At 39.8% G+C, this 72,089-nt stretch overlaps 4 protein-coding genes and 1 long non-coding RNA gene across 7 annotated transcripts in view; 3 read left to right on the forward strand and 2 right to left on the reverse strand.

The window, feature by feature from the left end:
* Positions 1–5,114: 5,114 nt before the first annotated feature.
* LOC103709129 (LOB domain-containing protein 37-like) lies at positions 5,115–6,530 on the reverse strand. Its single transcript, XM_008794335.5, has 2 exons — positions 5,869–6,530; positions 5,115–5,754 (listed from the first exon to the last, which is right to left on the reverse strand). The coding sequence occupies exons 1-2, from the start codon at positions 6,050–6,052 to the stop codon at positions 5,363–5,365; spliced, it is 576 nt and encodes a 191-aa protein (XP_008792557.2). The 5' UTR covers positions 6,053–6,530; the 3' UTR covers positions 5,115–5,362.
* A 6,595-nt stretch (positions 6,531–13,125) lies between these two features.
* LOC148715010 (uncharacterized) lies at positions 13,126–19,332 on the reverse strand. The gene is made up of 2 exons (XR_015976676.1): positions 18,843–19,332; positions 13,126–14,429 (listed from the first exon to the last, which is right to left on the reverse strand). It is a non-coding gene; the product is annotated as an uncharacterized LOC148715010 (long non-coding RNA).
* LOC103709128 (uncharacterized) lies at positions 13,254–18,306 on the forward strand. Of its 2 annotated transcripts, none has more exons than XM_008794334.4 (7): positions 13,254–13,472; positions 13,657–13,894; positions 14,048–14,238; positions 15,989–16,224; positions 16,917–17,160; positions 17,256–17,363; positions 17,921–18,306. In XM_008794334.4, the coding sequence occupies exons 1-7, from the start codon at positions 13,254–13,256 to the stop codon at positions 18,053–18,055; spliced, it is 1,371 nt and encodes a 456-aa protein (XP_008792556.1). In that variant the 3' UTR covers positions 18,056–18,306. The 2 variants fall into 2 exon arrangements, with proteins under 2 accessions (XP_008792556.1, XP_088575149.1); XM_088719023.1 differs by having other exon boundaries at positions 17,893–18,130.
* Positions 19,333–24,732: 5,400 nt separating the features above from the next.
* On the forward strand, positions 24,733–52,421 carry LOC103709130 (casein kinase II subunit alpha-like). The gene is made up of 10 exons (XM_008794336.5): positions 24,733–25,297; positions 25,408–25,537; positions 30,981–31,175; positions 41,377–41,534; positions 50,496–50,586; positions 50,659–50,724; positions 51,568–51,650; positions 51,734–51,797; positions 51,897–51,965; positions 52,057–52,421. Exons 1-10 carry the CDS (start codon positions 24,975–24,977, stop codon positions 52,114–52,116), a joined length of 1,239 nt encoding a protein of 412 aa, XP_008792558.1. The 5' UTR covers positions 24,733–24,974; the 3' UTR covers positions 52,117–52,421.
* Positions 52,422–71,365: 18,944 nt separating this feature from the next.
* Positions 71,366–72,089, forward strand: part of LOC103709131 (putative N-acetyltransferase HLS1) — a 1,893-nt gene continuing 1,169 nt past the window's right edge. Inside the window, exons 1-2 of one of the 2 annotated variants that reach the window (XM_088719053.2) lie at positions 71,366–71,755; positions 71,802–71,980. In XM_088719053.2, the coding sequence (XP_088575179.1) occupies positions 71,510–71,755; positions 71,802–71,980 (425 nt within the window). In that variant the 5' untranslated portion in view covers positions 71,366–71,509. The remainder of the gene's footprint in view (positions 71,756–71,801; positions 71,981–72,089) is intronic. The other variant, XM_008794337.5, reaches the window with a different exon arrangement.

The following is a 72,089-nucleotide window of genomic DNA, read 5'->3' on the forward strand; positions in this document are numbered from 1 at the left end:
TGGCCTTTTCAGAAGCACAGCTCAACCTACAATCCCAAAACGGTGGGAGGAGAATGGGAGGGTGCAGTAGGTGCTTAGCCTTACATGTTAAAGATATATATATATATATATATATATATATATATATATATATATATTTCTCTCCTTCGACAAAGACGCTACGGACAGGTTATTACCAATTATTTCAACTTCATTGGTGTCCCTTCTCCCCCGTCACCCTGCCTTTTTTTATATGTATTCATCAATCTTCGAGACTTTAGGATGCGAGATATTTTGTCTCATCGCCAATGGCCTCCACCTCCCAACGCCGCCATCAACGGTCTGTACGTCGAGAACAATACTGTTGGAGAAAAAGTGGATCATCCTACAAATATAATCAAAGCACCCGAATTCGATGATAAGTATGACCCCGACAAGCATGATCTCGACATGCACGATCTCAGCATGCATGAGCTTCGAAGGCTGCTGAGCTCAGAACGCCGAGCTCAGAAGGCTAAGCACAGAAGGTTGCCGAGCTCAGAACGCCGAGCACAGAAGGCTGCCGACCTCAGAAGGCCGACCTTGTCGTTCACATGCCGCGGCCATGCCTTGCAGCAGCCTCACCGCACCATGTTTTGCTTGCCGGCCACGCCACGACATATCAACCAGGGACCATACCCTGCTACGACTGTCAACAATTAAATGCGTACGATCTCCACGGACCTTCAGCCAGCCCAAAATCTCAGGCCATCCACGGCAACTCGTTGACTCACTCAATCTCGTCCAGTCATCCACGGTAACTCATTAATTCATACAATCACGCCCAATCATGACGATAACCCATTAATTCGCCCAGTCACATCACAGATAACCCTGGCACCTCTTCTATAAAAGGGAAACTCCCTCTCCTCAGGGGACTAGGGACTTCTGACTTTGACTTTTACATACAAACTCTCTTTCTTTCTCCACGAAAGCCCCCTCTGACTTAAGCATCGGAGGGCCGGCGCCGGAAACCCTGGCCACCGGCTTCTTGCAGGTCCTCCGGAGGACGCAGCCCGCCAACGCACCACCTTCCGGAGCTCCTCCTTCTCATCCAGTGTCGCCCCCAGGTTCAGTTTCCAGCAACAAATACCATCCGCAATAGGTGGAGCTTATCATTTGACACCTTGAGATGGTATATAAAGTCAAATTAACATAGATAAGATATCAAATAGGCTATAGTGTGTATTGAAGACTAAATAATATTGTTAACTATGTATTATTTTTATTTATGGTGTACACATGTATAAGGTATGTATCAACAAAATAATAGGTACATATCTATGAATCTATGACTCTTGAGTACATACATACATACATATATACATACATACATATACATATACATATACATACATACATACATACATACATACATACATACATACATACATACATACATACATACATACATACATACATATATATATATATATATAAACTTATCAATAAAACACACATAAATATTACTTGGATATGTAGTATAATTTATTTTAAAAAATAATAATTTTATTATGTATTATCTCAATAAGATGCGTTTCAATAAAATATAAAATATATATCAATAGTACAAAGGATAATGTATGAGTAGATTGTTAGATCACTGTAGTGTTGGTCACCAAATAAGAGAGTAGCACCAAGTCTCTTTTTAGGGAAACCCAAAGTGTCAAGCTCTCTCTTTTTTTTTGAAATTTCTTCGTCGTTTTCATTAGTGAGTTCCCTATAGATAATTAAGCAATGCCTTCCAGGAGTTCCTTCCGAGATCGAATTTTGATCTCCCCAAAAGTTTTTTGTCCTCGGGTGGGCACGATGATGGATCCCATCTTACGTACCTGACTCTGACTGGCCTTAGCTGCCTCCCCCAGTCATCAACTGAGCAAAAATGCGGCAGAACTCCTACTTTACCTTATTTTCTCTGGCACCTATCGCAGATAGTAAATCTAAAAGTCAGAAAGGGACAACACTTCTCCGACCAACGAAAGCTCATCAATTATATAATTTAACAAAATAAAAAAAATAAAAATTGCACTCACCAAAAAAAAATCTTCCATGAAGAGACACCGTCCACATCCTCTTTCTTTCTTGTAAAGTCTTTCCATCTATTCTCTTCCTTATCAAGTTATCTCTCCCATTCATAAGATCTTTCTTCTTCTTTCGAGTTTTCTTCTCCTCCTCCAAAATCCTTTTTTTACAAGATCTTTGCACCTAAGAGTTTATGGAATTTAAGGAATGATATGTATATATAATTTCTTAGGTTAGACAAAGCCAGGATCTTATGTATTGGTATTGATAAAAACACTGATAAATACAATGTTCTGAAAACTATATATTGATTTACCTAAAAATATATATTGGCTTGTTAAATGACTAATTTACTTAGAGTGCATTACCTGACTACATAGTATGTATTGATAAAAAGCATATTTTGAAAAATATATATTGGTTTATCTAAAGCTGTGTATTGGATCATTACTGAGTGTGTATCAAAGAAACTTGCAGTAGGTATCAGAAAGTCGACAAATGTATATCATCTGACTATGTGGTGTGTACTTGTGAATATGATATTCTAAAAACTGCATATTAATTTGTTTTGAAGTATATATTAGATATCTAGATGACTAATTTTCTAAGTATGTATCACCTGATCGTGTACTATATACTAGTAAATACCATATTTTAGAAACTATATATTGATTTATCTAGATATATACATTAACTTGTTCGATAGTTAATTTGCTTAGTGTGTATTATTTGGTGATATAGTACATACGGCTAAAAAAATATTTTGAAAATAATGAATAAAGATGATATAATTTTTTTATATTTTTTTAATCATGAGTTTTTAATTTTTATTTTTTTTAAAGATGGGCACTATATAAAATATGATGAAATAAAAATTTATTCTATATTTTTTTTCTCATTGCATATCATTGTTGTTCTCTTGTTAGATAAATTATTATTAATCTTCTGCCTGCTTGGGCATGCAAAGTTAGCAGGGAGTTCCAAGAGATCCTTCCCAAGGTGGTAGCTCAATGAAAATGGGCGTTGTTTTCTAGCTGCATGGTTCCAAGTTCGAATCACCTTGCACGTCCATTAAAATGTGCTGGTGCATTTCAATATTAAAGTTTAATATTTATTTTATTTATAAGGTTCGCATATTTAATGACTCATGAATGGTTCATGTATTTGGGGAAATGAAAGAATTACTATTTGGGGAGATGAAAGATTCATGGGAAATAAATGGGAATAATTCATGAACCGTTTTTGAAATTGGAATTCAATGTCTATTTTGATGGGGGGAGTTACTCTTAGAATTTTTAAGTATATTTATGCTATCATTATTCTCATAAATTTAAAATTATAAACTCTCTATATAAATCCTTCTCTCCCTTCATTTCAAAAAGGGACAATATCATCTTATTTTACTCATAAAAAATATTTTGAGAAAGTTCTTGGCAAAGAAGGGTGTTTCTTGGGTGGAGCTTTGGGCTAGACTACTTGTGCAGAGTTGTCCTTGCCATAAGACGATCGTCGGGCTGTTGTATCATGGAGGAGAGAAGTCAGTATTTTCTGCTGCACCGGGTTATAGGCTTTGCCTACCGCAGAGGGCTTGAATCTCCTTAAAGAAAGCGAGATTTTTGTGCCTCAGTCCGATTGGTTTCGTCCTTTTATTGTATTTTCTCCAACAAAATGTAGTGACACTGCTTGGACATAGGGTATAGGAACGCTTATTGGTCCGCTGGTAGCTTTTGTGGTGCCAGGTGTGACGTACTCATCCTTGGGTGGGGAAGGTATGAGTAAAACTTATCTGTCCGCATGAAATATTTTTCTGGTGGGGTGGAGGTCCAGTAGGGGCTGCTACGCGAGGATGGTCTTGTCCCTTCTTCTCCCCTGCCTTTTTTTTTTTTTTAAGCAATATATATATATATATATATATATATATATATATATATATATATATATATATATATATATATATATATATATATATATATATATATACTTACTTCGATTCGGGTGGGGATGACGATGGATCCCATCTTATGCACTCGACTCTTGACGCTGACTTGTCTGCCGCCCCCAGTCATCACCCAACCCCAGCCCCTCATTCAGATGGTGGCCGCGGCGAATGCAAAGGTCCCGCATCCCACCTCTGTCTGACCAATCACTGTCCAATGACGTTTCGATCTCCCATTGGCCGGTCCTCTCTCCCTAGATTACGTAGCAGTGGACTCCACCATAAATCTCACAGCAGCACTCGTGTACGTGGAATAAGGACCAATTGGAACTCGACATGTCATCAAACAGCATGTAGGAGAAGAAGAGGATCTCACACTGGATTGATCGCCGCTGCAGGATTGCTCAGAGAAGTCTTTCTGTCAATCTCACGTGTGAAGGGGACCCAGGCATATCCCATCCTTGTCAATCCCTTCCCCCTCACAGTCTTAATTTGGTTTGTCTCTTCTCTCTCCCATCAGCCGTTTTTCTCCCACTTTCTTCCCTTGGGCAGGATATGAAACGATCCGAAATTACAGGAATATGAATGGTACAAATAGATAAATAAATAAATATATAATATATATATGCGAATTAAACTTGAAAATATTTCATAGAAATTTATCACGAGGACGCAGCGGATGGATCCATTTCTTGAACAATGACTACAGGCAATTCACACGCACTTCTTTTGCATGCCGACTACGTGGTTATTATTATTTTTTAGATAAAAAATAGTAATTTATATAATTCTAACATGAGTAGTACAATATAAAAAAAATGTTTCATACGGATATCCAAATAAGCATAACTGGTTGCAAGAAAATTGTACATGGCCTGAGCATGTTGTTTCTTAATGACAAACAGGTACTAAGGAAGGTTTTAAATTTTGATTTTCCATATGATTGCTTGAATTTTAGTAGCTCGTCAAAATGGTGTGAATAAATATATTTTTACGTATCTAACATCTAATTTAACAATTAATTAATTAATTAACTAAAATTAATAAATTGAGATTAACATTATTAGTTTTAGGTTTAATAGTATCATGAGACATGGTAGCAAGTCTGTTAGGTGCAGTAGTTCAAAAAAGTCCAATATAACAACAACAACAACAAACAACTCCAGGCTGATAAACGATATAATAATTACAAATACGTAGACTACCGACATCTATTTCATTTTTCTCACTCTTGAACTCAATGCCAGCAATTGCACCAAAATGTAAATACAAACTAAAAGAAAAGGAAAAGAAGAGAGAAGAAAAATCCTTCTGGTCTTCCCATTTCCGCATTTGAAAAACCATCAACGGGGACAAGAACACCCCTCCCCGCACCGGCGGCCGCGCTCAGACGAAAAGGTTCAAAAGCCCCAGATTTACCTCGCCGGTGCCTGCGCTCGTCGTCACCGACTCCTCCGAGTTCCTCGACGGTGTCGCCGCCCGCCGCCGCGGCTCCCCGGCCTCCGTCGGTGACCTTGGCATCAGACACAAATCCAGATCACACGGAGGAGAACCCTCCGAGGCCGTCCAGCCGATCTTGGGAGGCGGCCCGTAGAGCTCCCCGACCTCGGCGGCGGCGCCGGCGAGGTCCGGCAGCGGGCGGAGGGCTCCGCCGCGGAGCACGGTCTCCACCGCCGCCTGGCATAGGTGCCACTTCCTGGCCCACAGCAGGCCCACCGCGCCGCTCACCGGGTTTATCGCCCTCCCGCACGCCTCGAACAGCAGCGATCGGAACAGAGCTAGAACAAAATCCAAGAAAGAAATTATTAGAATCAAATAAGCGAGCGATTCATTCGAGAGCATAGGATTCGGGAGAGAGAGAGAGAGAGAGAGAGGGAGGGAGGGAGGGATACCGGGGCGGCGGGGAGAGGGGACGGAGGAGAGGAAGGACATGAGGCCGGCGCGGCCGAAGAACTTGGCGACGAAGACGGTGGCGTGGGCCTGAGCCTCCGCGCTGTCGATCCACTCCAGGCACGGCCGGAGGATGCACGTGTCGCTGCAACCTTTTCGAAGCACCCGGCACCCGTTGCAGCTCATCCTATACAAATTCCTCCTCAGTCCTCACCCAATGATAACCTCTCCGATCTCATCAAAAGAAAAACAACTAATAATTCTTTCTGCTTCGTTTCGCCCGTCAACCTCTAACTCAAGGTGCAATGATGGACGGGGAGAAGGAGAGGAAGTGAAGGGGGGCGGAAAAGAGGCGGATGGGGGACGTTTTTTTATGCAGAAAGGAGCTGGTGGAAGGACAAATGAACTCGACCTCGGGGTTTAAGAGTGGTTAAATAGAAGTAAGAGGGTGGTTAGAGAGAGTGTGTGTTCCAAGGACGTGGGGGGGTGGTGGGGGCGGCTCCGTGTTTCCGCGGAAGGGAGTGATTGGCCGAGCCGTTGGATGCCCTGAGAAGGAAAGGAGAGACGACCGCTTCACAGCTCTGGCTGATGGACTATTGCGCGTGTAATGGCGTGAGAGATTACGTAGGAGTTGGTACTGGATAAATATGCGCCTCTGGCGCCAGCGAAAGGTCGCGGCTCGTTTGCCTGCCTTTATGTAACCAAATTGGGGTTGGATGGATAAGAATAAAGCTAAGGTGGCTAGTGAGTGTAATAATAATTTAATGCAGTGTGGGTGGGATGATAATGAAACAACGATGGTGACAACGGCGTAAATGAGAGGAAGCGGCTCCCAGCTAGCTAGCATGCTCTCTTTCATTCTTCTTTTTTTTTCCTTTGGCCGATTTTACTAGTATCCTTCCCAACTATGGACCCGGCTCGATTATTCCTCCGGACTCCGACACGAATACCACGTATGATTACATCATATCTACCACCATCGAGACTACCAACAGAGGAATACGCTCTTCCAAACTCTGTGTCCGAGCAGGGAGCATCCGATCTCCACATTTTAATCGATGCCTGTGTGTTTTGAACTTGGAACCACTTGGTTGGAAGTAAGACCACGCTCCCATTGGGTTACCACCTCAGTGGCTAGCTAGTATGTTTTCTCTAAGCAAAATAGAAAATAGATGGGGTACGATCCGATCCGATTTATTTTAAAGAATCTATTGAGCTAGATCAGGATCTAAAGTTAAATTCATACCATTTTTTTGACCGAAGCTAAATTTACTGAATTTAGATCCAATCCGACCTAACTCATTTAAAATTTTTAGTAAAATCATCTAAGAGGAAAAAAATCTGGAGTACCTAAAACAATGTAGAGCCAAAATAGTATAGAACCAAAAGAAGGCAAAAAGAGAATTGTGTAAGGCTGCACTAAGAAGAGCTAGAAATCACAAAGGGTTCATGTCTTCAGAGACCAAAACATTCAATGGTTATCACTCCAGTGCGGTCGCCTGAGAATTATTAGATTGTAGACCAACTCTTTTGTGCAAATTGTCTAAACAACAAGGTTTATGTAGAGACAAAATGGACCAAGGCCTGCACTATATGGAGAAAAGGTGTGTTTGTGTTTTTCTAATGGAAGAAGCATTCAAACTAACAACGATAAATATAAATGAGTCTATTTACTGTAGGTAGAAGGCAAGTAAGAAAGCAAGATTTTCCTAAAAAAGAGCCCGTAAAGCTGCCAGACCACACCAAGCATACTACCTGAAGGCTAGAGATTGACTAGAAAAATAAAGAAACTTTTATGTATGTGGATCTTCATTTTCTTAGAAATGCCACAAGAATTTAGTGTTAGTATTGTTGTTTCTTGAAATTTTGTGGCATCAATACCTCAGCCATGTAAAACAATCCAGGGAATGCAGTCATGAACCGATCAGAAGCAAAAATTCAATGTATGAGGCAAAAAATTCAATTTTCCAAATGCATGGTGATACTTAGTACCAAAAGAATATCAAAAGAACACATAAAACTGCAAAGCTTACTAATTATTACCCTTCTATTTTCAAATACTAAAAATTCAACTCCCGAATTCGATGACAGATCCGAACCCAAATTTTTTGGATCGAGTCCGGATTATACATAGACCCAACCCGACTAGAATGATCTGTTGGATCAAAAATTATAGTAATGGACCCGACCCGATCTTTTATTGAGTTGGATCTGGATGTAAAATTAGGATCCGAACAAGAAACTGGATTGGGTTGAGGTCACTCGTGACTCGACCCGATCCGACCCATTTGCACTCCTATTCCCGAGAGTCAGCTGCCGGCAAAAGTCTAAGGCCATCAATAACATATGTTCAGCCATGTTTGAATCACTAGTAGAACTCAGATGGAGCAAGTCACTGTCCAGAACTTCTATAGGTTAGATGATCAGGTCGAGATAAGCAGCATGTGTTTCTTGCAATCTTGCCGCCCTGCATGCATGTCCGAGATAGGCAGCATGTTTTCTTGCAATTAATCTTGCCGCCCTGCATGCAAGTCCAACGCGGATTGTTTCAAATTATTCGAGAAATTTTGGATCTTGCAGCTTTTTTTTGATAAAGAAAAGTAAATCGAAGTGGACAGAAGGACGAAACTTAATGAGTTTATAACGAAGTTTGGCCTGCAGCTGGTAAAGGAAAATACTGAATAATTGGATTTGTATTGAATTGGAGTTATTGTAACCTGAACTCCATTTAATTGACTTTTAGCGGTGTGACTTTAATAAATGAAGCCAGATGCCTTTCAGCTACTGCATACACTTTTGATACTAAGATCAAGTTGGACATGGCTGAGGTGACAGAACGTAGGATACTTTTATCAAGAAAACATTACATTTGTTGCATTTGGAACAATGAAAGTAGTTACCCAAAATATTTTTAGTGAATAACCAACATGGGACTAAACATATGCCCACATAGTCCTCCCATTTAAGCCCTGATGTTCTTGTCAAGCTAAGAGTCTGAATCCATTCAAATCTAATCACAAGCACCACGACCAGTTTATGATCAGTCTCAATGAGTTCATATTACAGTATTCTTCAGACCACATGAACCATGAGCCGAATCCGTTTTGATACTATTTGCAACAACTTAGGACCTTATCCAAAAAAATTAGCCGGAAGGTATTTTTTGTTGTATAAGTACCCAAAATCTTTTCGGCCGATGTGGGACTAAACACATGCCTGTATGGATTCTCACAATATTAGTTAGACGACTACTTGAAATTATACATCTCTCGTGTGCTTCTCTCCAAGATAGCGTAGTATCACATGAGCATTTTTATTATTATTATTTTTTGAAGTCTATCTCATCCTACTTCCTATCACGAGCCTACATGATAAGGGCTCGCTCTTCCCAGCAACAAAGTAGTCGGATCTGGGGTTGCGAATGGGCCAGGGTGGAGTGATCCGACCCTAGAACAAGGTCCGAGCTTTTCAGGGTCAGGCCGAGACTTGAAACGTCTATCTCGTTTACGCTCGGCCTGGCTTGAAACTTGGCCCAGACTCAGGTCGGGCTATATTCTGGTACATCTGGCCCACGTTCGGGCAGGGCTGGGATCAAACCCGAGGTTCGAGGTATTTCAGGCTAAATTCCATGTGTGTTCTGGTACCGTAGCAATCCCATTCCCCTCCAATCATTGAAGAGAATCATCACTTCTTCTTGGAAACAGGCTTGGTATTATCATCTTTCTCGCTCGCTCTTGCTGCTCTCAATTTCCTCCTTGTCCATGATGCTCTCTCTCCATGATCTGCCTTCCCAATCCCTTTCCCTTTCTCATCTGCTGGATTCGTGAAATCCGGCAGTGAATCATCCCAAACAGGGTGTTGCCACTAGAATCCCAGGCCAGCTGAGATCGGTTGAGCCCCGAGGTGAGATTTAGATCGGTTGTGACCTGAGGTAAATACTTTGAGCTGTCCAGTGATGGCGACATGGTTGATTGTACTTTCGATGTGCAAATCCAACCTAAAACAAAGTTTTCTTGCCAAGAATTTTTTTGCAAGAGACACTCCGATATTCAAATCAGTCGAATTCTAAAAAAATGGTTGAAGAGAGAGAATTTATGGAATGAGAGCAAGAGTAAGATGAATGACTTAACTCAAGATCCTCCGGTTCCTCCTATATTAAAAAATGGGGTCAATATCCGTTATTGAAATTAAAGGATCGTGCAATAACTGCATGATAATGGCCCGTCATGCAATAACTGTACTATAATGACCACCCATGTTGTGCTCATGCCGATAATTGCACCAATTGTGCAATTATAGCTTAATGGTAATGACTTGTCATACAATAATTGCATAGTAATGGCCACCCATGTTGTGTATGTGCCGATAATTGTATCAATCGTGCAATTATAGCTGAATTGGCACAATTGCGTGACTAATGCGCATTAATCATCTTCCGACGGTCATTAAGGGAATATGTGGCACTTCTTTTCTGTTTGCTTCGGTCAAAACCCAAGTAAAATACCTCATAATATATCAAGATTAAGTACTTCGGTCTATCCAAGGTCAGATTGACAAATATTTTCCACATCACATGGATTGCTTATTCTTCTTTGCTATGTTCTTCAATTTGAAGCAAACAAAATTCTATGGGGTTGGCACTATAGAATATTTTATAGAACGAGACTCTTGTTTTGCCACATTTCTTTTAACACCTATCTTAAAAAGAAAACTCAAAAGTCAAATAAAAATAAGACTCCTACTACTAGCAGAGTCCATCAATCTCGTAACTTTAAAAAAAAATGCCAGATGATTAATTGCTTGGTGTGTATCATCTAACCATATAGTGTGTACTGATAAAAAGTGTGTTCTGAAAACTATATATCAATTTATCTGAAAGTATGTATTGAATCACTGCTAGGTGTGTATCAGATAAGTTTGCAGTATGTACCAGAAAATCAACGAGTATGTGTGGCTATATAGTATGTATTAGTAAATATGATATTTTAAAAATTGTGTACTAGTAAACACCATAATCTAGAAATTATGTATCTATTTAGCTAGTTGTATGTATTGACTTGCTAAATAACTAATTTATTTGGTGTGTATTACTTGGTCAATAATATATATTGTAATTTTTTTTATTCGTGAAATTGACGACCTTGCTAGTAAAAAAAATCTATAATTTTTAGATTTTTTTTAGATGCATTCTAAAAAAATGGTAAGATGAGAAATCTGATTTCTTGGCACCTTTTGGTCGCAACTTTTGTAGCTTACTCAAATCGAAAGCCTCTGCTTCACCACCAAGGTAGTAGTACAGTTGGAATGGAGTTTTGCTTCCAGCGATGTAGTCCAGATTCAAAACGTGCGGGCGTTGATTAAATGTTGGAGACCGAATACTTCTCATTTGGACATGCTCGGTGGGAGCGCTATTAGAAGGATCATTGATTCCTCTCTCCCGCCCGTTCGATGACCCATGCCCGTTGCCCGACTTACCACCACCATCATCTCTACCAGAACCAGCTTTTACCGCCTTTCTGCTTCGCGTTTCCCTGCGACCCAGCACTCCGGCCATGGCAGCACAAACTCTAAGATTGGTAGGGCCCATAGAAGTGAAGGAAAAAAAAAAGCCATGGGGACAAAAGTTTCCCCATACCCGCTGCTGCAGACGTTAAAGGAAGGAGAGATCTTTCGAGTGGAGATGATGGATTGGACGGGAGGACCTCACTGTTGTAAGAAACATTACTCTTTTGCTGAAAGCATAAAAAGCGTGCAGTTGCATATTTGCATCATGATTTCATCCAACACTGTACAGCATGATCACCTATCTTGCGAGTTACAAACATGGCTTTAATTTTTTTTGACCAAAAAAAAAAAACTGTTGAAGAATGATGTTTAATATAAAAGAAAACTTAGCAGACCCATTATCTTAGCGGGCCCTTGAGATTTTTAGACACAAAAGGAGTTCGGGGAAGCCTAGGGACCTTCTTGCTGTTGAAATCTGCAACTTAGGTCCGCTTACATGTGATAAATGGGGTTATACAACAGCTTTTGATGAATTGATTAAAGACACTACAAGAGTCTTCCAATTGTCTGGCAAAGAATTAAAGCCTGCAACTCCTCATCTAGGACAAGCTTCATAGTAGTCAATTGATTCACCAAGCTTTGGAAGTCATTCAAGTATTCTGTCATACTTCTTCCATCTTTGTACTTCAAGTTGACAAGCCTCCTAATCAAAAAAGCTTTATTCTGTACAGTCTTTCTCTCATACATGGCCTCTAATTTCTTGCACAAAGAGAAGACATTGGTTTCTTGAGCAACATGATGAAACACAGTTTGATCAACCCATTGTCTAATTTGTGCAACTATATTTCTATTCATTATCTTCCATTCCTTGTCGATACTCTTTTAGCTTAGCCTCATCTCCATGGATAGGTTCATACAAATCCTTACAATAAAGGATATCCTCCATCCTAGGTTTCCAAATGGCATAGTTAGAAGATGTCAATTTGATCATGCTTCCCATAGAATCCTCCATTCTAGTCACACAAGAATTTTATCAAACACCTTGCAGGCACAAAATCTTGCTCTGATACCACTTGTTAGGAAAGACCCATTTTCTAAACAAATAACTTCCCTATCTTCGTGTGAGTAGAATAAGAATACCACAATAACTAATCAATGCAAGAACTATCCAAATCAAACCACAAAAAACACAAGCAAGAGCTAAAAAATTTTAGGTGAAAAACCCTCCAATATAAGAGAAAAACCACCGGACCTAAGTCCACCTCAAACCTCCACTATTAACAATAATGGGCTTACAAAGTATCTTCTCTAAGCTAAGCTAGAGAATCACATACATCAAGGATCTCTTCCTTGAATCACAAACAAAAAGTTTATATGAAAAAGAGTTTAAACTCCAAAAGAAAAATAAGAACTATCTTACCGAATGTAGGTTTGCACAAGATTATTCTTTCTCTTGAGATATCTTAAATAACATCTTCACCTCCTTCTTGAGATGGATTTCACAAGCACTTTACCAAAGTGGCTGCCCTCTATTTACTTCTCATCCACCCTCTAAGAAAATAAATCCTAACCCTTTTTTTTTCTTTTTTTTACTTAAATTGCTGGCCCATCTCACATAAGATGGGACTCGGCCCACAGAAATAAGGGCTGTCAGATATTTCTATTCTTTCTCAATTTTGGATAATATGGTACTTTTAAAATCGTTTTAAGAGCGTCACTTTCTATGCTGACTCAAGAGTTGTCGCTAGGCGATAGAAAAATAAGATATTTTAGCCGTTTTGTATTTTAGTTTTCTATACAAAGATGGCTGAATCCTGTGGACAACCAAGACTCTTATTACTTGTTTTTAGCAGCAGCAAACCTAGAGCTTCAAATTGCAGCCATGGCTCCACAAACTCCAAGGCTGGTGGTACCCATAGATGTGAAGAAACGGCCATGGGAACAGAGGCTTCCCCTCCATAATCGCTGGCACCCTCACATACCACCTGTCGCAGATGTAACGGAAGGCGAGATCTTTAGAGTCGAGATGGTAGACTGGACTGGGGGTCGAATAGGCGATAACAATTCCGCTGCAGACGTCAAAACTGTGGACCTCACTGTTGTAAGAACTTTTACTTCTTCCTGAAAACATAAGAAATATTTGCGTCATAACTTTTGATTCATGTGAATCCAACAACAACGAATACTAATATGGCTTTAATTATTTGAATGTATTAAAATTTTTGTTGAAGAATGATGTTAAATATAAAAGAAAATTTAGCAATGGAAATCTTGACTGTCTGCAGACCCATTATCTTAGTGGGCCCTTGAGAGTTTTAGATGCAAAAGGAGTTGCAGCGAAGCCTGGTGACCTTCTTGCTGTTGAAATCTGCAACTTAGGTCCACTTCCAGGTGATGAATGGGGTTTTACGGCAACATTTGATAGAGAAAACGGTGGTGGCTTCTTAACCGACCACTTCCCTTCCGCAACGAAAGCAATTTGGTATTTTGAAGGAATATACGCATACTCCCCACATATTCCAGGTATAACCCCACCTGCCCCTCCTTTCTCCCCTTATTTCTCAGTATAAAAATTCAAGGAGGTAAAGCTTTCTGATCATCAGCCAAGTTAGTTTGAGAATAGCCAAGCCTGTACAATATTTCACTCTTACAAGAATATTGATCTTTGCTCGGCAGGTGTTCGCTTTCCAGGTTTAACTCACCCTGGGATAGTTGGAACTGCACCTTCACCCGAACTTCTGTCAATTTGGAATGAAAGGGAAAAGAAATTAGCAGAAGATGGCGCTGGGTCTCTGACACTATGCGAAGTCTTGCATCAACGGCCGCTTGCAAGCCTGCCAACTGCAAAGAATTGCCTTCTTGGATTGGTAAGAATACTGCTGAGAATTATGCAGATATTGTTTAAAGATGACAGCAGCAGTGCTTGCATTCCTCGAGTTCTCATGTGTTCTTCTTCTTTTTTTTTGTCGAACAGAACCATATACAAAATATAAGGTCACAGATCCGCTTCAGAAACTATAAACAGCTGAGGCAAAATAATTCGACTCGAAAGTCCCATCTGAACTTAAAATAAATGTTTTAGTTTTCAACAGATGGAAGAAACATGAATGCTTTTCTTTATTTGAAAACAGTAGGATCAGAATTGCCAAAGAAGCAAGGAGTTGCAAAGAGAAGAACAAAATGGCCTTTTCACTAATCTCAGATTATAATAAGGAGTTGCAAACAGTTCTGAGACAGAGATAATTTTTCACAAGAATGCCTTTTAGGATAAGATGATAAATGACATTGTAAATGTATAAATTCTTAGTTATAGAAGCAATAATACAGTATAAATAATCAGGATACAATCTTTGAGACTTGCAATTCAAAAATAAGTTTCCAACAATTGAGAGAATGTGGAGGCAGCAAACATACTGCTCTCCATATTCAGTCCAACAATCTAGAAGGAAAAACTCAAAGATGATATAAAGATGTTACTTCCTAGTGTTCATGAAGGACACAAAAGCTTTGTAAATAGTGACTTTTTATTGCACACCAAAAAGTTCATCGATCTTTCCATTTTAGCACTACAGGCTGATTTCTTAAAAAAAGAACACTAAATAATTAGACTGTAAAAAATATCCAAGTATTAAAACTTAGATAGGGAATTATAAAAAGCAACACAGGAAATTGAACTCCAACCCCCCACTCTGTACCCCCGTACCTCTATACACCTTTAGATGGTTAATGAGGCCAAATACCATAATATTATTGACCATTTTTTTTCTTTTTTTATTGAAACTATATTTTGGTAATACCATAATATTTCTGCTAAGCAAGTGTGAAATGATTCACCCGGCCCTTCTAAACTATAGTTGCCTAGTCCAAAAGGTTGATCACTCAAACCCTCACATGCAATATTATCAGTAACAAGTTCAACAACCAAGGTTCGCCGTCTCGGTAGCGGTTCCTGTACTGGTGGCATACTAGCATAGTGTCAGTACCGTATGGTACGATACGGAATTTTTTTTGGTACCGGTACCAAACCAGTATGGTATGGTATGCTCTGTGCCACCCAGTTCAGACCGGTACGGTATACCTCGCCACCAACCTTAATTGAATTCTTAGTTTTCCTCCTAATCTCCTAAACTTGCATCGATCACACAATATGGGCATATCTAATACTAACTGTTACTTCTATAGACTATAATCCCCTTGCTCCTCAAAGAGTAACCATGTCCTCTAATTTTCTGATCCAAATTCACCTCATTTTGTTACAGGTTGCACATTCAACTCCCAATATTTTTCCCAAACCATCTAGCAATGTTAATATTAATCATTTTGAGAACTTCAATTGTTTCACAACCACATCTTACTAGATTCACTAAATACCAACAACATCACACATGTAGTTTTACATACAGGTCATCTCGACAGCTTCTCCACTTTATATCATTATGGTTGCCAGGAAATGTTTACAGTAAAATCAGATACATAAAGTTAGACCGAATTTGAATTATATAAATCTACAAAACTTGTTGATGGATTGCCTAAATATTATTCATAAGAACATTTTCAAATTTATATCTCTGCATGGTTAGAACAAGAGCTAAGCATTTTATCCATGCACTTTTGAAGATTGAAGAAGGAACACCAGAATGGGAAAGGATTGCAAATGAGGCTGCAAGGACGATACCTGGAAGGGAGAATGGAGGGAATTGTGACATCAAAAATCTCAGTAGGGGTTCCAAAGTATATCTTCCAGTATTCGTAGATGGAGCAAATCTTAGTACCGGCGACATGCACTTCTCTCAGGGTGATGGTGAAGTTTCATTTTGCGGAGCAATAGAGATGAGCGGATTCCTTGAGCTCAAGTAACATCCTAATTTCTCTCTCATTATAAAATTATTTTCCTATTTCCTATCATAGTGCATACATTTAATGATAGACTCATGGTAATTCTAAAGAAACAGAGAATCTAGCATAATTTTTTTCGTAAAATGCAAACCAGTAGAATGAAGCAGCAACAATGAAAAATAATTATTCATCAACAGATCAGCACCTCAATCCACAAGATACCCCACAACAAGAAAAATAAATGAGAAATCTGCGACCAGCCCCTAACAACATCTTTAAAGTACTTCCGCATATCAACTTACCTCAACTACACTAGAAACAAGTTAACAAGCTTATTTCCATTAACAAAACCTTTGTAGTGCTTCCATGAATCAACTTACCCCAACTACACTGGAAACCAGTAAACAAGCTTGTTTCCATTTTCATACTATAAGTGGGTACAATTCATATATATTGGTACACCTGTTAAGTTCAGCATCACTAAAAACGCATGCACTATGTTGATGTTTAGAAACAATGTCCAGGAAATTCCGAACTTATAGAATATTTAAGTAATCTGACCAGCATTAAAATTTCTAGTTAGGTTATCTAATTTGAATGCCAAGATGCCGTAATATTGTGCATCAAATAACCGGACAAACAAAGTCTAGCTTAAATGACAACTTGTTCAATCGATTACCGTAATTTGAAATGCATTCGAGCTTTTCAGGTGTGAGATCTTAAGAGGAGGAATGAGAGAGTATCTAACACCCATGGGCCCCACCCAACTGCATGTGAACCCAATCTTTGAGATAGGGCCTATGGAGCCTAGGTTCTCAGAGTGGTTAGTCTTTGAGGGCATCAGTGTGGATGAGGCTGGGCGGCAGCACTACCTTGATGCAACAGTTGCCTACAAGCGTGCAGTCCTCAATGCCATCGACTACCTCTCAAAATTTGGATACTCCAAAGAGCAGGTAGGTGAACAAAACCTTGCTGACTTAACCACAATCCAATATTTCATGCTCTTAAGAGTAACGATAGCCATGTTTTGTGAATGCATCCTATTCAGGTTTATCTACTACTATCTTGCTGCCCATGCGAAGGGAGGATTTCAGGAATTGTGGACTCGCCCAATGCCGTTGCAACCCTTGCCATCCCTATTGCCATTTTTGATCAGGTTGGTAGTCCAGTGCTTGTCAATGATCCAGTGCTTGTCAATGATCCTCACTTGTATCCCCCTTCAAATTATAAACTGAAGTCCCCAGACCAGCTCCCTAATGTTGTATCTCTTCTTGACATGACTGCCTTTGTCATGCCTCTCCATTTGCACGCTACTACATAAGAAATTCCATCATCAACCCAAAAGGGATGCATTGCAGTTTCTGCAGAAATGACATTCCTTTCGCAGCAGCACTTCAAGAGATCAAATGTAAAAGACACTTGGGCCCTTTCTTTATACTTGTCACTACACCTACCTGAGAGTAATATTAGAGATGGTTTTTTAGGAGCTTCTCAATTAGAAACACATATATTACTGCTGCAAAGCTCTTTCTCCTATGAAAAACTTAATACAGAAGTACAGACTCCCGTGCAGCCAACTAAACTATGCTTGCTATCTTAAATATTAATCTCATTCAAGTCTTTGGGAGAATTTCGAGCAATAGCTGATCATAACTAATATTGTGCTTTTGTTTTTTCTCTTATATGTACGACTATGATGCAATGGGAGCAAAGGACATACGGCCAAAATCTGGGAAAGTACCAGCAGGACCCCGAATTGTGAAGAGAACACCAGATGTCCTAAAGTGCACATATGATGGAAATTTGCCCATCACACCAAATCCAGGGGCAGAAAAAAAGTCTACTTAGTGATGATCGATGCCGTTGTTTTGTATTAATTTGTGGATTGAAGGTAGCTCCTGATACAGTTCCTAGTTCTACTGTGGTCAATTGCCTCATGCATGAGTTGCTACTTGCTCCCTTTCAGAAGGAAAAAAACCAGGGTTCAAAAATATTATTGTTAAATGTGGCATATTTCCCTTATGGTAAACGTAAAATTTTATTCTCTGTTGCCGAACTATGGTAGTTATTTAAATCAATAAAAATACTTTGACCATTGATGTCCGGAGTACCAAGAGGCCATGGACAATTGTCTCAAAAACACCTTAAGATATCATACTCAACGGATCCACCCAAAAATTTATGTCAATAAAACAATATACTGGTTAAACCTTAAAAACATTACATAGGTATCCATGCTACATGTCTAATCCAATCATTCAGATTTCAAAATTTCAACTCATTTATGTTTAAAATACTGAATTAGCTTTCAAGTAGTACATGATAACTTGTGTCTGTAGTTTAAGATCATGTTCGGTAAAATTGGCGTTATTTTTGTTTTTTCTCCTCTCTACAAAACACCATAATAGATTTGTTTCCATGATGGTTCTGCAAACTGATGAACAAATGAAAATGCCAACCTTATTGATAAATGCACTAAGATGCCACAATGCAAGTCAAATGCACCAAGAATCGGCCATAAAAATTCTTTGAAGCAAGTGGCAGCAAGCATTGCCGGTACTTCCGAAAACCCACACCAACAAATTACGAGCATACACTAAAGTGCAAACCGCAAGAACGTAAAAGAACTACTTACAGCTAAACAAAATGACAAACGCCTAGTGAGCGCCAACCTCGCTGACGTCCAACGGCGCCACCTTTCAAATCTTGCTCGGCAGATCCCCATTCCTCGAATCAAATCAGATCGTATCTTTGTTAAAGAAACGAATGGATGACGGAATTGGGAAGCATGGAAGGAAATAAGGGGTGGAGAATAAAGGAGCGAGACCTGGTGGCTCCCAGGCCGACGTTGTGGTGGAAGATGGTGACGCCTCCGTGGGCGGCGCCGGAAACGGAGGTGTAGGAGCAGATCCCGGGGCGGATGGGCGAGGGCCTGCCTCTGCGTTTCATCGACAATGTGGGCTCACTCCTGGGTGGAGGTCCTCCTTCGGGAAACTTGGCGATAGCCATGGATTCGAGAAGAAGTGAATTGGGAAACGGAGGAAAACGGGAGGAGAGGCCGAGACCCATCTGAAGTAGGCGTTAAAATCGCCGACTTCAGTTTTATAACGACATGCATCTTTAATTTGCTGTTTGGCGGGAGAGTTTTTATTAAAAAAAAATATATTTGTTGTTTAGTAACTATATTTTCAAAAAGTGTTATGAAATTTTAATATATGTTTTGTAAATAAACTGAAAAAGTACTTTTTGATATTACAAAATGACTGCATGGTATTCTACAACAGAGTATAATAAAATATAATATATATATTAATATATAAATATATAATATAGTATAATATTATTATAATATAGTAATATAATATTGTATACTATAGCATAATAATATAACATAATTTGATATTATATAACATAACATATTAATGTATTATGATATGATGTAATCTAATATTATATTTATAGTATAATACAATAATAAAGATATAAAATAATAATAATATTATTATATATTAATATTATTATTTTTTGTAATTATAATATTTTATTATGGGTATTTTGGTCTAAAAAGAAAAGAAATATAAATCAAAATAGCTTCTCGATTCATGCTAAAAGTATTTTTTCGAAGAAGCTCCATTTTGGAGCTTCTATCAAGTAGTTTTAGCTTTCTGGCAAAGCTAAAATAACTTTTTAATTTTTTTTACTAAATACTCTTATTCCATCCAAAAGTACTTTTGAAGGGTCAAAAAAGAGCTTTCTAGCCCACCAAAAGCTCTGCTAAATGGGACCTTAGTCGCAAGCTTCACAAAACAGTGGCAAAGAGTCAGATTAAGTTCTGGTTGAATAAAATTAGGATAGAGTGTACCCAAAAAAACAAAATTAGTATAGCAATATATTGAACCTTGGTTGTAACAGACTCTATGAATATTATATCCAAATCCTTCGCCTTGATCCTTGGTCAATCCAATTTAATTTATCTGCCTCAATTTTTAAAACTATGATATGTCTCATTTTCAAGATAAATCAAATAATTAAAATTAAAAAGGAAAAATCTTCCATAAAATTTTTATCCAACGTTGTAACTTAGATCTAAATAGAATTTCACTCTCATAAGGGCGTTTATCATGGAGCGTGTACGTCCATCAAACTTCAATGAAGTTGAAATTGATCGGATTCGTACTTTCTATGGTGACGATGCAGATTGCATGTTTGAAAGATTTTTGAAAGATGGATGGAGTATCATCTCCGATATCGAGTGAATTTCGAAGCTTGCTCTCCCAAAGGAGCTTTCTAGCTACTGACCTCGTGGAGGACCCTTCCGGCCAAGCACATCCATCAACGGAGGTCGAATTCTAGCAGCGAATGAGAATAGAGGGTGCAAGTGGCCGAAGAGGAAGGGAATTCTGTAAGTGAAGAAATTCTCTTCATCACGAGATCCGGTCTTCAAGCCAGCAACCAGAGCAGGAGTCATCTTCTTATCAGAGCGCAGACTAGCCACGGAGCTAGTCAAAAAAAAAGGGATCAGAGTCAATTGCGGTCGCCTGGGCTATTTCACTCTGCCACAGGTCGAAAAAGGGCTTTTTACTCCATGAAGGAAGACACGGGATATGACACTCCGAAACTCTGCCTTCTTAAAATGGCAACCAAATTCAGGTAGAACTGTTGCAAGAAGTGCACATGTTGTTGAAACATCTCTCGTAGACTTTGCCTATGTTGGATCTTTGATGGAATAAACCTATTTCATGAAAGGGGAGGGGCTGAGAGCCCATGATTCGATGCTGCCAGCTAGCCCGCCTTTCTATCCGCTGCTGTTCAAATTATATGAAAGTTTTGATCTATACTTGATATATTTATATTTTAAGTCAAAAAAACTTGAGTTGTACTTGGCCAAAATTAAAAACCTTGGCCCGAACCTACCGAAAATAAGATAGGATCATTAGGTGTCAATTTGTGGCACTACCTCACCTCTACAATAAACTTTAAATTCATCTGAAGTTTTGTGAATTTTAATGGAAAGGCAACAAAATTTACCAACTTCACTTGTTTTGCAATATATTTAAAATAAAAATCAAATTTTAAATTACTTATAATATAAGTTTTTAAGTTCAAGATTTATAAAAGCCAGCCCGCACTACTGACTTCACTCTCTGCGGAGGTAGGTTGATCAATTTGTAACTTTTTATCCGAGCATCATTTTTCTCTTTCAAAAAAAAAGCTCCTTTTTGAGCCTCAATTTACAAGACTATGAACTTCAAGATTTACATAAGTTCGGCGATTTCTGTAGATTTCATTTCCTTAACGAATAAGCTACCTAATTTGTAAGGCTCTTTTGGTATTGCATTTACCTTTTGTTTTGTCTTCAATTTTTTTTTAAGAAAATAAATTAGACTGAACAAAAATAAATCTTGGTTCTTTTATGAAATCTTTGAAAAAAATGGCGGAAAGAGAAGAAAGATAGAGAGGTTGACTTGGAGAATCCCTTGAAGGATGGGAGTTTTGATCTCTCTCTCTTTTTTTTTGGTCAAAAATAGGAAGGAGAAGAGGAAACCTCACCTACGTGGCAGCCCCCACTGGGCCTCCCTTCGATGCAAGCTGCAAGTTTCCGCTTACCCTCTCCGACCCGTAGGTTTTTCCCACTGGGTTCATTACCCACGTGTGAGTACGTCGACTCCACCGGACAAATCAGGCAGGGGGCATTCGGTCCTCACATTTAATCGATACCCGCGCGTTTCGAACCTGGGTCACTCCGGTGGAATTTTAGCTCCATTCTAACCGTGCTACCACCTTGGTGGCTTTGATCTCTTTTTGGTAGAATTTCTCTTTGCTGAGACCCTGCAAGGGAAGTCAGATCGTTTGAACAGCTTATGAGCGGTGGTCCTATTCGTTGAGGGCTCTATTTAAATGTAATGGTTCTTTGTCTTTGAATCTTAACGAACTGTTCCATGAACTTGGGTACGAGTTTTGCCTCATCAAAAAGGTACTATACGGTCTAGGTCGCAGATATATGTCCCATAGTTGAGCTAATCTTGACATGGCTCATTAGTCAGGTCAAGACCCCATCATGCATCTCTAATTCAATGGGTCATGGATCTTTGATTTTGAAGCACAATAAAAGAGCCAAGAAGGATAAAACAATAGTACTTCAAAAATCCAAATCAAAACCCTTAACACCAAATGGCTGGGTAGATCAAGATCTTCGATCATCTAACATAAACCATTTACATTGGATGGAATCCAAGATGAATTCAGATTCAAATTGACCCACTTCTAGCTCTACCTTGCATTCCATGAAAGCTTTTTGATGAAGCCAAGTGATGAAGCCACTTAGCCAAGTTAGTAACTATGTGAATTTGTCCTTATTTTAACTTGTAGCCATTTAGCATCTAGCATGAGCTCGACATGCTAAACTTACATCAGTGATTGAATATCACTAATTGAGTCCAATGATGGATGATTCTATTGACCATGTGGTCATTGTTTTTGTGGTTCTGTGCATCTAAAGCAATTTCATTTACCATCTTCACAAAACTCTTTTCAATAGGAGTTATGGATGCTCAAGGGATTAACTTTGCCTTTTTGCATGTTAGATGTTATGCTTATCCCTATCAAGTTTGATCAAAGAATTTTCTTTACTTTTTGTTATTGTAGATGCCTTTAACAGCCTGGCCCCTTAAGATTCTCCAAAGAACGAGCTGAAACACCCTTAAAATATGATTTGTTTACCCTTAAAATATGATTTGCACCAATATGTATTTTTTTGAATTTTTTATATGTATACCCTCCTAAATATGAAATTGCATGAATACCCTCGTAAAATTACTATATCCATGCATATCCTTCTTTTTTTAATATATATATATATATATATATATATATATATATATATATATATATATATATATATATATATATATATATATATATACTCGTACCAACATCGTTAAAAAATAAACAACTTTAAACTATAATAACTGAAATACCCTTATGGGTAGATATGTAAAAAAAAATAATAAGAGTATACACGCAAACAATAACTTTACAAATATATTTATGCAATTTCTCATATTTAAAAGATTATACATTTAAAAAATCTAATAAAAAAGATTAAAACTCGACTAGAACTTACTAAGTCATCCATGATTCAATTGGATCGACAAGTCAAAAAAAAGATTAAGCCGCATTATCAATTTTTTTTAAGATAATGATTAAGTCAAATTGGAATATTAGGTGATCATTTTGGTAATACTATTCTCTAGTTGGTTTTATTATAATTATCATTATTCAATATATGATATCTATATATTCTTTATTATTTGATATTAATATGAGATTATATGTCATGATAATATTAATAATTTTTTGCCATCCTTTCCTATTAAAAACAACTAAATTATTTTTATTGAAATTTGATCATTTTTATTATTTTTTTAAGTGTATACCCTCCTAAATATGCATAATTGCATGAATACTCTTGTGAAGTTGCTATTTGCATGTAATTCTTATAAAATTTTCTTTCTGTGCATCTACCTATAAGGGTATTTTAGTTATTTGAAATTTAAATTACTTATTTTTTAAAATAGCAAATTTACAAGGGTATTCGTATAATTTTGTATATCTTGGAGGGTGTACATGCAAAAAATCCAAAGTTTGCAAAGTTTCTTGACCAAAGGGTATTCTAAATCAAAAGTTTGCATGCACCAAGCATTTTTTCCAAATCGAGCACATTTCTTGAGCTAAGAAATATATAGAATAACATTTTTATAATAACAAAGTAATATTGTTGAGCTACTTCTATCGTCAATATGGTCACACCATCTAGTTATAAAAATGCCAACAATTGATTGTGATTATACAAGTGCATGCAATAAGAATTTCGATAATCTTAACAGTTGATTGTGATTACACAAATGCATGCAATACAAATTTTTATGAACCATCTTAAGGAGGACAACTTGAATTTGCAATATAGAAAAGTCATAAAAGGAGGTGATACAATTACCCAATATGAAATTTTTATGACGAATGATAAGCATGAAGAGGTGACTTGATCCACCCGCCTTAGAAAAAAGAAAAAAAAGAAAAAAAAAGAGGTGACTTGACCACTTACACATATTGAGGCACAACATGTGTGGGTCATGCTAGAGATCAGACAACTATAATAATTTCCTATCAATTGCTCTGCCAGCTTTTGCACACTCATCATTTTAAACCTGCATGGAAATTCAGGAAGGCAAACAAGTCATGCAAATGTTACTTAATTTAGAATCACATAATTAGTACCATGTAAACAATCTCATAATACTTGAATTTGGTCCTATCTAATTGGAGAGACTTAGTTATATTTGACCAAGCTATGATACAAATGAGTTAAAAAATAAAATAAAATCGGTGAGCCCGACCCAGCTAGAAACCAATACATTTTAAATCAAGATGAACCCAATTCACTCGGAGCTGTGGTCTAATCCAGCAAATTCCTCAGTTGCAAGAAACGTCCGCATCTAACGTCCATGTCCCTCAAAAGAAAGAGTGCCTTGTCCGCTTTTAATGGACAAACCCTAGTCCACAAGGGGAGGTCCTCAAGGGGTCATGGTGTGAATCTCTCCGGTGCTCCTCTCGAAGCGGAAGAAATGAAAATTGGAGAGAAACTTGCCATAGTAAAGAAGGGAATAATTAAAGAATTCCTTCTTTTCTTTTGGTCAGTGGGGAAAGAGGGGGACGGGAATATAGATGGGCTCGCCGCCCTCGTGATATCCCCTTCTCTTTCTATTTCATGGCCTTGGGGCCCCTCCGCTCCATATCCCACCGACTCTTCCTCCTGCCCCGGACCCCGTTTCCCACTCTCTCTTCTTTTCCCTTCCCCTCTCTCCGGCGCGCCGCTCTCCGGCGGATCTCTAGCGGCCCGACGCTCGCCGGCGCCGAGAGCCCCACTCGCGTCCTCCCTGCTGCCGTCCTCCGGCTGGAAACCCTGGCGCACAAGATCGGGAAATCAATCCGCCGCCCCGGAGCCGCCTCCAAGGCCCGGGCCTACGCCGACGTCAACGTCCACCGCCCCAGAGAGTACTGGGACTACGAGTCCCTCGCCGTCCAATGGGGGTACCGGATTACCGCTCCCTCCCTTCCTCCGGCTCCCTTTGGGTTTCGTTTCATATCCTGTTATTGATTCTAAGAAGTCTGTTTTTCCCCTTTTTTGCCCTTATTGGCAGGGAACAGGAGGATTATGAGGTGGTTCGGAAGGTCGGGAGGGGAAAGTACAGCGAGGTCTTCGAGGGAGTTCATTGCACGAACAATGACAAGTGCATCATTAAGATCCTAAAGCCGGTGAAGAAGAAGAAGGTGCGATTTGCTCTCCAATCAAGCAATTAGCTTGTTGATAGATAGCTATCCCTTTCTGCGGAGTACCTCTTGCAACCGCTCAGTTGTCTTCACTGTGTTGCTTTTGATGCTTCCTTTCGAATAAGAAAAATTCTAGCTTTTTGTGGCTGCAAAAAGTCTATTTGGGTTCTGAAGACAAATGCGGAATGACTGGAGATGCATTGTGCTACCTGTTATAGGAATAGAAAAATATGCAAAATTGAATTAGTTATCTGAAATTAAACTTTTGATCCATGGTATGAAGTTACAGAGAGGGTAATATAACTAATAACATACGGTGAAAATCTGTAAGGACCTAGGCAATTCTATGAAATAAAATAGAAGCATAAGAAGAGCCAAGTCAATGAGCTACAATGAAGGGAGGCATATTGAGGGGTATTTGAGATTGCTAAAGGGACCTCATGTTGGGAGACAAGTGAATTCTGTTTTAGGTTGTTTGTACAATGATTGCCCATAGACCTTGATCTCTCTACACTTGTTATTAGTGGACCTGCTGGTGGTAGTGAGGAAGCCATTATAGTGCACGCAAATGCCTATTTGGAATAAAGATTGTAAAAATTAGTGGATGGGAACCCACAAGGCTGTGGTCAAAACCATGTGCAAGACACCTCACTGCAATTTTTCTCCAGGTTGGGTATATTGACCCAAGATTGGCTCAACATGCATCAAAATTTTGGAAATATTTGATGAATGGGAAATGTTGAAGCCTTTTTTGGACCATTATTTTGACCATGACATGCCCATGAAACCAAGGATAATAGCATAAACAAATTTTAATGATCATAATGCTGTTTATATTTAAAAACTTGGGGTTAAAGAACATTTTAAATATATTTTGAGTACCATATAAATAGATTGCATATAAGCAATTTCTGTTACAGCCACGAAGGAAAGTTTTAGAAATTCACCGAAAGCATGTAATTGGCTTGAATTTTTTGAGGATGCATTTGGTGGAAAATGGATAGAGATAGGAGGGTAAGCACATAAAAAATTGAGCCACGATAAGAAGAGGATTCTGATATCATGTCATAGGTCCAAGAAAGAAGAGCAGGCCTCAATTTTTTATTAGAGTTTTAGGAAGTGGAGATTGCATGAGATAATGATACATTATGACTTGAGAAAAGATTACTAAATCGCTTCCCACAAATGCGTACTATGAATCGGTGCATTTCATATCGATTTGCAATATGGTTTGCTTTGATTCTTATAAAACATCAATCGTATATTCCATTGTCAATAAAAATGTGTAGCTCATGTGAAGATAGCACTGTATAGTCCAAGTCCCTTTTGAACTCTATGCAATATAGCACATCATTTCTTGTGGACAAGGATAAAGGAGAGAGTCGAGTGTGAGGAGTTATTGGGAGATAGTTAGAGGTGGGCCAGTTCTGTTATGGATTGGGGGAAGGTGGGAAGGAAAATACAATGATATTTATTAACAACATAACAACATGATAAGTTTACATAAATGCAATTTACATGTAGTTCATGATAATTGACAAGGGTGTTTTAATAAATTAAAAATACATCTTATTTTTGAGAAATAAAATATTTCTGATAGAATTTAGTAAAGGATTAAAATTTTATTAGTCACCAAATTGATTAAAGTTAGTAACTTTAATTAATTTAATTAAAAATATTTTTCTATTCATACTCTTAATGAATTGGGTTCATCAACATGTAATGAATGGGGAATTATGAACCCAACTTCGAACCAAGTGAATCATTGAATCGGGTAAAATAGATTTGACAAAACTGCATAAAAAAGTACTTAATGGATATTTATTGACAAAGAAGGTTCAAGGGAATAAATCTAATTATTAGCCATGCAAACTTTTGCTTTACAATGACCAAGGTCATTTTGGAGGTCTAGTTTAATTTGCCGCTGCGTATGCCTATAAAACATGTTATGTCTCCTACTAGACATGTTTGTGATGGAGTTAAAATTGCCCATAAATGTCTTTTAGGTGGACTTATTTGTTTGTGTTATGTTCCAACAATGGGCGTTTTTCTTTTATATCTTAACGTTATGAATATCCCTTATTTCGTGTTAAATTTTGTGATGACATTATTCCACCGGTTGAATGGACTTGACGAATTGGATGGAATTGATCTCTCATTTTTGAATGACTATCAAGGAGGTGAATCTGCATAATTTTTAATCAACATGTTTAATATATTCATCATTCATACTTGATGTTTCAAGTTATGTTTCATCATTTTTCTTCCACTAGCAAAATTCATGTTTTTGTATCCTTGAGAATGATTTTTTTGGTTTTATTGTATTGGAACAGCATACTTGGAAATGGTTTTATTTTGATGATATGATTGGTGATTATGGTTTCATTGAGAAGTTTTGTTTCTTGGCCTTCTAAATATCTACCTTGTATGAGCTCCATCACTCTGTAACATCGTCTTTTAAATTACCCTCAAATGATCACTTCTAAATGAAATGATTCTCGAAAAATTTGAGACTTCATTCAGAAGATTCAAAGCATGAAACAATGTTGATTGGATGGAGCTTTGTAACACTTATTTGAGAACTACTGAACATTGATTATAAAGAAGAGTAAATGTATATGCACTTAAATGGAAGAAATAAAATTCATTAGTTCATTGATCAAGTGAATATGGATTCAAGGCAAATTAAGCTAGTTGTTTCTATGCAGAATTGCTATATCAGCACATGACAATGTAAAATTACCATCCTGTTTCATGTGATATGATAGTTAGCATTAGGACACTATAATGCACTATACATTGAAGTGCTTTGCATCTGATCCTGCAATTACCTCGTGACACCTTGGTCAAAATTCTTTAGGTCCATAGATAGTTTGTTGAGATCCACTTCAACTATTTATTTCCTATCATAGCATGAGCAAGCTAAGGATAAATTTAACCCAAATGTCTTAAATAAACTTGTTGGAGCTCCATGAAAGCATAAAGCTACTGAATGAGACCACCACAAGATTGCTTATTATTGTAAAACTGATACGACACTACTAGCAGCATATGGAGAAATCAAAAAGATTTTTACAAACAAGAATAATCTGTGCTGTAACAATGAAGTATACCTTTAACTGCTTGCTGATGGTTGTCCCTTTGAAATTCCTGAATTCCATGATATTATCCTCCTATCTCAAGAAAATCCCTCTCCAACTTTGTGAACTTTGGTCATATTAAGTGGAATACGTTATCTAACAGCTAATCATCCTAAAGCAGTTTTGTCTATGACTTCTGTTCTTATTCAACATACCTTCCTTATCCTCAAAATGAAGAAAAATCATGCCGTCTCTTACCCATTTAAAAAATACAACCTGTGCATCCATTAATAACTAGCTATTGACATTGCTTTTCCAGTAATCAATGCATAAGCTTTTCCCTTGCTTTCAACTTTTTTTTTGTTTAATATTGAAAAAACTTAACATACTATTTCAAGTCCAAAGTAAAATAGATTTCTCAAAACCAGAATATTTTTAATGTGCCAATTTCTGTTCATTGTCAGAAGCCTCTACCCTAATCCATGCACCAAGGTTCAAGGAAATTCAGCCTGGCAATGTCAATCATACCAGGACAAAATACGACTTACTGTACTGTACTACAGTATGTGTGGACATAAATACATCCACCAGTTGTCTATATGTGAGTGCATGTGTGAGAGAAGATACTTGATGATAGTTTAGGGGAGCTTTATTTTTTTTTAAAATATGTTGTATTGCTTTAAATTGGCGACTATATATTGTATGAACTTTGAACATTCAAACCACATCCCCTATTTATGCGAACGATGCTGGTGTTTAAATGAATTGGGCAAGCATTTCGTATTGATTGAAATATGTTGAGCACATTTAATAGTCTGCACAAAAATTTAGTTTTAAAACTAATATCAATAATCTTGAATTGGATGTTTGTCTTAGAGATTAAAGTTTGCATTCAAAATGCATAAAGGGAGTAAAAAGCCTCTGCTGCAGCTGACAAAAATTGCAAATGTTGATGGGCAAGAGTAGCTTCGGACATGATTTGATGTTCCATGAAAGCTATGAAGTTAAATGTTTGATAACTGGATATATTTTCAGTTCTGTTCCTTTTATCATCACCTGGAAAGGCTCTAGGTGGTCCACAGGGAGATATCTCAGCACACAAAGTTTATCCATCCAATATGTTGTCTTTGGATACTCCTATCTAGCCCCTACATGGACCATTTTTCTTGTAATTCCCCATGGCATCAGAAGGACTTAGTGCTTGTTTCTTGGTTCAATCTGTATTTGGATGACCACTTTATGAGTCAATGTACTTCACCAGATCAGATCAAGTTCTCTCCCTTAGTTGGCCCAAATATCTCTTTTTGACCTTAGGCTAGGTAGGCATTTCCCAATGCGACTAAGAAATTCTTTATATAACCCTAATATCACTCTCCTCCTGTATAATTCACTCTTTCCAATAAGGAGGTGGCATCCTTTAACGCCCCTTTTCATGTTGGTATCCTCCAGAAAATTTTGCCTGCAAGTTAACCTATCTGTTGCTACCTAAATGTTGATGAAATAGGGGTTTGAGCATGTAATAGAACCTATGTTCATGTAATGGTTTTAGTATCAGGAAGGTCTCTTCAAGAAAATCAATATTTATGTGATTTGTGTAAAATTCCCAATCAAAACGGTTTGACTTAAATTACTTAATACATTGTGCACATGCATTTACATTCTAACCTATGTCCATTTAAAACTATTGTTTGATGGTTGAAATTCAGTGAATAATTTTTCTTTTTTCTCACATATTAAATATTCTGAATGAAAGATCTCTGTTGGTATATGGACTTGCTTTCGTTTATAATTCAATTGATTATGTAAACTTACTTTGGATGAGCTTAAATCAGCTTATCTCTGTACATTTCAAGCTTTTGAATGAAATTATCAGGACTTATTTTTAACTAGACTTAATCTTGAAGTTTGAATGAACTTAAATAATAATTTTGATCTAGATGTATATCTATCAGAAGAACAACATATCATCTCAAGAAAATTCTACTTTTCTTTCTCCTGTGTATTTTTCAGTACTGTTTTGTTTCAAATGAGTTGCTTCGATCGGTTTCTTGTTAAAGTGCATTATGGTTTGTGGAAATTCAAGATCATCTAGCATCTACTTAAACAATGAATTCTGACAGGTAGGCCTGCATGAAATTCTTAAAATAAGTATCAAGGTTTCCAGACTATATTTCTTCTTATGGTCTCTATTTTCTCAATGACTTGCCATCATTTATGTTTTGACGTTCACCTGATGCTTTCTTTCTTCTACGATTGTTCATAACTTTTCTGCTTGGTTCAACATGTAAGAATGTTGGATGTCAGCTGTATCATCCTCTCTGCTTAAATGTTTGTTTATCATTTCACTTGTGATGACCATGCAGATTAAGAGAGAAATAAAGATATTGCAGAACCTATGTGGAGGGCCAAACATTGTAAAATTACTTGATATTGTCAGAGATCAGCAATCAAAGACACCCAGTTTAATCTTTGAATATGTCAATAATACAGACTTCAAAGTGCTCTATCCAACTCTAACAGATTATGATATCCGATACTACATTTATGAACTATTAAAGGCAAGTTTATTGTTCCATATAATGAGTTGTTGCTATCAAAGAAATATCAGAAAAATTACATCTTATTGTTTTAATTTCTATTGGATCTTACATGCTGTGTCATTCTTCTCATCTAATTTTTTTTGGACAAACTGTACTACATAATGTTGAGATTGTATAAACTATCAATTTGCCTGTATCATAATAATACAATGATGTAGAGGTTTTCATCTTGTTTATCTATATGTACTCTGTACTGCTGTGACTTTGTATCCAAATGAGCAGAACTTATCTGTTTTTATATTAAAAATGATAATGTTAATGGAGAATGGCCATAAAGTACAGAACATATGGAGGACAGAGTGTTCGATTTATTCCTATTATTGGTAAACCAGCATATTATCATAAATACTATGTAATTCATGGCATACATTAAGATACTATGTATATGGTAATGCTTGTTATTCATTCAAATGATAGGGTTTTGGGAGGGAGGCAGATGCAAGTTGGAATGGATGTCTAGCATGTGGTATCAATGAAAAATATAAAGCTGTATGATATATGGCAGCAGATGCAACTGTCTGGGATTTGGCAGTACTAAGGTGGAAACATGTGGCTAGGGAAATTACACTATTTTCTACAGCTGTGTATATGTACTGTGGAAACTTTTTGATGCCATTGACTAGGAACATTCAAAGAGTCCTTTAATGGTTAGGAGAACCATGGTTGTTAGATGTCCTAATCTGCACAGAAAATGTCACAACTTTGGCTCTGTGGTGGTCATAACGATCTTGACTAGCCTATCAGAAACTTTTAGAGATTGGGATGGTCTTGAATATGAGGACCAAAGTACATAATCATTTACACTTTGTTAGGAGAAACTAATTTAAATGGGTTCCTTTCATCATTGTTTGAGTTTTAGAGGCTAGAGAGCATTGCTCTCTGACTTTTTAGATCTGGAATTTTCTGCCTTTGTGGATTTCAATAGGAGTATTCATCACATTAGCTACTGCAATTTTCATTTCCATTTGAATTATGTAGTAAATGATGACCAGTCCAAATTTTTGGAGCATGTACACTTCATTGGGCTTCTGAAGTCATACAACTTTCTTGTGCAAAGTGCTAGCCAAACTGAAAATCCAGTAAACACTTCCTCAATCAATTATCATGTTGGTGCCTAGGCTAATTTGAATCCTTAATAGAGCTGCTTATTGGGTGGGCCAGGCTGGGTTCGGGCCAGGCTCAACTCCATATGTAACTAAAATTAGCTAGGCCCGAGCTCGGCCTCGCTTGGGCTTCGGGCTTACTTCCCAGGCTCGAGTTTGGTAGCTTCAGATGTCGGGCTAGGCCTCGAGCTTTTTGGATTGCAGCGATGACGAGAGAGGGAGGGGACGATGCGGCGGCGGCGAGAGAGGGAGCGGACGACGCGGCGGCGACGAGAGAGGGAGTGGACGACGTGGTGGCGACGAGAGAGGGAGCGGATGATATGACGACGACGAGAGAGGGAGTGGATGATGTGGCAAGGAGGCACAGTGGGGCAAGGAGTTTAGAGATTTAAGGGTTAGGTTAGGGATGTAATTTTGTAAAACTCTAAGGGTATTTAAGGGATATCATATATATAATATTTATTAATTTATAAAATCAGGTTCGGGCTGGGCTCGGGCTGTGTTAATGCAAGTATGAGCCCAGCCCGTTTAAAGGATGGGTTCAAATTTCTTGTTCGGTCTGACCTGCCGGGCTGAAAAATCAGGCCCAGACTCGTCCAAAACTTGCCGGGCTTGGGTGGGCCAGCTGGGCTGCCTGGTTTTTGAGCTAGTCTAGTCCCTAAGCATTGCATTTGAAACTGATTGTAATCAGATCTGTAATTAAAGCTGCTTTGCAGATAAAACTATTCTCCTTGTGGGTTGTGTTGGTTTTGCATTGGAATGAAGTTATTAGAATGGATAGGATTGGATTGGGGGCCCAATGAAATGTGAAGAGTTTGGAGGTTGGAGGAAGATGTTCTACTTTAATTGGCTGGAGCACTGAATCTTCCTTTAGACATAATTTCAGATTTGGTTTGGCTGGATATTATTTCCTTGTATTATATGGAAAGGATGACTTATATCTTGACTGCATGAGGTGATATAGAGAACACAACATGTTGTGAATGTGAGGGGCCAAGGATAAGAATGGGTTAGGGCTGGCTGGGGCCTCTTAAAAGCTTTCTACTTCAGAGGGGAGAGGGGCACGTGGGTAGTAGGGATTGCTACAGGTAGAGGTTAAAGGTTGAGTAGCACGCTGCTGGTGCAAGGCTGGGTCTTCATTGGTGATTTAACTCGGCTGGGTCTTCATCCTAGCACTTCTTCAGGGATTTAAGTAACATCTTATATTCCTTAATTATATATTTGGGCTCGTTAAGGCAGTAGAGACAGTTGAAAATGCCAATACTTTTACAAGTTCATCGAACATGCTTTGAACTGATTAGTACTAAATAGAGGTAGAAAATATGCAGTCTTCAGCCATAGTTTAAATTTAAAATCCTACAAAATTCTACACCTACTACTCAAATATCTTATATTGGAATTGTACCACCACCTCATAAACTTAGAAGCTACAAAATTGTAGAGCTTCTTAAGTCAATAACTGTGGCTCTCAAGGTCTTCTTTGATTTCAATGCTCCCATGCTTTAGAAGACATAGCCAGTCTCATGCAAGCTATGCCATGCGCTAGATAATTTATCACTTCATGGTATGTCGTGCAGTGAATTTGGTGGTGGGGTTGAGCATGAAGACCTGTCATCTTCCTAAGATCTAGTGGAACTCTCCTATCTTATTGTGCTCTATAGTTCTGATGTTGGTTCGGCTGGTTGTAAACTTGTAATTTTCATTATTAGATCAGTGAAGCCCAAAGTTTTGGCTGAAATTGAAGTGAGACGAGCCCCTACTATTTTGTTTTGGTTAGTTTTGATAGTTTGTCATTCTTGGCTAAAATTGACCATTAACTTGTCTAGTTGTGATGGCTTTGGCGAGTTTGGCAAAAACTAAACAAAATTAGTGTTAAATGTTTTATTTTACTGTTGACCGTCATATTGTAGTTATTTGTCTTTTTTTTAAGTACCTAGGTCATAAAGCATCACTTTTTGGTTATTTTCTTTTTTCCTTGAGTTAAAAATAGGGATAGATAATAAACATAACCCTTGATGGACCAATGCCTCTAGAAGACCCTTATTATAGTAGTTTATAGAAACTAACATGAAGACTGTTTTAATTTTCATGTGGTGGTTGAGTCTTTCTGTTGAATGGGTGGTGAGCGGTGGAGGATGAGTGACCGAAGAGCGAGATTGGCCAAGAACTCATCTGGCAGCGAGGATCGACGCTCGAGACCTGCCAAAAGCTCGTCAGGTAGCGAGGATCGGCCCTTTCCCAGGAGAGTGGAGTCCAACCCCTTGTGGTCGATGGTGGTTCAAGCCCCCTTGGCAGCCGGTGTGGACCAATCGTAGAATTTTGGAGGAGTTTGAGAATCTCCAACGATACTTCTCAGAGGTTCTTGAACTGTCGGTGGAGAGAATGGAAGCGTCCAGGCAGGCATGGGAGTCGACGACGATCATTGTTCGCAGTTTTGATCGGAGAGTTTCGGCTGAGTGGGTTGCCCAGGAACTGAAAATCAAGGGAAAGCTAGATTATGATGTTGAATCCTTCCTGATGGCGGAGGATCATCATGTGTTCCGGTTCAAGAGTGAGGATCGGAACTCGACCTTGGTCAGTGGCGCTGGCTGGTGGCAGGCCAGTTATTGGCAATGGAGCAATGGGTGCCAGATTTTCTTTCGGGCACAGATGTGGTGAAAAAGGCAGTGGTTTGGCTCTGCCTCCCTTGTCTTCCCTAGTATTGAGAGGAGTTGTTTCTGGACCTAACGACGGCCTGTGGTCGGCCTTTGGCCCTGGACGGCTTCACAGACCAGCAACGGAAGCTTGAATTCTCTAGGGTTAAGCTGGAGATAAATACTTTTGATCCCCTTAAGCTAGGGGTCCTTATCAGGGGGAGATTGCGGACGTTCTGGCAGGCATTCGTGTATGAGAACTTACCAGCCTTCTGTTACCAATGTGGTAGATTAGGCCACAAAGACGAGTGTTGGTTTCCTCTTCTTATGCCAGCGCCGACGGAGGGGGCGCCAAGAAAGGAGGTCTCGACCCGATGGTGGGGGCTGTTCAGGAGGCCTCGATTTAGGCAGAGGAGCTGGTCGGCGCGGAGCGACGCCTGATATTCGGCCCTTGGCTAGCCACATCCATGATCTGGCAGCCTAAGATTTCCAAAATCAGGGTGCATCCGAAGAACACGACTGAGTTCACCTCCGAGTCGGCGTCATGACCGGGTTCCTCTCAGTTAGGTTTGAGTTCTCCATAGAACAAGCTGAGTTCGCCTAGATCACTGCCGGACTCGAATCGGCAAAAGCTGGCCAAGGTAGCTCATCGGAGATTACTAGCGAAGGATGTTATTGCGGGTGACTCGGTGCAAATCGTTGAAGGGGTGAGTCAACTGAGTACTGGCCTTGAGTCAAGCCCTGAGGCGCAAAGCAACGTGGACCGAGCCTTAGGAGAGGGCCTTTTGGGCCAAGACGGAGGGCAGCAGGTCGATGCGGATATGGTGGAGGCAGGCTCCAACTTAGGCCCACTCAAGTGGGCCAAGAGCCCACCATTTCGGTGAAGGAGTTCTGGGCCTGTGGAGTCTGGGCTTTTGCATCCTCGGCTCGGCTCTCCTCTCCTCCCATGGGCTCGGGACCCCCACCAGCGAAGAGGGATCGCGATTCTTGTCGGCGAGAGTCCACCCGCCGACCCAAGCATCTGGCCATGGGGGTGTAGAGGCTTCGGGAGGAGACATGCTTAGCCAAGAGGTTGTGGCCTGCGGAGAACCACCTTGGCAAGCGGTTCTATTTTCGTCGTCAACGACTGAGTCCAGGGCGTCAGAGCCCTCCAGTGGAGCTTTGGATGTCAGCCAGGAGGTAGCGATGAGCGGCCGAGTCGGAGAGGCATAAGGCCATCATATGCCTTGTGTTGCGGTCCCTGGTGGGTAGTAAGGGCAGCCGACGACGAGCATGGATGATGGAAAGGGAGTGGTGGTGGTAATGCGCACTCGGGTCGTTGGGGGAGGAATTGGGCTTGGCTGGGGGTAATCATGGCTCAGAGGTCCGCAAGCTGAAGATGGTTGTGTTGGGCTCGAAGATGAGAGAGGAGCCAAGGGAGGATGAGGCGGTAGGTGGGCTGCGAATGGAGGCTTGTGGAGAGGCCCTAGGCAAGCCCCCTTCTGTAGGATAAAGGTCTTACCATGGAACCATAGGGGGGTTGGGAAACCCTTCTGCACTGCCATTAGAAGGTTGGTGCATCTGTATGATTTGGAATTGTGTCCTGTTTGAGACGCGTCTCTCGGGCAGGAGTCTTCAGCACGTCAGGCGCTCCTTCCCTACTTCATTGGATATCATGCGGTGGAGTCTCAAGGCTTGTCGGCTGGCATTGTTGTGGTTTGGAGATTAGGCAGTTGTAATTTGGATATCTTCACAAATGTTATCAACAACTCATTATGGTGATTTATGAAGGAAATGGGCCTCCTTGGATTTTATTTGCTGTTTATGCCAGTATTGACTACAAGGAGCGTCGGGTGTATGAGGCGTGGTGGCCAACCTGATTTATCAGGGCTTACTCACCGTAGTGGCAGGTGACTCAACTGTATTGATGGTCCTCAGGAGAAATGTGGGGGCAAACCTTTCACTAGCAAGATTGAGGTCAGAGAGTTCTAGGACTTTATTGTGACTAATGGCCTGGTTGATCTCAGTTTCATTGGGTCGAAATTGACATGGTGTAATAATCGCTTGAGTTGAGCGAGAGTCTGGGAGAGAATTGACAGGGCCTTTGCCACATCTAGGTGGATACAGCTCTTTTCGGACTACCATGTGTGCCACCTTTCCTGCATCACCTTGGACCATTGTCCTATCCTGGTCAGTACTTCCTCCTTTACCCCATATCAGAGCTCTTTTCGTTTCGAGAAGATTTGGCTCTCCTATCCGTAGTTTTGGAAAATTGCGTGGGTGGCTTGGCGCACGGCGGTGTAGGGCAATGCCATATATCGGGTCACTCGTAAACTGGAGTTGAAGAAGTGCCGACTGAGAAAGTGGAATCGGAAGGAGGTGGGCAACATTTTCAGAAAGTTGGAGGAGGCAGAAGCCTCTATTGCCAACCTCCAATCCAAAGAGGAGCAGAGTGGGGGTTTGTCTGAGGAGTTGGTGGAGCTCAGGGCGTAGTTAGCCATGCATCATTCACTTTTTTGTCAGCAGGTCCTATGACGACAGAAATCTAAGGTGCAGTGGATTGCGGAGGGGGATCAAAATATCAGATTTTTTCATCAATCAACGATTATCCGAAACTTCAGAGATAGTAGTAGTTAGGTGACAGATGATATACTATCAACAGGAAGCTTTTGCAGCTTTTCTAGCTGAGGTGGATGGCTCAGCTTGGGAGCAGTGGGTTGCTTCTCGGGCCAGCACCGATGGAGAGTGTCAGAGGAGAACATCACCCTTGTCAGCTCGATTACGGCTAGAAAAGTTTAGGATGCTATTTGGTCCTTGGCAGAGGACGGCTCCAGGGCCGGACGATTTTTCCTCCAGTTTTTTTTAAAAAATATTGGGCCATCCAACAGTTTTTTGTGACGGCCTTGATGCCTAGGGCTTGGAATAGGACCTTTATCACACTGATTCCAAAGAGTCGGACACTACGGGGTCGGATCATTATAGATCGATCAGCCTATGTACCACCCTTTACAAGGCCACTACGAAGATCTTAGTGTCCAAGTTGAGGGGATTCCTGTCTTGGCTCATCAGCCCTAAGCAGAGGGCCTTCATTGGGGGTCGCAATATCTCCGACAATGTCCTCATTGCTCAGAAGTTCGTGTATGATCTCTAGAGAGCCCCATGTCGAAAGAGTTTGATGGGAGTCAAGCTGGACATGGAGAGGGTCTACGACCGCATGAGTTGGTATTTCTTAATTCACTCAGTAGAGAGCTTCAGTTTTCATGAGGTATGGATCAGATGGATTATGGGTGGTGTTCAGATTCCTTCCTTCGCCATCCTGGTGAATGGCACGTCGATGCCCTTCTTCGATTCTAGGTTGGGCTTCGACAAGGTTGTGCACTCTATTCTTTTCTCTTCATTATTTGTGCTAATGCTTTGTCTAGAGCCCTTCGTGCAGGTTTTATGACTTAGGTCCTTGAGGCCTATAGGCTTGCGCTGTCTTTCGTCTTGATTTTGCATCTCCTCTCTGCTGATGATTGCATGCTCTTTGCCCGGGCTACGAGGCGGAATGCATTTGTGATCTGGAGGATCTTGGAGGAGTATTGTATAGCATCTGCGCAACAGGTCAATTTGGCCAAATTAGCCATCTGCTTCATTTCAAAGATCAAGCCGCAGCTTAGGTCTATCATTAAGGAAGCCCTGGGTGTGGGCGAGTAGGAAGGAACTTGGAGGTATTTGGGGTTGCTTATCACTAGAAGACGCCATCGCAGGTCGGACTGCGCTACCATTGAACAGGTATCAAGCAAAGGCTCGAGGGGTGGCAGTCGGATGCACTTTCTATGATGTGTAGAGTGACTCTGGTGCGGTCTGTCCTCAGTTCGGTTCTGATCTACCTGTTGTCCAACACCATTGTGCCTAAGGCACCGCTGAGAAACTTGGGGTAGATGTTCAAGAGCTTCATCTGGGGAAGGCGGGAGGGCAGAAGTGGAGTTCACCTGGTGGCTTGGGAGGTTAGCAGTGGTGGGTTGGGCATTCATTCCTTGCTTAGGAGGAGAGAACTTCTTGCTGCTAGACATATGGCCAGGTATCTTCTCGAGCTTGAGAGTTTTTGGAGTACCTTGATGAGGGCCAAATTTGGCATGCACACTACGATTTTCGACTCTCAGGTTGGGCGACACGACTCGTTCATTTAGTGGGAGATATGTGCTCCGCCTGTTGGTTCTCCCCAGCATTAGATGGTCTGTGGGAGATGACTAATCGATAGATGTGATGGATGATGGGTGGATGATGGAGCAACCACAGTCTATGGCTTACCATGATCGACCTGGAGAGCGTGGCCGGCCTCAAGGTCTGTGACCTATTCATCATAGGAGAGAGGTGGAATGAGGCTGTCATCCGGCGAATCTTTGGGGCTCAATTGGCTGAGTGTCTTGGCTCTATCGATTTCCACTTGGGGGGTTGAGGACAAGAGGGTCTGGAGATCGATCGACAGATCGAAGGTGAGAGCTAGTGTGACCTTTGTGACATGGTTAGAGTTGAGGTTGCTCGGTAGATGGATGGAGGTTGGATCTGGAGGCTTTGCATTTACCCTCGTGTTGCCCTATTCATTTGGAATGTAGTATGGGGTTGCCGACCAGGAGCGTGCTGGCTAGACGACGGTTGAGGCTCAATCTTGCTTATGATGGATGTCCAGAGGTCGAGGCCTATCACCCATGTTCTGTTTGGATGTTTGTGGGTGGTTTGGGTTTGGAGAGGGGTTGTGGTTGTCTAGAGCTTTTTGTAGTTGACATCCCTAGTTGAAGCCTTTGTTGGCTACCTGAAGGGATCCATGAGGAGCCCTACTACTATTGTTTGGGGTGTCAGGTGTGCTTACGTGGCCTACTATATCTGGCTGGATAGAAACGTCCGAGTTCGAAAACAAAAGGCAGCATTCGAGGACCATGGCTGACAGGGCTTCTACTACACGCTGCTGAAATCACCCAACCTCTTTTTTATGCCGCACTTGGGACGACAAGGGATATCTGGGACCTTCATTCAGCTTTTACAGCAACTCGAGTGGTCTTTATCTCCTGGAAGCCTCCTCCCCTCTTAGCTTTCTCAAGGTAAACTTCGATGGCAGTGTGATCAATGGAAGCAGTAGGGGAGGAGCTGGTTTTGTGATCAGAGGTAATGATTCCAGACTTGTTGCGGCTGGGGATCGGTGCATTTATGATACTTATGTTCTTGGAGCGGAGCTGAGAGCTGCGTGGGAAGGCCTTACCTATGCAAGGCTCGTTTTGGATGCGGATAGCATTCACCTTGAAGGAGATTCAACTATGGTGATCGAGTGAATCTGCGGCTAGCACAGGACCGACGATGGGCATCCACTTTTGTAGGACATCTGCAGGTTGACGAGGGATTGCGACACATTTTGGGCTGCTCATGTCTATCGGGAGGCGACGAGGCTATTGACTTGGTCGCCTCCGTTGCCTAGTGCTCAAATGGGGTCCTTTAGGAGGCCCATAAGGCTGCCTTTCTTTTTCTCCATCAACTTTTTTTTCATAATTTTTTTGGATATAGTTATGCTAGAACAGTATGATTCACCATTCTATAAAAAAAAAAGAAAACTAACAATAACAACTATATGTATTTAGTTAAATAGTCACCTATATATATCCCTCAAAAAATTAATGCATTAGTCAGTCAAAACCTTCGCAATTTCTAAATATAATGGATTGTCAAATATTATATGTGCATCACACATGCGTGATGCAAAATACCAGTATATATTATCAATTTTACTTATTTGCAATATTAACTTTATCCTAAATCTATTGAAACTCTAAAAGTGAAAAGCCTACTATCACAAAATTCCCTAATTTTTTGTAATAACTTTTCTTCACTTGTTGCTAGAACATTTTTATTCTATTTTTTATTTTTTGAACTTTTTTTCTTATTTCTATGACCAAAAGAAACTTGGAATAAAATAGCCAAAGCTGAAACTCTACAAGCCTAACCTAAACTGAAACCAAAACCTTTTCAAATATGGCAAAACCAGTTGTAGTGGGAGAGGAGCGTGCAATCTTTTCCTGTTGACTAAATTACCCTAGTGCACTATATTTGTTGCTCTTTCCGTATCTTTTTTTTGTTCCCCTCCTTTTTCTCTTCATTTTTCCCCTTTTTGTGGATATGGTTCTAATCATCTTTCTTTCTTGTTCTTGCTAAGTGATCATGTAAGACAGCAACTGCTTTTTGTAGTTGTTTCTTTTGGCTAGCTGCTTCTCTCTATGGAATATCATTGTTAGTTTAAATGATAAAGCTTGTCTTGATTTTCTAAATTTCTAAACTTGAAATGAAAAGATTAATTTGGATGATTAATTTGTTAAGTTTTTGGTTTTTTTGGAGCTGCTACCTATCAGTGGGTCGAACGTAAAATTAGATTCCTTATATATGATTGTTTTTAAGTTTTTCTATGTATTTTTGTAGGCACTAGATTACTGTCACTCGCAGGGCATCATGCATCGAGATGTGAAACCTCACAATGTTATGATCGACCATGAGCAGCGCAAACTTCGTCTAATTGACTGGGGCCTTGCAGAATTCTATCATCCAGGGAAAGAGTACAACGTCCGAGTTGCTTCAAGGTCTGTTTTCTTACAATGATATGATTGGCTTTATAATATAATCTTCTGCAAAATATTTCTTCTTTCTTTCTTGTTGGAAAAACTTCTATTTTCTTTTGATTTTCAGTATTACTACATTATGTTTACATAGAAGAGCTTAGCCTACCAGTGATTCAGACCAAATGAGACAGAGAGTTGAGCAATCCATGTTTCTTAATTTTAGTAGATGTATCTCTTGTATGAGAAAGCACACTTAAATGATCATTCCTGTTGAGGGTTGTATACTTGCGGATAGTTGAAGATTTCAGAAAAGGGCCATTGATTATATGGTTCATTGTATATAATCAAGGCATTTTTCTTATTGGATAATCCTTACAAAATGAAATTATTGTGTTTGTAGATCATCTGTTAGTAAACATGCACCAAGTTGGAGGTGGAGTATGTAGTCCACTGGACTATATTGTTGTAATGATAAGAAATTTTGATCTATGGGTCATGAATAAAGGGCTATGGGTATGACATATCATGAAAAATCAGAACTAATTGGTCCTGGTTAAGCATACCCTGAGTGGGTTTTAGGCCTAATCCTTCTTTAGTGGACAATGCTACATTTTTAATCCTTAATCTGTCTTTGATCTCAAGATTATATACTGTACAGAACAAAGGAATTTATATGTTGTGATAAAATTGGGCTAAGGTGATCTATTGATCAGCATACTTGTTTGGTAAGTCCCTGTATAGCTGAGTGCAATAAGAGTCTAAGCAAGTGTCATCTATAGGCCTAACACTTTGTTGATAGTCCATTGATCACATGCATGCTTATTCCAAGCTGCTTAAATGGGAAAAGGGGAAGTCTGACTTATTTGTATGTGATAATGCTTGTTTGCTATGTATATCCTCCTTATCATACATACATACATATATACATATATACATATACGTGTATATATAGATGTGCACACGCGCACACACTTTTTACATGTTTTATAGCATATGGTTTTCTAGAATATGAAATTGGTATGACTTTTTTCCCAAGTGCTTTCATTTGGTCTGGTGGATTCATTTCTCCCTTGATATGAATTAAAAACTTAATGTACTTTAAGGTGTCACTAATTTAGGGGTCTTAGGCCCCGTTTGGCAGAATTGTTGACAGTAGAGCTTTTTGAAGTAAAGTTTTTATAAAAAGCTATTTGCTATTTGGTAACTACATTTATAAAGTGCTGTGGAACTTTAATATGTGTTTGGTAAATAAACGGAGAAAGGACTTTTGGTATGACAAAATGACCATAAAGAATATTGCATAGTATTATACAACATAGCATAATGAAATATAATATATATTAATACATAAATATATGATATAGTATAATATTACTGTAATATAATATAATATTATTATAATAGAGTAATATAATATTGTATACTATAGCATAATCATATAACATAATTTGATTTATATAACATAACTTATTAATGTATTATGATATAATGTAATATAATATTATATTTATAATATAATACAATAATAAAGGTATAAAATATTATAATTATTATCATTATATATTAATAAATATAAAGGGATATTTTTTTTAATGATAATATTTTATCATGGGTATTTTGGTCCAAAAAAAATTTATAAATCAAAACAGCTTTCCGACGCATGCTAAAAACGCTTTTCTGAAGAAGCTCCATTTTGGTGCTTCTCCAAGAAGCTGTTTTTGCTTTCTGGCAAAGCTAAAATGATTTTTTGATTTTTTACCAAACATCTCTATTTCATCTAAAAATACTTTTGGAGAGTCAGAAAGTGCTTTTTGGCTCACTAAAAGCTTTACCAAATGGGGCCTTATTCATTAAGGTTGTGTTTCGTATGTATGCAGAAGGGGGAGGATCCAGTGAAATGGGACAAATCCTAGTTAAATGGGATAGAACTATTCTGACATTTGGGCCTCATTGTTTTATTCCACAGAATCAGGGAAGTTATCCTGCCCAATTACCTTTTTGCCCCTACCCTCTCCAAACAGAAAAAGTGGAAGGAGAGTAATTTCATCGTTGTGATTAAAAAAAAAATCAAAAAGCTACCTCCTAATTAATTTTTGCCCCATTTTCCTCCCTAAAAGCACAAAAGTGGGAGGACAATTTCATCCTTGTGATGAAAAATTTAAACGCTTTACCATGTACTTATCCCTTCATCAGTCCAACCACATGCCCAAAATCCCTTTCATGTGAAGTAAATCCTACCCCTCCAACAGTATCTGAATAAGTTCCGCTTATCCCTTCCAAATTATTCCGCAACCAAATGTGGCTGTGTTTAACTTTAGTTGCCCAGCTGAGTGGAACTTTAATGATGCACTTTTAGCACCTTGATCTTATGATGATTATACACTGTTCATGTGTGGTAAAATTGACCAGCATGAATAGTTTATTGAATTATTGCTAATGTTATTCATTTCTGTAGTTTGCTGCAATTAATAAATGTCAGGTGGAAAAGACCAAACATGAATGGATCAATTAGTTCGAAGTTCAAAAAGTCAAGCAGGTAGTTGGTTAATTAAATAAGTAGGGCTACTTTTCTTCCCTAATGAATTAAGGCCCACCTTAGTTTGTGTTGCTAAATAAATGATGATAACCTGGGAGTACAGTGATCAATTGCAAGATAGGCCAGAATTAACAGATGTCTATTCTTTAAAACAGTGTGTAAAATTAAACAATATTTTTAACTGCCTTTTGCTCATTCTTACAACTTATTTACATAAAAAAGTACATTAATATTACTCTTCTCTCGTGTATTCTTGGTGCTTGCTCCTTAAAATTGAGGAACATAAGATCTGTAAAATATCTAACTGATATAGCTTTGAAATACCATGTTTTCCGAGATAAGCTATTGTCTATTTTAACTCACAAAATCAGTGTCTGCTATGCTGGTATCGAGCTCCGTACTAATTGTCCGGTGGCCTGGATCGGTACGGCCCCGCATTGTGCCGGCTCAGTACCGACACAGTAGTGGCGGGGGAGAGGGAGAACGGAAGAGAGGAAAAGAGAGAGAGTGGGGGAGGGAGGGAGAGGGAGAGAAGGAAGAGAGGCCGGGAGACGCGGAGCTGGGGGTCAAGTGAAGTCGGCAATGGGTTTGCCGACTTCAACTTAAAATCGGCAAAAATAAAACGAGCCTCCTTCGACGAAACAGGGGACCGAAGGCGGAGCCCCGTCTCCGCGTCTCTTCGGCTTCTGCCTCCGCATCTCTTCGGCTTTCGCCTCCTCCGTGCAGAGGCTCCCCGTTCGGTTCCGGCCAGCCTCTTTTTCTTCCTCTCCCTCTCTGCCCCGCTCTCGCTCTCTTTTCCTTTTTTTCCTTCTCCTCCCCCTCTGGCGACGGGTCTCGGTTTCAATGACGGAACCGTCGCAGTCCGCCATCGGTACGGCTCGGAATGCCTCGAATTGGACGATTTAGGACAATTCTGCCGACCATGGACAAAACATTCTTTTGCCCATGAGAAAAGTCTTATCGACATATATGTAGGTAATGATTATGCCTCTCTTTTCTTTTTAACTTTTTGTTTGAACAATCTTTTAGGCTACCTCTTATCTTGCATATCACCTTATATTATATCTTTAGCTTAATTCTTGAGATGGTCGTGCATTTACTTTGCTTCTACCTTATAGGTTTTCTAAGGAGAATTATCTGCAATAACTTAATGTGAGGTCTAATATATAGGTAGAGTGGTTTAATAAATTGATGGATTATTGGGTGGGAGCTGGATTAAATAGAAGCACTAAAGGACTTTTGCTCTATGATTGGTTCATTGAGGTGAGCATTTGAATGGAATGGAGATTCCAACTTTGGCCTCATTCCGATGTTTGGTATGATGATAAAGGATGGAATCACAATTCCTTTGGAATCATGACTCCACTCGAAGGAATGGCCATTTCTATTGAAAGCATGTGTAAATGATATTTTTAGTAATGAACCACTTAACAATTTTATTGTATAAAATAGTAACAAATTATACATTTTCAGTCGATAATTATGATGTATAATAAAAATAAATAATTAAAAATATTATTTTATTAGAAATTGTAAAATATCGAGTAGCATGCACTACAATGCCATATCGACTATTACTTAAAATTTTATTATGTCTTGTACTCGCAAATGGGCATTGCGCAATGCATGTTAAAGAGAAAAAAATAAATATAAATTGTTAAATGTTATTGAATAGAAAAGATAAAATATCTTAGATAAATACTGAACATTTTCTGAAATAAATAACTAATATAAAAATAAAATAATAAAATAGAAAGCTCTAATAAAAAAATATATGAATAAGATAGAGTTTAACATATAAAATATAACTAACCAAGATTTAAATTAAAAAAAAAACTTGATTCAGAATAAAATAAAAATTAATTAATAAAATATAAAAAAGAAATAACACTAATCATGTCATGTTATGGAAAATAAAGGTAGAAATTTAAATTATTAAATAATATTTGATAGAAAATATAAATTATATAGATATATATTAACAATTATATAAAATAATTAAATAAAATAGTAAATAATAAATAATACATGCTATAAATATTAAATATAAATTAGAAAATATGAACAAAAATGAAAATAGAAGTACAAAAGATAAATAATTAAGATTAAAATTTTAGAAATATTTGATTTAAGACAAAATATAAATAAACTAATGAAATAAATAATAAAAACTTAAAAATAGAAAATAATGTTAATGATATGTTTTAAAAATATAAAATTGATTATATTCTAATCCATAACTATTTAAATTAAATATTAGATTTCCATTGCTGTTTGTTTTTCATGGGTTCCTTCATTTCACATCCTGAATAGGAATCCTGATTTCGATTCCTTCCATTCGCATTCCATTGCAATTCTTTATCATTTCTGAGAACCAAATGTAGCATTAGATTCCGATTTGGATACATAAGAATTTGAAATAAAAAACTTTTTAGGTTCGATATAGAAGTACCTCTACCTATCATCTTGTGAGACCTTTAGGTGTTTGCACCCCCCCTTCTCACTAATAGCCTCATGGGCCTTAGGAGCACAATCAGCCCTGTGTCCTAAATGAGCACTACCATTTCTGAGCAATCCATCACCCTATCGCCTTGTAACTATCTCGCCTTTGATTGCTTTGACCATAACCTATATTTGTAGTGCCTTACACTCACCTTGACTGCCTTGCTTGGTCACTTTGCAACCCCTCCTAGGCCCATATCCTGTTCTGTCATTATCTTGCTCCACGTTATATACCTTAAAGGGCTGCCTTGCTGCACTTCTCAAACCAGCTCCCTCTTTTACTTTCTACTTGCCTGGCCACTGCATTTGCGAATGCTGGTTCACAACTCCTAGGCCTAGATTATTTTACTTGATAATAGACTAGATGAAATTGAAACCCTGAAGTTCTTACCAGGTTCGTATTTGAATAAAAGTTTTTGGAGCCATTCGTATAAGACCTAACTCAAACTCAATCTTCCACTGCTTATTGGTGGTAATGAAATGATTAGCCTTGTACAATTATTTGAAAATTTGAAGTAAAAAATGACGCCTGATATAATTTGATTTGTTAAGTCGGGGCCGTTTCTATTTAGCGATTAAGTTCCATGCTATGATTTTGTGTAACTGCTTGTGCCTGATTGTGCCTATTTCATTTTTTATGGTTATAATATGAGAAATCTCTTTGCTGTATGCAATGCTGTTATGTTAGCCTCATTAACACATAGGGGCTGTTTGGTTGCAGGAAACTGATTGAAGTGGAAAGCAGTTACTTTCTGAAAACTGACTTTTCAAAATGTGATTTTATTGAAAGTAACAATGTTACAGTTTGGTATATTTATATGTTTTCAATAGTCTAGTCCTTGACTCTCCGTCTGATGCGGTTACTTCCTAGTTTATATTATCAATATCAATAATACCTAAAGTCTCCCTATCAGTCACTCTCTCTCATACGATTCCATCCTTATGTCTAGAAAGAGAATTTTGAAAAAGCAAGCTTGTTATGTACATTCTCTCTCGCACAGGGCGGTATAGTTAGGCTCAAAAGTCATGCGAATTCAGCCGCTTTATCGCGTTAAAAAGTTGCATTGCAGAGAAAAATCCTGTGCTGAGATCCTCCTTTTGAGCCCACTTCCATACTGATTGGAATAGCCCAAAATGCACCTTTCCCCGCTCTGCGAATCCTCAGCTTTGGATCTTCATCTTCGAACATGAGCTCGTTCTCTTGAATTTGTTGAATAAAATAACAATATTTTGTTATTAATTATTAAACAGGATCTGAATTTATTGAATAAAATAACAATATTTTGTTATTAATTATTTTAATATCTAATAGTAAGTAAAATATTTTTAACAAATAAATAATATAGCGCAACAAATAAATAATAAAATGTATTATAATTAATTATCAGTAATTAAATCTTAATAATATTATTAGTTACCAATAATATTAAATCATTAATACTAATTATGATTGAATAAGATAATATTATTAAGCTAATGTTTTCTCATATTTAAAATGTATAATTTTTAACTGTTTAATAGTCTATATCAATAATAACAACTAATATTCATTATTATTAATTATATTATTTGTAGTACTATTAGTAATGTAATTAAAAATATTACCAATGATTTTTTGAGTAATATAATAATATTTTACAATCATTTATCTATTCAATATTTAGATAATAAATAATAATTTTATTAGTTTTTGTGAATTAATCATATTAGTATTATTGACTACTAATAATATTAAATTTCTAATATTATTGATTATGGTTAAATAAAATAATAGTATTAAACTAATATTAATTTTGATATTAAAATTATATTATCAAGTATGTAATATTATTTGCTATTAATAATAAATATTAATATTCATAATCTCAATGTTGTTCATTGTCTGGATAATTAATAATATTTTTGATATAAATAATAAATAATAAATTTATTATTAAATAATAAATCACATTATTGTTAACTAAATAATGATATTATCATGAATAAAATAATATCATTTTTAATATTGAAATAGTTATTATTTATATTGTTTATCATTTCTATTATTGTTAATAAATGACAATATTAATATTTTAATATTTATTATTAAATTTTTTAATCAAGATCGAGGAAAAAGTAAGGGCAAAGTGAAAGCCCCCTTTGCTCTCAAGATCTCCACTTCCAAGTGACCTCAGGATCTGAGTGCCCTAAAGTCACTTTGCCTTCTTTCTAGTTATTTGGATGAAAATCATTGTCAGGGCCAAAGTGATTTTCATCTTTCATTTTTAGAGCCAAACGCCTGAAAGTGGATCAAAGTGACTCTTGGGAAAGTGACTTGGGTCCACTTTCTGCCAATCAAATAGGCCCTAAAGGTCAAACATTTTTGAATTGTTTAATCAGTATCTACATGTGTTCAATAGTCGTTTAGTCTATGTAACTGTTTAAGCACCCATTTAAGTGTTTAATTGTGCTTTAGTTTGTTTTATTTTTTAAAATATAGAGTTATATAATTCTAAGTTGATATGGAATGCAATCATGCATAATGAATCTTTGTGTTTATCTGAAGTCTAGCTCTCTTTTGGCACTCATAATGCCATGCACATTTCACGGTTTTTTAAATTTAACTCTAGGAGCTCTTGTATGATCGGGAGGAATTTGAGCTTCCATTTTTGTTTCTATTTGCAAATATGATTATTTTTAATAACTAAGATGGGTCGAATCCTAGCCAAAGATCAGGGTGAGTGTGAGATGGAATTCAGGTCTCTTGTATCCAAGCAAGAGACTTGACCAGCTCATCCAGTTAGCACCCTCATTTGCAAAAAATAGTTGGAAGGACTGAATTTGAGATATTTGATTCTGGTTCAATTCATTTTGATGAAGTAATTTTAAATGCATTGAAATTATCCATTTTAATTGGTTTTACTAAGACTTAAAACTCTCACATAGGTTACCAACACTTTGTTCCCTTGATTCATTTAGCTTATTATAAATGATTTGGATTCATTTTATCCTGATGGATTGCTTTTCCATGTCATTGCAACCATTGGAGTGTCTGCAAGCTTTCTAAAGGTGGCTGCCCATTGGTATGTCTCCTATCGTCATGATTTGTGGAGGTCTTGGGTTGTGATGCTCTAGTTATCCATGTAATTACGATTTCTTCAGTTGTCTTTGATGTGAAGATATAACAATGAAAAAACCTGCACTTATACTTCAACTATAGTTTTGGATTCTTCGACTATCTTCGGAGAGGGGGCAATCTCTTTTGCTGTGGCAGTTAAATTCGTTGGAGATCAGTCAAAGATTTGGATGGGGGAGTTAGATTAACTCAATAAAAGAATATTATTAGTGAGAGATGAAGGGTTTTTATAGTGACTTTATCATTTTATATATGCCGTTCCCAAGCTCAGATGAAAATGGTTGAGGGTTGATGTTAAGTTGACAATCAATTATAACAAGCAAGCAATCCGATCTGATATTCCTGAATACTAGAAGATCCCTTGTTTTTGAAAATAGCATCAAGTGTGGCCTAAATAGTTGTCCTAGAAAATGAAGGTTCATAAAGCAGATGACAAATATTTTGGACAAGGTTGGATGATTCTTGTTATGGTTATGGTTACATTTGCATTTTCATTTGCAGTTGATTTTAATACTATTACAGCCTGAGCTGCTTCCATAAATTCAAGCAAGTGTACAGCAAGGATCTCCAAGACCTGTCAATGGTCAATTGACGATGAGTGAACTCTTTTTTGATATACATGCAATAGATTATTCATTAATCGATATCTTTGATTAAATTTACCTAGTGCAGACTAGCTAGAGATAAATCAAAATGCACATGCTATGGAGTATTAGACTAATGTTGTATTTTACCTATCTCCTTTTCTATATCTGCAAGTCTGTAAGGTGCAGAGTTTTTTTGTTCTCTGTTCACCATCATTAAATGCTATTGGACATTCCATTTCCAGATACTTCAAGGGCCCAGAGCTCCTAGTTGATATGCAAGATTATGATTATTCTTTGGATATGTGGAGCCTTGGTTGTATGTTTGCTGGGATGGTAAGTGGCCTGGGTAGTCATCTTAAGAAATATTACCATTTCCCAAAATTAACTTACCCTCCTGCTCAACAGATATTCCGCAAGGAGCCATTCTTTTACGGGCATGATAATTATGATCAATTGGTAAAAATAGCTAAGGTATACTTTTTTTGCCGAAGTGTAAATCAAGTACATTTGCTTTGCCATTTTTTTACCCTTCTTTTTCCTAGTGGTTGTTATATCAATTACACTTGCAAAGAGGACAAACAAATAACATTATTGAAGTATAGAATCTGTGATTGAAAATTTACCTGAATTGTATCTGGTACTGCTGCTTAGAATGAAAAATATCTCTCCTTTTAAAGTACAATAAACATGATACTAATTGATGTATTTTTATGTGAACTCACTGCAGGACTAGAAACTGTCATTGTACCATAAAATTTTTGTACGATCATTAAAATCAAGTGATCTGAAAACTTCTATATGATAAGCCCTGTAAAGAGACCCTACCTAATCAAATTTTAGTTTTTGTTCTCTTTTTTTCTCTAGGAATTTGAGGGTGTGCTTTAGCGCAATGATAAGGTTGCTCCATTGTGACCTAGAGGTCACGGCTTAAAACATGGAAAACCACCTTTCCATATGTATGGTAGGAGCCTCGTGAAATGGGCCACCCTTTCACTAAGAATTTGGTCATTTATTTCCTTTAAGAGCATATGGCTAGGAGTTGCATGTTTAACTGCCAGATAATATGTCATATGTGGTCTGTTTCTTAAAATTTTATCATGTTATCAGGAATAATGCTGACAAGTAATGTTAGTAGGTTTCTCTATATCAGCAATGCTATTAGGTCTTCCGCAGGCATACATTCCTCTGCTGAATTCCCTATTATGACTATATTCTAAAACCTAGTCAATTATTCAATCATTAAATTTCATTAGTCAGTACCTATGATTGTTCTCTTTCATAAAAATCTGATCAAGGTCTTGCTGTCTGCTTTAGGTGCTTGGAACAGATGAGTTGAATGTGTATCTCAACAAATATCGTATAGAGCTCGACCCACACCTTGAGGCACTTGTTGGGAGGTTGTGAAATGCTCATTATGATCAATTCCATTATGTTTTTCAAACTCTTGGCTCTAAAGTTCAGGATGTTGAAATTGTCACAGGCATAGCAGGAAACCGTGGTCAAAGTTCATTAATATTGATAATCAGCATCTGGCGGTTCCTGAGGTAACAATATTATTTGGTAATTACTTGAAGTCCTGCCATTATTAAGCTCGATCCTAAAATAACTTTTCTTTTTTTCTCTTTTTTCTTATTTTTTTTAAGGCTGTCAGCTTTGTGGACAAGCTGCTTCGGTATGATCACCAAGAGAGGCCAACTGCAAAAGAAGCTTTGGTAATTTTAACTGTTAATATATATTATCAGCATGCATCTTCGTTTCTTTTCATGAGAGCTATTTCTTAATTCATCGCTGGTTGTCCTCCAGGCTCATCCGTACTTTATTCCCGTGAGGAATGCAGAGAGCAGCAGGACTCAGACTCTATAGCTTGAATTATGCGTGTCATCGATGAATCTCTATGCTCGTTTTTGTCTTATAAATCCAATCTGCCCTATTTGTCGTCTTCCGTATCTATTATCCATGGGTCCTGGTGTTGCAGTTGTTAGTCACACATTTGTATTTTAAATTTTACAATGTCCATCCTCACTTTAGAATGCCCATCCTCAGTAATTGGTCATCGTTTGTTTTATTTGATCCGTCATTTTCTCGAACTATTGATTTAGGTGTCTTATCATCATGTCATCTGATAAAGTTAACTCAAATTCAACGTGCCCTTCAAATGTTTTATTTAAGTTCTCTATCTACTACCTGAAGTGGGCTTCTAATGTTTATGATGTTAGGCATGGCTTTTATATGGAAGATCTTCAAGGGGTCCATCCTAGATAGAATTTATCTTTTGATTTAAGCTGTCATCTTCACCAACTGTTAGTTTAAGTGTTACATCGTCATGTCCCTTTCTGGTCAAGTATAATGGAATGATGGAAAAACCCTGGAATCTGGACCCTGTTCTCTTCCGCTGGTCTTCGTGTTGGTTGCCCTTCTCTATCTTTAAGCATGTAGCTAAATTTTAAACTGGGTCTTACCCTGACTAAAGCTCCTCTCAATATAACTTCATACATCACATCAAATTATTGGAGGGCAAGTCTGAAGGGATCTACGACCTGTGTGCTCTCTACTGTTGACGTGACTTTCTATTCTTTGCATTTTACTGTTGTATTTTTCTCTTGGAAACAGAGCATCCTCTTGATTGATATCGATCTATTGATTTGATGCTGGCCTCCCTTGTTGCAAGCAAAGTTTTCAACTGGATCAAAGCAATATAATTCCGTGCTAAACAAGATCGAAAACTCATCAAAACTCTACCCTTTAAAAGAATGCTCGCGAGCAGGATGCAATTTACTTTGCTCGTATTGGTGGAAGCAGGTAAGATTAGGTGGTGGCCATATAAACTGTTACCTACGTCTGTGCACTTCAATATCTGGGGATCTCCAGGTTCTTGCCAAGATAGAATGAGTGCATACTTCTTAATACAAAGCTCTCGGTTGTAGCGTATTTTTTCGTATATCCCAAGTGCCATTCAAGCGGAACTAGCGGAGTTTGCCGCATGGCATGTATTGCACGATACTTGCAGTATCTGAGGGCACGGGGGTATTAGGGAGTTAAATTCCAACGCAAACTTCAGTGGGGAGGGATCTGGCTGCATGCTTGTTTTTACGAGGTTTTTGAGTAGTAGCACATTTAATATATTATACCTAGAGCTCTCTTAGAATTGTTTCCAAATTTTAGACTCATTCGTAGTTTTTTCTCGGGGAAAATGACTTGCCAATTTATTATCTGTAAAATGAATCGAAGAATATTTTGTGTTCTTGTTCTTTAAAAAAATAGTGAAATACCATATGTGGATTGGTGTTGAAGATAACATTTGCTTGAAACTTTTTTGCTTTGAAATTAATTAATCTTTGTTGTAAAAAATTCTGAAGATTTTGTAACTAAATTTAAGAACAAAAAGGTCTTAATCATTCATATTCTTCTTGAAGCTTCTGAAAATAAAAATAGAAAACAAAAGCGAAACAAAACAAGCTCTAAGTTATTCATGAATTATTTTATTCATGACTAATTAAGGACATATTCGTATCTTAGAAACTAAGAATATCATAACTTCTTCCAACGGATGCTCTTTTTGGCCATTGTTTGTTATTCTTACTTCTCCAAACTTATTTTAAATAAAGCATCATATAGATATCTAAGAATATTATGTCTAGTTTTGTTATTTTACTCGTAATTTCTGGTTACAAAACTTTTTTTTGTCAAATTCCAAATCTTTAATCTTTTTACCTCTCCCCGAATCCTGGACACGGGGCTATGGTAGATGGTAAATGAAAGAGGGGGGCAAAAAAAAAAAAAAAAAAAAGGACTTTCGGTACAGAAAAGAAATGACATTTATTGGAAGAAAAGATAAGAGGGGGAGCATGCAGTAGTAATCCGATCTTTCCCGGGGACTGGAAACTCTGATGGGGACCGAAGAAGCCGGGAGAGAGCCCCCAAGTGTCCGGTGGGGCTCACCACCGGTCACTGTACCCAAGAGGCAAAGAAAGGGACGTCTATGATTGCACGATGCCCACTCCGGGCCCAGCGGTCTGCAACTCCAAGCGAGACAATTCGGTATCCCCCCAAGTCCTCAAGCCCAACGAAACATCTGGCATCCAATTGGCCCCCCTGCGAAAAGATATATCTAAAGTTACCTCAGGCCAAAACAAAACCCATGCATGCATGCTCCAATGACATCATCTATGCCATGATGCAGTGGTCATGGCATGGCATGGCATGGCATGGCATGATGGGGGTTGGCATGCATAAAGTTTGTTCTTTATCCCGAGCCAGCGAAGTCCTTGGGGTGCAGTACAACTTGTCCTCTAGCGCACATCTGGGGCCGGCTGGAAGACATTTCAGACGAGGAGTACATGTCCTTTTCTGGAAGAAGGTCTTCCCGGAACGGGAATGGTGCCCACTTCGGGAAGAACCGGCATGGGGGAGGATAGCTGGCTCATCCCTGCTCTCACTTGGTTTCAAAAGGTGAGGTCTTTTTCGGAAAGATAACCTGCTTTATTTTCCCTTCAAATGGACCGGCATGGGGTGTGGCAACCAGAGTGAGTCCTCTGGAGCTTTTACTTGTTTGTGGAGGGCTGCTCACCGACGCTCTCTGTTGTTCCAGCTTGTGAACAATGTGATCCTTTACTTGAATTGGAATTGGGCATTATTGCATTAAAATTCAGGCCGAGATAGGAGTGCAATTCGGACGACTTTGAGGTTGGTTGGAAATGAGCTGAGTAGCCTGGTTGAAGTGTCGGGTGCTGATCTCTTCCGCTGGATGGCCTGCAAGAAGTTTGTTTGTCAGAGAATTTCTGGCGGAGGACCCTCTGATGCCTAAGTTAGAATAAAAGGCCAACAATATGAAGGAAGAGAGTTTCAGCAGAAGGCCGCTCTATGAGTAAGATTGCATATATATTGCGTACATGAGGTCCCTCGGGTTGCTCCCTTATATAGAAAAAGTCACTTTATCATTATCTGAGCTGACATGGCGTGCAATGATGACCAGATAGTGGCCGATGGTATGATCGCGACGTAGGTGCTAGTAGGTCGCAGGTTGTGATGCCGCCGCGACTGCGGACTACCAGGGTTGTCGATTATTGGGCCTATTAGCCCTTGTCGACTTGTGCCAATTATCCTGCCTGACAGATGACTCCTCGGTCGATCGGCTCTTTAGTTGGGGCCGAAGAGTTCACGCTGGATGGTCGGCTATTCGGCTGTGGCCGAGATAGTTCTTTTCGGCTTACATTCGAGGTAAAGGGAGAGATCTGGTCTGAGGTTTAGGTACCCAATATTTTTCTCCTAACTTGCCCCCCACTTTCGAGGCCGATCTGCACTTTGGTTCGGGCGATAGAAGTCGAGAGGTTACCTCGATCGAGGGCAACACCTTTGTCAGAGGCGTTGAGTGCACCGTTTAGTCTTTCTGAAGCGTCGCCGAGTCTGTGCTATCCTGAGACATCATTATTAAAGGACGACTCCAAGGCACCATTAATGCGGCGATTCGAAGAATCGCCCATGCCATTCCCTTGATTGACGTATGGCGTGATTTGCTTTAGTAGGCAAATCGACACATTGATCAGGGACATCTACACCACTATATAAGGGTGTCTCCATCCTTCAAATTCTACTTCTTGCTCCATCTTCCTTCTCTACCCGAGTGCTTAAAACGTTCAGGCACCCGGGTGGTGCTCTAACAAAATCTTTTGCTTCAGGCTCTGGCGTCCCTCGTTTTCGGCTTCAACGTCCTTTGTGTTTCTCAATTTTTGGTAGGCTTTTGCTCCTTGGCTGCTTGGCTCTTTTCTCATCTTTTTCCTTGCTACTTTATATCTTTTTTCTTTATCTTCATCTACCGCATTATGAACGACCGTGAGGTTAGCACCCCAGAGGGGTGTTGGTCGTCGGACCATTCTTTCCAAGCTTGGCAACCATCACCTTCAGCTGAGTCTGGAGCCCAACTGGTTGTCTTAGTTCTTTGGGGGAGTCTCCCGTTAGCAGATTCGCGGCGGGAGGCCATGGCTTCCTTGGCATTGACATACTTGTCGGCTCGTGCCAACATTTCAGAAAAGTCAACGGAGAAGGGCTTTTCTAGGGGGAAGAGGAAGCTTGATAGCCACAGGTTGCTTTTCATTGCATAAATTGTGACTGACTGATCTAGGACGCAAACCTCCAGCTTTGCTGTATTGAAGCGGCTGACATATTCTTTGAAGAATTCTCTCTCTCTACTTGATGTCGAGAAACTTGTCCGAGTTGCGACGTTGTCTTTGGCCGGAGATAAAGTGCGCCACGAAGAGGCGAGTGAGCTGCTCGAAGGAGTGGATAAACTCTTGCTGAAGTTTGAAGAACTAGAACCTAGCCGCGTTGCGAAGGGTTGTAGAGAACGCCTTACAAAGCATGGCATCGATGGCCCCATACAGCATCATGAGAGCTTTGAGGCATCTTGAACCATGTGAGATCAGTTCCTCCATTATCCACCAACTTCATGCTGGTTGTTTCATCTTTCGGTTGGTGTTGATGTAGCTGGGGGATGGGTCTTTACTCTCGCATTGCCGTTTATAGAGTTAACCACTCAACTTCCATCGCCCGGACGAGAGTGTAGCCTCAGAAGTGGAGGGTAAGTGTGGAAAAAATATTGGGTACCTCGACCTCAGACCAGATCTACCCCTTTATCTTGAATGGAAACTGAAGAAAACTACCTCGGCCACAGCTAAGCAGCCGACCATCCAACATGAACTCCTTTGCTAAAACTCTCTTCTTTTCATACTGTTATCCCGTTGTTCTAACTTAGGCATCGAAGGGTCCTCCACCGAAAACTTTCCAACAAGCGGACTTCTTGCAAGCCACCCAACAGATGAGGCTAGCACCCGACACCTCAACCAGCCTATTTAGCTTGTCTCCAACCGATCTCAAGATAATCCGAGCTGCACTCCTACCTCGGCTTAAATTCCACAGCAACAAGCATCAATAGACTTGTCATAAGATCAATATTTAATGAAGTAGGAAAAAGAGGATTGTTGGTTGCATCTTTAAGCGTCGTAGTGCTTAATCCTTTAATCTATTTAACTTATTTCAACACATTGTAGATCAAGCTAGATAATCTGCTCAATAAAATGGTTAGGTTCGGATTGAATATTTGATCTGTTTAATAATTAGATCGAGTTTGGGTTGACAAATTTTTGATCCATCATGTATATTCGACCAAATCTGTATGTTGTATCTTATACGATCCGACTTGATTATGACCCTATTGTTGGCAGCAAGGATTATGCAACCAATTCCACATGACTACAACAAGGCTAGATGATTATTGTTATAATTTTATATATTAGTGATTTGTAAAATTGATTTTAGCTCGGCTCAGTTGGTGGGGACTGTAGTTGGATGTCGCGTATTGGTGATACCGTTGAAATGATGGAAACTTTGATCGAATTTTTGAGACATTGGGAGCACCAAAAGCTAATAATAATATACGTTTAAGATGGACGCAATGTGATTTTGAAATACAAGAGGAAATTTAAAACAAAGTATGCATGATAAATTAAGGCAAATGGTGTGAAATCGCTTGATCATATTAAAATTGTAGAAGAAACGATCAAGGATAAAATCTACAAATTAGCCTAACTTTGTCGGATTAAGTGCACAATTCTTGCCAGTGACTATGACTCATATAGCAAAAGATGGACAATGACATGAATTATTAATCATTATATGTCGTTGATCTAGAGCCAGAGCGTGCATTAACGTAATGTATGTTATGATGACTAACTCTTTGTATCTGTAGTAGTTGGAGCATCCAATACACAAAGATGTGATATGCTCTAATTTTATTTAGTGCTTTCTCATCAATATTCATCACTTCATATACATTCGACAGCGATTTCTGTTCCTCAAATTTAAACATATATCCTTATCAACGAGTTGAGCTATTGATGGGGACAATTTCATTATGGATTTCTTGGTACAAATTGAAAGGTAGGGGACGTATATTGTGGAAAGTGGTTTTATTACCAATATATCATTCAAAATTAAAACATCATAAAAGACTGCACCGATACACCATCCAAAGGAAAAATTAAATAGCTGCACTTTAGAGGGGCAATCGCATTAACTAGTTGTACATAACATAACTGGGAGATCACCATAAAACGCCAAAACCTAAAAAGAATCATCACTAGAATCCAAGAAAAGGAAAGAAAATAGGAACAGGTAACCTACCATAAAATACCCAGCCAAAGAAGAAACCAAGAACCATCTCTTGGATCCAAAAAATTATCCCCCGTATATCGCACAAACCCATATTAGAAATCAAGAACCATCACAAGGACTCAGAGAACAATCAAGAAAACAGGATATTTGAGAAAATTACCATATAACTGCAAGACCAAACTAGAAATTAAGAACCATCACGGGATTTCGACACAGACGCAAGAAAATAGGGAACTGAGGATGGATTGTTCACTTTTTCTCCAATGAGGGCAGCTTCCGCACCTCCTCCTCTCTCGTCTTCAGCGGTGCTAATATAGGGAAGCAAAGAAGAACAAGGCCGATCACACTCTCGTCGCAGCGCAAGAGCAGAGGATTTGGGCAATTCAAAAACCAAATGGAGACGGAAGAACAGAAGAAGGCCACTCGTGTTTATCGGAAGACAAACAGTACTGCTGATTGGGTTGCTTCTTTCGCTGCGCAGTATTTAGGAGAGTTCCTTTAAGAAAGTCTAGACTCTATTTCTTCCTCTCTCAGTCGTCTTCTTCTTTTTGATTCTTATGGGCATGCTCATGCGCATATGCAGGAGCAGCCCAATGCATTTGAGGGTCTCAAGCAAACTTTTAAGATGGGCCTTTTTTCTTTTTATTTTGTTTTTGAGGCATTTTCTGTAATGGGCCGACCTAAGACAAATTTACTAAGGAGGTCCTTTTTTTTTTCTATTTTGTGTTTGAGGCCTTTCCTGCGGTGGGCCTTTTTTGGGCCGAGGCCTTAGGCGACCGCCTCAGTCACCTAAAGATTGGGCCGACCCTGTGCGTATGGCGTAAGGTACTGTTGTTAACAAATAAAGAAAGTAGTTTTATTAATGCATTTAAGTTTATTTTAACAAATAAGTAGCTGTTAGAATGTCAAAAGCAACCAATCCTCACTTCCTTTTGCAACTCGACAGAAATCCATTAAAGCCTTTCCTTCGTGGAGTCCTTTTTCTTGTGCAATCTCTTAAAGCAAAATAAGATCTCACTGTCGGTCCGGCATATTGGTAATTTCACATTATTATCTGCGCCTTTGAAGAAAGCCACCGGGCAAAAAAGTTGGGGGCTCGAAAGTTGCTTCCACATATATTTACCTCAGTTGTGGATCTTCTTATTCTACTTTCATCCAACTTGATCTTTTTATCATTATTATTATTATTTATATAGAAATTTCTAGCTTAGTTAGCTTTAGTTCATAAGCAAGCACTAGATTCTTGGCGAACCCAAGTTGACTTCACCTCTTAAATAACCATTTTTTAGAGAAGATTATTACAGCTCAGAATTAATTAGTTCAGCTTGGAAGTAACATATCTTATTACACCACTGATGTCGTGCCAAGTGATCAAGTGCTGTCTCCAATTGCAATTTTCTCATAAACTGCAAATTTCTGAGAATTCATTAATTGCATCTGAAGTAACGGAGACCAAAGATACTTATCTATAGCTAGCTCGCGGTTGATAGGGAGCAAAGCGTTCTTTCCTGATCGGCACAAAACAAAAAATAAAAAAATGAAAGTAAAAGAAACTCTCTTCCGGCAGATAGGACTTGCATGCCTGAAGGTACCATGAACGCAGTACGAGACAAGAAAAAAGAAAGGCAGACAAGAAGGTGAGAAGGGACATGGTGGAAGCCATCGTGGCCCCGGCCGGGGCTTCGCACGAGAGATCTCCGGGATTATTCGGTTGGAAGCGCCCATCGAAGGGGACCACTTCCCTTTGTGGGTGCCCCACCCCGAAACAGTCCAAAACAAGATCGAGACTCGAGAGCTCCTCCTTCCGCGCTCCCAAAATCGACGTATCCTCGCGTTACTCTCTCTCTCTCTCTCTCTCTCTCTCTCTCTCTCTCCCCCTCCCCCCTCTTTTTTTTTTTGTTTTTTGAGTTTTGAATTATCCTGGCCTGTTTTATCTAATTTCATTTTCTTTCATTTCTTGTTGTTTAATTCTTTTTGAAATAAAGAAACCATATTCGCAGAGCACTGAGGAAGGCTGACTCCTACGAGGCCACATACGTATATCGGAAAGCGAACGGTACTGCAGACTGGGTTGCTTCCTTCGCAGCTCATTACTCGAAAGATTTTTCTGGCTAGATTACAGGGTTGTGCCTATACCTTTGCGCAGTATTTTATTTTTTGATTTTGTTGGCTGTTTTCGCACTCATCAAGTGTGAGCCGCCGATATACCCAAAAAAAAACAAAAAAACAAAGATAGTGTTGTCGCTCGACCGTGGTTGGAGGACGGGTTAGCTTGCACTAGGGTCTATAAAAATCGAACTAAATGAGATGACTGAGGTATACTTGCCAGAAAGTTTCTAGCGGAGGACCATTCGATGTCTAAGTCAGAATGGTGAGGCAACACTATGCAAAGGAGGAATCTTTATAGACTAGAGGTTTTTGAATTAGCTAACCCTAGATTACCTCTTTATATAGGGTAGTCAATCGATCCGTTATCTGATTTGGCGCGACGTGCCTTTAATTGCTAGATAACAGTCAGCTGCATATTTACAACATGGAAAAAGTTTCGTGTGAGCGATGTGCGGCAGTAATTACACTGATCGTGTGTTGACAACAATATCGCAATAACTGTTGGTCTTTATTAACGTGTGCAGAGTGGCTCCTCGGCTTTTACTAAAGTTGTTGCAAGAATGTCAGTCTAATCTGAGGTCAAGATGTTCAATATTTTCTCCATCAGATAGAGCTATGGATGCTCTTGAGAAATATCTTGATTATATCGATCAGTTTCTCCTTCAGGATTGAACCGGACTAGGGAGATCCAATTCTAAATCACAAATTGTCCATTTCGTTTTGCAGGCTATTTTGTAGCTTATACTATTTTTATTTGTACGTAGATGAGAATTGAAATTAAAAAATTTCTAGTTTCAGCTGTAGAGACTTCGGCGCCGATTCTGTCGATGTTCTGCTATTCACATCTTAAGCATCTTTGTTATGTTAAATGAAGTGTCAACATCTACGTTGATCTATAACAACCTACATTTTTAAAAGTAGATTACTCAAAATCCTATTTCATAATGCTCATTACTTCAGATTTGTCTTTAAACTTTATTAAATAAATGGTAGTAGCTGATGCGGTGATAGAAAAGGATTAAATGCAATATCTAGTTTGGTTGGTGATAGGGGAGGAGGTTAAAAAGAATAATAAATTTGAAAAGATAGTTGATGCCTAAAATAGTATATTAACTTACTTAAATGATCAAGAGTAATAAAACATTTCATTAGTGATTAGTAGGTTGGATTATCTTAACAGATGCGTTAATACCAACCAATTGGAGTGAAAGAGCATTAGGTCTCTTATCCAAAAAGAAAGAGCATCAGGTTTCGGTGTGGTATATTTGCAATTGACGACAATCCAATAGTTGCATCTATCACGCCCTATGAGTTATAATAGTTTTCTGAAAGCTTTTTAAAATTTTCTTATAAGAAACTGAAAGCATGATTTCTTTTTTGAGAATTGGTGCTAAAATATTAGATACCTGCAATGATTGACCTTCAGGAAATCCCTCAGAATAATGTGTGGCATAGATATCTCTACGTAGGATGGCAACAACTTGTATGTGGTTGCCACTTTCAAGAATGCACGATGCCTAGCAATCTAGCAGTTCTTGTGCAAAATAATTGTAGCCTGGAAATCATACACATTATAAAGTTGTACGCATGGTTCATATGGTGTTGGTTGGATGATATTTAGCTTTTGGGCATGCATGGGTTGTTTGTAAGTTGTCATTATCTAAAGAAGTTTACATAAATTAAGCTTACGCGATCCAAATTGTAAACCACTCTAGCAATATATCACGTGTAATATAAATATAAGCATGACTCAAGTGACAATCATTGGGTTTATATTATTGTGCATCCACAAGAGGAGGTACTTGCTGGTTACCATGACCTAAATTCTTTTTCTAAATTAAGTCATTGCTTATACTTTGTGATGGGAGAAATATTGGACACCTCAACCTTAGATGGACCGGTCTCAACAACCTCGGCCCCGATTGAGAAGTGCAACTTCGATTCCGACAGAGGAGCCAACCGAAGTGATGGGAGAAATATTGGACACCTCAATTTCAGACGGACTGACCTCGACAACCTCAGCCTCGAGTGAGAAAAGCAACTTCGGTCCCGACTGAGGAGATAACTGACCGAAGTGAGCAACTTTGCCTCCGACCAAGGAGCCTATTCGATGTGTATCGATAAGGATTGACAATCTTAACAACCGGCCTTGGCAGCTTGTAGTCGTGGCGACATCGCAGTCTACGCCCAACTAGTGCTGCACATCGCTCATGCGGACTGACTCCACATCGCCACCGTAATACTGCAGCTAAGCGCAAGTAACGACAAATCCGACTGCTCTATATAAAGGGGCAACACCACAATCTGCACCCAACTAGTGCTGCACATTGCCCACACGGACTGACTCCATGCCGCGACCGTAATACAACAACTAAGCGCAAGTAACGACAAATTTGACTCCCCTATATAAAGAGGTAACCCGGGGGACGTCAGCTATGCATGCCATATTACTCATAGAGAATAAAACTCCACAAAATTCTCTTTCTTCTATACTATTGCCTCTCTATTCTGACTTAGGCATCGAAGAGTCCTCCGCCGAAATTTTTTTGGCAAGCTGACTTCTTGTAGGCCACCAATCAAGGAGACCGGCACCCGACGCTTCAACCAGCCTGTCAGGTCAACTCCAGCCGACCCTAGGGTCGTCCGAGTTGTGCTCTGACCTTGGTCCGGATCCTGCGGCAACATATTGGTGCTAGAAGGTGGGCCCTGCCCTATCTACGTCGACATCTAATGAAGGGAGAGGCAACCAGCATGATGCCATGAGGAACCTACAGTGCATCACACGCCTCGTAATGCTATGCTCCGATCTTCCGAGGCTCGTTGTAGAGCCTAGAACCCATTCCAATGGAGCAACTCACTGCACTTGTGAACAATGAGTAGTTCAATCTGCTCATTCAACAGGTGCAGGCACTGACTGCAGTGGTCCAGGGCCTGTAGTAACCAGCGGCACGACCAAAGCCGGTCCATCTAGAATCCGACTAGCCTAACCATCACTCCCAGTCACCAACGCACCGCTTGCATTTGGTCAGCCATCGCTCTCAACACCAAGATTCAGAGCGGTTTTCCCATAGCTGACGTTTTTGGCGGAGCAATCCCTATTGGGATGAGAAACAACGTACTCTAAGCCCCCCTTCCAGTAGGGACTCCATCAGAGCCTCTTGCCTGTTTGCCTCATGGAGCCCCCTCCCCAGTAGGATGCCGATCTCGATAAGAGAATCGAGAAAATGGGTCGGCAAATCCAATTCCTCAAAGGACAAGCTTTGAAAGCGAATAACAACCTCGACTTATCCTCGGAACCTCCATTCACTAGGCAGTTCATGAAGGAACCAATCCCACCTCGATTTAAGATTCCTCGTAGAGCCGTACAATGACACTTTGCCTCTGGATCACCTTGAGAGCTTCAAGGCTCTCATGATGTAGCACAAAGCCACCGAAGCCGTGCTTTGTAAGGCCTTCCTTGCAACCCTTCACAAGACAGCTTGGTTCTAGATCTTAGAGCTTTGGCCCGAGTCTACCCATTCCTTCGAGTAGCTCATCCGTCTTTTCGTGGCACACTTCGTCTCCAGTAGAAGCTAGCATCGTGGCTCGGACGCGCTGCTCGATGACAAGCAGAAAGTCCCTCAGGGACTATATCAGCCGCTTCAATGCGGTGATGCTGGGGGTCCACGATCTGGATCTGTCGGTCACGATGTTAGCGATGAAGAGCGACCTACGACTGTCGGCGTTTTCTCTTCTCCTTGGTGAAGCGATTCTCCACCAACTTCGATGAGATGATGGCACGAGCATACAAGTATACCAATGCAGAGGAGGCCATGGCCTCTCATTGCCAGTTTGCTAGTGGAATACCTCTCCGAGGAGGCAAGAGGGGGTGTAAGGGGCAAAGAGAGCCGAAGGATGTCTCACCTCAGCGGAAGAGGGGCCCATGATGACCTAGGAGCCCTTCTCGAAATTTCAAGAGGTACGCCATTCTCACTGCCCCGAGGTTCCACATCCTTATGGAGATCAAAGGTCAAGGCTACCTGCACCCTCCATATTAGACAAAAAGCCCGGTGACCAAGAGAGTTAGAAGAGGTACTATCGTTTCCACCGGGACCGCAGCCACGACATTGAAGAGTACATCTAGCTCAAGGATAAAATCGAGGTACTCATTCGATGCAGGTGGCTGACTAGTACATGCATGCTTGGTAAGACCGAGGAGCACCTGCTTCGATCTCCGATCCACTTTTCCAAGAGCCAATTTACAATCGTCCGATTGTAGGAGTCATCAACACCATCGTTGGCAGTCCCACCAAGGTCCCAAGCATCTCAGGCGCATGAGCTTTGGTTGAGGAAGAACGAAGCATCCTGATCACGAGAGCTTGGAAAGTTGAGCCCGAACTAAGAGGACTTGTATCGAGTAACTGAAGCAGTGCGATAGGGATATATAGTCTAGAGCACCTCGACAACGCTCCGATCCTACGGATGTGGAACTCCGACAATCTCTGCGTCTATTATCAGTATGGCTCATTGTGTCTGAACTTATTTTTAATAAAAAAATTTCTTGTCGTGTTTGTGTTTCAGATCAGACGACTATGACAACCATATTTAACTTGGCGCACCCTAGGGATGTGTGGGCCCTAATAAGGGAGACACCCAAAGGATGCCTGGGGCTTCCCTAAATCGAGCTCGCTCGAGATTTTTCTGGGAGTGAAACTCCAAAGATGAAAGGAGACACCCCGTGGACTGACCTGGGACCTCCTCAACCCGAGCCCTCTCGGATGCCTCTAGGATCATAGTCCAGAGATGAAAGAAGATACTCTAGGGATCGACCTAGGACCTCAACCCGAGCCCTCTCAGATGTCTTTGGGACCATAGTTCAGAGATGAAAGTAGAAACCTCGGGTCGACCTGGGACCTCTTCAAGACCGAGCCCACTCGAAATTTCTCTGAGTACATAGATCAGAGATGCCTCTGGGACTGCAATCTAGAGATGAAAGGAGATACCCCGGGTTGACCTGGGACCTTTACAAGACAAAGCCCACTCAGAATTCCTCTAGGGCCATTTATCAAAGATGCCTCTGAGATCATAGTCTAGAGATGAAAGGAGACACCCCAGGGACTAACTTAGAGACCTCCTCAACCCGAGCCATCTCGAATGCCTCTAGGACTATAGTCTAGAAATGAAAGGATACACCCTGGGGACCGACCTAGGACCTCCTTAACTCAAGCTCTCTTGGATGCCTTCAGGACCGTAGTCCAGAGATGAAAGAAGATACCCCGGGCTAACCTGAGATCTCCTCAAAATCTAGCCCACTCAAAATTTCTTTGGGTCCACAGACTAGAGATATCTCTAGGACCGTAGTCCTGTGTTGAAAGGAGACACCTTAGGGACCGATTTGGGACTTCATCAAATTGAGTCCTCTCGGATGCCTCTGGGATCATAGTCTAGAGATGAAAGAATACACCCTGGGCCGACCTAGGACCTCCTCAAGACCGAGCCTACTCGAAATTCTCTAGGTTTATAGACCAGAGATGCCTCTGGGACCATAGTCCAAAGACGAAAGGAGATACCCCGAATCGATCTGAGACCTGGGACCATAGTCTTGATAACCTCAACCCCGACTGAGGAGAGCAACTTCGGTCCTGACTGAGGTGCCAACCGACTAAAGTGAGCAACTTCACCTCTAATCGAGGAACCTATTCGACATGTGTCGACAAGACCGACAACCCTGACAGCTCGTAGTCATGGCGACACTGTAGTCTGTGCTTGACTGATGCTGCATGTTGCTCGCGTGCGGCCGTACTACTGGCTGATACTTGGACATCAGTGCATGCCGCGTTAACCCAAATAACAACAAATTCAATTTTTTTATATAAAGAAGCAGTCCGGGAGACCTTAGTATGCATGCTATATTACTCACAGAGAGCAAAACTCTGTTGAACTCTCTTTCTTTCATATTGTTGCCTCTTTATTCTGACTTAAATATAAGAAAGTCCCTCGCTAGAAACTTTCTGGCAAGCGGATTTCTTACAAACCACCAACGGAGGAGACCGGCACCTGACACCTCAACTAGCCTACTCAGCTCGTCTCTAGCCGACCCTAAAGTCTTCCAAGCTATGCTCCAACCTCGGTCCGGATCCTGCGACAACAGTTCGATCTTTCGACATAATACCAATGTTATAGAATCATAGGACAAATCCTTCATTAACCATTTTATTTTTTAAAACTTATTTTCTTTAAATCGCATAAATTTTATATTAATGAGACTTTTTGACGAATTCGATAAGCTAGAACTAGCGAGGTTTACATTTTTCACTACCATCTGACGCCCTAAATTTTTTGTTGTAATTGGAAACGGGCAACATAAGAAAGAAAGTGCTATAAGGCCCACATATTCGACCAAAATAGGATTAGCGCTTGATACTACAACTCGTTTGAGCTGCACCAACCCTAATGTCCCACCAACTCATGACTCTCCCCAAGTGCCAAGCCAAGTTTACCCACCAATGCTTTGGTAACATGTTTTGGCCCATGGCATACTTCATCAAAAGAAGAAATTATATCATGTCCTTCATGCACCACGTTGTTGTGCACCATCCCAATCACCTCAGCTCGTTTTTGTGGGCTCCATTCATAATGTGCTCGTCTTCGTGGTAGGTCCATAGAAACAAACTAAGATTAGTAGTATGGCGCGCGGGCACGTTGATGCCTATATAATTTCTCCATCTAAAGGCTATGTATCTCAAACGAAAGACTGAAATGATCATACGGATCGAAGTCGTTCCAAATCGCGTCAGAATTAATCCTAATGAGCAGCGTGTTGCTCAGTGCACCGTAACTGTACCTTCACAAATGCAAGCGTCATCAGTTCACAAAAAAACTCCAATTCTTTTCATACGTAACCATGGAAACTAGCAGTTGGAGTCAAGTTGAAATGGAGACCGTCCAAGGAAGGTGGGACCTCAGGTTTCACCTTTCTTGGGTTTTATCGTACCTTGCTGCTACCATGATGTCGACTCCTCCCGACTGATTGCTGGAAAGTTATTATTTGGTGACCCACTATGATTAAAAAAACATAGGAACGGAAAGAAGGATAGATAAAGACGAAACTGAGAATTCTAGAGGAAGGCCTTTGCCGCAAGCGTCGTCGTCATCTTGGTGTTGGGGGGGAGGGAATTTCTACAGATGAAGGAAAGGGTAGATCACTTTCGGTACAAAATTTTATAACAGATTGACTTAACGTCTTGTTGAATGTTTGGAAGTTTTGTCCAGAAGGAACACTAACTATGGAGATATATTTAACGGCAATTGGAATTATTAATTATTCTGCCTATCGATCTCTCATAGTCGTCAAGCTGCTTACATATGAGCATATTATTGATGGAGATATGCAACTGCATTATTATTATTATTATTTTGAAGGTTGTCAATCTATTCCACTTTATCTCACCATAAACAATTCACAAGCTCACTATATCCTACACTTCTCTTTTCAATATAAGTCACGAAGTGATTGGACTCTTACCACAAAGTGATCAGACCAAATTTTTTTCTTGTTCTTTTGTTTGTTGTACCTTGAAAACTTTGTAGGTGCAACATGCATTGCGCATTAAATTAAAAGGGAAAGGAGACCGATTCTATGCACCATGCATCACATACTCTTCTGAGGCACAATGTACATCATGTGTACATGAGACACTGTGACTATTAAGCTAATATTTTCTACCTTAGCACGATGTATCATTTATTTGAATAAAAAATATGCATGGCATCTAAGTATCACTCCTTGACAAACTGAGGAAAACGCCCTGAGAAAGCCTGCATCAATAATCGAAAGTCTCGATACCAAGAACATCCAACCTTGAAAGGATTATTAAAACAGAAGTTGGTGGACGTCCAAATCATGCATACCTTTTTTTTTTTTGTTGCCATCCAAAGAACAAGTGAGAACAAAAGGGAGGGAGGGAGAGAGAGAGAGAGAGAGAGAGAGAGAGACCCTCCACTTCCAAGACTTAACTATCTCTATGATTCCTCGAGCCACGGTACCACCTCTCTCAAGGCTTTTTAGGTCAACCTCTCTCCTTCAAATCTTGTTTCTTTTATGCCTTCCAAGAGTTAACGAACCTAACAATCCCATGAACCAAGACCGGACTCCAATCCCGAATTACCGCGATCTTGTTGGCCTAGTTGCCAATCTCTCATGCTCTCCCACTATAATGTTTCATATAATATGTCCTAAAATTTGGGTTAAGCATGGGTTAGAGGTGCCAATTAGCCATATGGGCATGTGGACATGGCCTGGTCCAAGGCCCTTCCGGTCCCATTCCGGCACGACAACGTTGCTTGTGTATCTTGTGCCTTGTGCCGGTTGGTGGCGTTTGAAGCCCGACCCATATGCCGGTAGAGGGGAACAGAATCCAGCGATGCGAATCATATCGAGGTATCTGCCTTGCTGTCTCCTATATATTGCTCCGGTCATAATTTAATAGGCCAATGCCACTAATGACACTAAACTTGTTTAACTTTCTTAAATCTCTCTTGGTTACACCGATGATTTCATTATTAATTTTAAGTTGATAACAATCCATCACTTGGTAGTCAAGCCACCTCTACAATGGTCCCCCTCAAACTTATCTTTGAATGAGCTACCAGACTTCTTCCAAGCAATCTTCTTGGAGAAATCAAGATGACAATTGAATGACCTAATTCATCGTGATACCATTTCTCGACTCCGACCTATCATCATGGCTGGTCTTGCAGTCAGAGAACATAATCCGACATAAGGAGCAGTTCCTCTTTATTTGGTAAATTACTCACATGGTGGATGCGAACAATCATTAAGTATATCATATGATTGTAGTCGTCATTATTGTCTTAGCATCGTCGTTTTTGTCCTTGTAATTGTCGATATTATTGTATTAGCATCGTTGTTCAATGAGAATATCCACATATAGTAAGATATGCGGCAATGTTTCATTATATCGCAAGTTCATCATCAAGCTCATGTAAATTATGCAACTCTTTTTTGGTAAGCAAGCTTACTCTAACTTGGTACCATAGAAAGACTAGTGCATTCAGCATTACTTGAGTCCTAAAGGTTGATTAGCTTGAGTGCGTGGGCTGATTAGATCAGCCCCTAAAAGAGTGCATGACTAAATCCCTAAGCAATTGAATGCTTGGATGGTTTTAATTTTTAAGCAAAAAATGTATTGCTACAAATTTTTTTTCCAACACAAGTTGATTTTTCCAAAACAAGTGTTACCGCTAGCACGTGATGCCTATGGTCCGACAATTGATCGCACATTTCGGGCTATCACAATCTTCCAAGTTCAACAAGAGGCTCGACCAATCCTTCGGCCAACTTATATGGTCTGAACCGACCATAAAATCTTTTATTATTATTGTTGTCTCAAACATAAGATCCAATCACATGTACCCAAAAAAACATAGAATCCAATCACCACGGACCCGGGTCAAATATGTTAACATTCTACTCGGATGCATGTGATCAAATGTAACTCTTCGACCAGCAGCTGCGTTCGACTTTCCTGTTCAACTAATAGATCAGACGGTCAATGACGAGCCACGTGAAATGGTGGACCTGGGCCAGGTCAAGTAAATCAACGTTCAACACATCTCCACCTGTCGTTGTCATCCAAAACGTCCTTCGGCTAGCGAGAGAGAAAGAGGATCCCAATGATTGCTGTCATCTGAAACGGCTTTCGGCCGTAATTAAGACGGCGTCCCACCTCTCGCTTTTGGCTAACGGTTGGATAGCAACAGTGAGCGGCTGGTCCCATACTCTCCTGCTATATATATATATATATATACTTTTTTTTTTTTGGTTGTAGTAATAAATTACCCCGCGGGGACACTGTAGCGATTGCGTGCGCCACAGTCCTATACTCTCCACCCCTCCGCCATAATAGAATGGTCACGTCGGTAGGTGTGGTCCAGCGGAACAACTGACGCGACGGCTCCTCGTCAGCACCAGTCATTAATTGATTCCGGTGACGGCCGTAACTGCGCCATCATTGGCGCCGTTAGCCGCCGCCGGCCCCCGCCACGTGGCGTCCTCGCCGTGGCCTTTCCCCTTCCCTTGGCGCCCCTCCCGCCACGTCGCCGCCCCCTCCGTCATTTCAGCTCCCCCCATTCATTATTATTACCGCGAGGTTGTTCCTCATGCTCTGCGGATTAAATTTATGACTCCGATGTGTCGTGACTGCAACTATTCGATCATGATATTTTTCTGTTTTTTTTTTTTGGGGTGGGTGTTTTGATATGAAATGCTAATAAAATTGGGCGCTTTCGGTGCATTCGTGATGGATGCATGGGAAGCGGTGGCATGAATGATGGGTGGTGGTGGCGATGATGATGGGGGGAAATCGGTTAATGATTAAAGAACACCTGCGGCGCAGGGGATGCAGAGGGACCGCGCAGCCATAGCCGCCGTTTCCTTTCGAACCCCAACCCCACCCCTCCTACTACTGCTGCTACCATCTACTCTCAGGCGGTAATGCTTTCTATTATCATCATTAGTATTATTACTAGCTATGAGAGGGGAGAGAAAGTTTGGGTCCCATGATCCGAGCCCCCACTACGGTCTTTCTCTCTCCTCCCACGACCACCAGAAAAACGGGTATAAATACACCCCTCCACCTCCTCGCCCATTAAAGCCTCACACTCCAAATGATCAACTGGTTAGTAGTTACTACCCAAACAAAGCCCCAACCGTCCCGAAGCAACGCAAAAGATTGTATTGGAGCGTAGCCAAACAAGAGTGCACTGCGTGAGAGATCCACGATTCAGTTAGGCAAAAGGATAGATATATCTCCCTCCCATTTCCCCCCCTTTACACGTGATCTCGCTCTCTTTCTGCTGCTTCTTCCACCAAGCCGTGATCCCTTCTACTTCTTCTCTCCTTCCATAACTAACTCGGGGGCTGAAAGCAGAGATAAAAACTGATACTGCTCTATCCGGAATATAGTAGCGAGGGAAAGCGATGGAAGAGGAGGGAGGAGGGATAGTGGTGAGGGAATTCAACCGGGAGAGGGACGGCGAAGGGGTGGAGGCGGTCGAGCGGATGTGCGAGGTAGGGCCCAGCGGTGAGATGACCCTCTTCACCGACCTTCTCGGCGACCCCGTCTGCCGCGTCCGCCACTCCCCGGCCTATCTCATGCTGGTACCTACCTATTCCTCCTCCTCCTCCTCCTCTTCTTGTCTGCGGGTTTGCTTTTGGGTTTCGTTTGTGTACGTGAGGTTTTTTTAAGAGTTGTATAAATATGTGTCAAAAGGTAGCGGAGACGAGCGGGCCGGAGGGGGAGATCGTGGGCCTCGTCCGGGGGTGCATCAAGACAGTCGCCTGCGGCAAGAAGCCCCACCGCGCCGGTGCTCCTCCGAGGCACCACACGCCGAGCCCTATCTACACCAAGGTCGCCTACCTCCTCGGCCTCCGCGTCTCCCCTTCCCACCGGTGAGCCTAAAACCCCAACATTTATTTCCCCTTTATTCCTCCCTCCCTCCATAATTTTTCTTTTTATCAGCGATATAATAATTTATCCGATACTTTATTCCTCATTATT

The sequence above is a fragment of the Phoenix dactylifera genome, chromosome 1 (assembly GCF_051530095.1).
Source record: "Phoenix dactylifera cultivar Ajwa chromosome 1, Ajwa_hap1_PhDact_Kaust_v1.1, whole genome shotgun sequence".
Lineage (NCBI taxonomy): Eukaryota > Viridiplantae > Streptophyta > Magnoliopsida > Arecales > Arecaceae > Phoenix > Phoenix dactylifera.

What these genes read in the sequence shown, in the direction of transcription:
- LOC103709129 (XM_008794335.5), bottom strand. Translation starts at nt 6,052, where the DNA reads ATGAGCTGCAACGGGTGCCGGGTGCTTCGAAAAGGTTGCAGCGACACG. An exon ending in CCCCTCTCCCCGCCGCCCCG is followed by an intron (nt 5,755 to 5,868) that starts GTATCCCTCCCT and finishes ATTTTGTTCTAG; the next exon opens with CTCTGTTCCGATCGCTGCTG.
- LOC103709128 (XM_008794334.4), top strand. Translation starts at nt 13,254, where the DNA reads ATGGCTCCACAAACTCCAAGGCTGGTGGTACCCATAGATGTGAAGAAA. An exon ending in AGCGGATTCCTTGAGCTCAA is followed by an intron (nt 16,225 to 16,916) that starts GTAACATCCTAA and finishes CGAGCTTTTCAG; the next exon opens with GTGTGAGATCTTAAGAGGAG. An exon ending in TTGGATACTCCAAAGAGCAG is followed by an intron (nt 17,161 to 17,255) that starts GTAGGTGAACAA and finishes CATCCTATTCAG; the next exon opens with GTTTATCTACTACTATCTTG.
- LOC103709130 (XM_008794336.5), top strand. Translation starts at nt 24,975, where the DNA reads ATGGCCTTGGGGCCCCTCCGCTCCATATCCCACCGACTCTTCCTCCTG. An exon ending in CTTGAGGCACTTGTTGGGAG is followed by an intron (nt 51,651 to 51,733) that starts GTTGTGAAATGC and finishes AAATTGTCACAG; the next exon opens with GCATAGCAGGAAACCGTGGT. An exon ending in CAACTGCAAAAGAAGCTTTG is followed by an intron (nt 51,966 to 52,056) that starts GTAATTTTAACT and finishes GTTGTCCTCCAG; the next exon opens with GCTCATCCGTACTTTATTCC.